This window comes from Cannabis sativa, chromosome 8 (assembly GCF_029168945.1).
Source record: "Cannabis sativa cultivar Pink pepper isolate KNU-18-1 chromosome 8, ASM2916894v1, whole genome shotgun sequence".
Lineage (NCBI taxonomy): Eukaryota > Viridiplantae > Streptophyta > Magnoliopsida > Rosales > Cannabaceae > Cannabis > Cannabis sativa.
In genome coordinates, this window is record NC_083608.1 from 34,246,240 (window position 1) to 34,318,328 (window position 72,089).

At 33.5% G+C, this 72,089-nt stretch overlaps 4 protein-coding genes across 7 annotated transcripts in view; 2 read left to right on the forward strand and 2 right to left on the reverse strand.

The window, feature by feature from the left end:
- The first annotated feature begins 3,223 nt into the window (after nucleotides 1–3,223).
- Nucleotides 3,224–15,202, forward strand: LOC115699042 (flowering time control protein FPA). Of its 2 annotated transcripts, XM_061102846.1 has the most exons (4): nucleotides 3,224–3,427; nucleotides 3,546–3,935; nucleotides 11,911–13,142; nucleotides 13,727–15,202. In XM_061102846.1, the coding sequence occupies exons 1-4, from the start codon at nucleotides 3,425–3,427 to the stop codon at nucleotides 14,841–14,843; spliced, it is 2,742 nt and encodes a 913-aa protein (XP_060958829.1). In that variant the 5' UTR covers nucleotides 3,224–3,424; the 3' UTR covers nucleotides 14,844–15,202. The 2 variants fall into 2 exon arrangements, with proteins under 2 accessions (XP_060958829.1, XP_030482110.1); XM_030626250.2 differs by lacking the exon at nucleotides 3,224–3,427 and having other exon boundaries at nucleotides 3,804–3,935; nucleotides 11,888–13,142.
- On the reverse strand, nucleotides 13,862–23,350 carry LOC115699041 (uncharacterized). Of its 2 annotated transcripts, none has more exons than XM_030626248.2 (22): nucleotides 23,018–23,350; nucleotides 22,288–22,881; nucleotides 21,852–22,129; nucleotides 21,631–21,726; nucleotides 21,120–21,254; nucleotides 20,882–21,000; nucleotides 20,563–20,718; nucleotides 20,142–20,247; nucleotides 19,586–19,691; nucleotides 19,380–19,490; nucleotides 19,080–19,243; nucleotides 18,879–18,996; nucleotides 18,187–18,411; nucleotides 17,591–17,781; nucleotides 17,313–17,480; nucleotides 17,093–17,198; nucleotides 16,815–16,952; nucleotides 16,559–16,717; nucleotides 16,242–16,448; nucleotides 15,940–16,134; nucleotides 15,758–15,829; nucleotides 13,862–15,601 (listed from the first exon to the last, which is right to left on the reverse strand). In XM_030626248.2, exons 1-22 carry the CDS (start codon nucleotides 23,063–23,065, stop codon nucleotides 15,443–15,445), a joined length of 3,651 nt encoding a protein of 1,216 aa, XP_030482108.2. In that variant the 5' UTR covers nucleotides 23,066–23,350; the 3' UTR covers nucleotides 13,862–15,442. The 2 variants fall into 2 exon arrangements, with proteins under 2 accessions (XP_030482108.2, XP_030482109.2); XM_030626249.2 differs by having other exon boundaries at nucleotides 21,120–21,251; nucleotides 23,018–23,253.
- Nucleotides 23,351–49,503: 26,153 nt separating this feature from the next.
- Nucleotides 49,504–53,427, forward strand: LOC115699062 (DEAD-box ATP-dependent RNA helicase 53, mitochondrial). Its single transcript, XM_030626268.2, has 8 exons — nucleotides 49,504–50,101; nucleotides 50,232–50,359; nucleotides 50,490–50,901; nucleotides 51,016–51,114; nucleotides 51,239–51,463; nucleotides 52,034–52,195; nucleotides 52,559–52,972; nucleotides 53,148–53,427. Exons 1-7 carry the CDS (start codon nucleotides 49,697–49,699, stop codon nucleotides 52,958–52,960), a joined length of 1,833 nt encoding a protein of 610 aa, XP_030482128.1. The 5' UTR covers nucleotides 49,504–49,696; the 3' UTR covers nucleotides 52,961–52,972; nucleotides 53,148–53,427.
- Nucleotides 53,428–62,219: 8,792 nt separating this feature from the next.
- LOC115699244 (vacuolar protein sorting-associated protein 53 A) overlaps nucleotides 62,220–72,089 on the reverse strand; it is a 12,384-nt gene continuing 2,514 nt past the window's right edge. For both annotated transcript variants that reach the window (XM_030626547.2, XM_030626548.2), the window contains 20 exons: nucleotides 71,722–71,792; nucleotides 70,973–71,097; nucleotides 69,926–70,086; nucleotides 69,676–69,817; nucleotides 69,260–69,323; nucleotides 68,477–68,659; nucleotides 68,318–68,359; nucleotides 67,670–67,774; nucleotides 67,531–67,590; nucleotides 67,005–67,082; nucleotides 66,626–66,733; nucleotides 66,451–66,516; nucleotides 65,916–65,993; nucleotides 65,671–65,804; nucleotides 65,494–65,587; nucleotides 64,607–64,684; nucleotides 63,896–63,958; nucleotides 63,460–63,528; nucleotides 63,269–63,364; nucleotides 62,220–62,797 (listed from right to left, as the gene is read on the reverse strand). In XM_030626547.2, coding sequence (XP_030482407.2) covers nucleotides 62,492–62,797; nucleotides 63,269–63,364; nucleotides 63,460–63,528; nucleotides 63,896–63,958; nucleotides 64,607–64,684; nucleotides 65,494–65,587; nucleotides 65,671–65,804; nucleotides 65,916–65,993; nucleotides 66,451–66,516; nucleotides 66,626–66,733; nucleotides 67,005–67,082; nucleotides 67,531–67,590; nucleotides 67,670–67,774; nucleotides 68,318–68,359; nucleotides 68,477–68,659; nucleotides 69,260–69,323; nucleotides 69,676–69,817; nucleotides 69,926–70,086; nucleotides 70,973–71,097; nucleotides 71,722–71,792 — 2,123 coding nt within the window. In that variant the 3' untranslated portion in view covers nucleotides 62,220–62,491. The remainder of the gene's footprint in view (nucleotides 62,798–63,268; nucleotides 63,365–63,459; nucleotides 63,529–63,895; nucleotides 63,959–64,606; nucleotides 64,685–65,493; nucleotides 65,588–65,670; nucleotides 65,805–65,915; nucleotides 65,994–66,450; nucleotides 66,517–66,625; nucleotides 66,734–67,004; nucleotides 67,083–67,530; nucleotides 67,591–67,669; nucleotides 67,775–68,317; nucleotides 68,360–68,476; nucleotides 68,660–69,259; nucleotides 69,324–69,675; nucleotides 69,818–69,925; nucleotides 70,087–70,972; nucleotides 71,098–71,721; nucleotides 71,793–72,089) is intronic.

A 72,089-nucleotide genomic window follows, 5' to 3' on the forward strand; every position in this document is an offset into this window, starting at 1 on the left:
TTTTCAAATCAAAATTCTAAAGATTATGCCAAACTTTATACTCTTTAACTCGAGCAAAACTCAACTTAAAGAGTAGGGACAAACTGTAGAGGCTAAAATTGAGCTCAGGCTCACTGTCACATGCGATGTTTCCAGTGAATGCTAGAACAAGATTGGGTTGGACTATTTGACTAGTTATGACGATACAATCAACATACCAAGCCTTACAAGCCCAAAACGACACAGTCAAGTTAGACATTAACATTATCCATGATCCAACATTGAGCTCACGATGATCTGACCCGTATACGAGACTGAGTCTTAACACTCATCTAACGATCTCTAAAGTGATCAGTCAAATTGACCACGCAAATAACGATCTCCCTGATCAAATGGGAGAGGAGCGCTTCACAAGGGGATGAGTAACGCCTTTCTATGGACGCCTATAAGAGCCACTCTTAGTTACTGAGAAAGGCCCATCAATTTCAGTCATCTCAATAGTTCTTAGTTATCCTCTCTCATTCTCTCTAAAACTACATACTTATTTCCATAGTCAAGATAGGTGGTAACTTAGTTCGATCATTTATTCTCATCTTTTTTATTACATTGTTAACAATCTTGCTGACTTGATCATCGCAGTCCCTTCGACCGGCACCATCTCGATGTCCCAAGGTTTCTCGGTTACTCTTTTCTTTGTTCTACAGGTTGTCGGTGCCCACATACGATCATCTTCGATTGATTGTGGATTTTAGCATCTGCAATATGTATACATATATAATGTATATAATTTATTTATATGTATATAGTTTATTTTTATTCTGTGTATATATGTATACATATATATAGTTTATTTATATATATTCAGTTATATATTATTTTTTTTTATTTTATTGAAAATGTTTTATTTTTGTTATTTTTAGATTGGGCAAAAGGACTTTTAGCAGCTTGGAGAATATGTACACAATTTTTTTTTTTTGATATATGTATGTTTTTATTAATGTGTATTTTATTTATTTTATTTTAGATTGTATTTGATTTAAGTATTTCTTTTTTTGAGTATGTCGAAGATGCAATATTATAGTAGTAAAATTTTATTATCAATAAAATTTAAAAAAATAAGAATAATGAAAAAATAAAAAAAAAATGTACAATTTAATATAATTTTTTTATGAAGATAAATTTTTAATTTTATGAGTTAAATAATAAATTAATTTGAATTTAAAATTTAAAATAATATTTTTTTTAAAAAAATAATAGTTAATTTATATTTATTTTAGTTTAAAAAATAATGTTAGTAAGTTGTTACTTTTTAAATAAATTAAAAATGAATAACTTGAATATTAAAAATTAAATAAATAAATAAGAGGAATTTATCTATTTTTTTTTTAAATTTAATAATATTTTAATTAAATGAATAAAATTTTTACTTTAGTTTTTAGAAAAATATTTTTTGATATTCATAATACTTTACAAATATAGTTAATAAAAAATGGTTGAAAAGAATATATTATAGCTTTGGTATACTTACAAATATACCATAACTTTGTTATATTTAAAAATATACCATAACTTTTGTGTATTTGCAAATAAAGTATAGAACACAAGAGCGGTGGATATACCTTTAGCTATTGTCATACATAAAACATGAAATAATGTGATCATCTTTCATAAGATATTCATAATATTTTACAAATATAGTTAATAAAAAATGGTTGAAAAAAAATCTACCATAGCTTTGGTATACTTATAATAGCTTCGTTATATTTACAAATATATTATAGCTTTTGTATACTTGCAAATAAAGTTTAGAACAAAATTGTTTTGCACTTTATTTGCAATATACAAGAGCGGTGGATATACCTTCAGCTATTGTCATACATAAAATATAAAATAATGTGAGAAGCAAACTATGTTCTCGACATCAAAATCTATAGAGATAGAAAGATGAGAACATTAACACTTTCTCAAGTAACTTATATCGATAAGATGCTAGAAAGATTCTCAATGGAGAATTCCAAGAAAAGACAATTACTGTCTAGACATAAAATTACTCTATGCAAGGATCAATGTCCAAAAACTCCACAAGAGATGGAGGACATGAGAAAGTATCCTTATGCATCAGCAGTGAGGAGCTTAATGTATGCAATGTTGTGTACAAGGCCTAACATATGCTATGTTGTAGGATAGTTAGTCATTATCAATCAAATCTAAGTTTGGAACACTGGATAGTTGTGAAGGACATTCTCAAGTATTTTCGGAGAATGAGAGATCTCATGTTTTTGTATTTTGGAGGAGAGTTAAATCCTACTAGCTATATTGATTTTTATTTTCAATGAGGCAAAGATAGTCGTAAATCGACGTCGAGGTCAGTATTCACTCTTGGTGGTGGAGCTATAGTCCAGAGAAACATTAAGCAAACTAATATTATAGATTCAATCATTGTAGTCGAATATATAACAGCTTGTGAGATAGCTAAAGAATCGGTTTGGTTGAAGAAGTTCTACACTATAATTTCAAAAGTAGAAAAACAATTGCTGCTCTTATTTGACAACAGTGAAGGAACCAATAAGCACAAGAGATGAGATAGTTGGAACATAACCTAACATATAGATCCATTTACAAAGACACTTCTAGGGATGTAAACGGGGCGAGATGGGTCCGGGGATTGCTCCCCCACCCCATACCCGCTTTTTAAATTTACTCCCATACCCGCCCCAATACCCGTTTAAATTAAAGCGGGAGCGGGGCGGAAATTACCCGACGGGGGAAGGATTCCCATCGGGTACCCATTACATATATATTTTTGAAAAAAAAAAATGTTTCAAAGAGAATTTTTTTAAAAAATAATCATAAGAACTTAGTAAAACAATAAACTTAAGTGAAATAGTGTGTATAGTAAAAAAAAAAGTATAATCAATAAAAAGCGTAAAGCATGAAGTTATTTTAATTGTAGTAGTTATGATTTTAAAACTTAAATATATACATATATCATATCGGGGCGGGTATCTATTCTCCCGCCCCGCCCCGTTTTCGACTCGGGTATGAATCTTTAAACTCATACCCGCCCCCGCCCCTGAAAGTCAACCCGCGTACCCGCCCATTAGGGGCAGGTACCCGAACTCTCGGGTATAATTACCATCCCTACACTTCGAGCAAAACCTATATTATTATTATTATTATTATTTAAATAAAAGATATTAATTGATGATAATTTATGAAGAAGCATTCTCATCCCTTTTAAATGCAAGGGTGTGACAGACATTATTAAAAACCCTAAAAAGCAAAAGCAAGCTTGACTCTGTATTTCTCTCCATCCGATCTGACCATCTGATACTGTTTACTCTCGGAAAAGCTCTAAACCCCATTTTCAACTTGTAATTTTCGAATAACAACTCTTGATCTTCATTATAGTTGGTCTGAAGAGCTTCTCCGAGTGGCTGATACAATGGTAATTTCGAATTTCACTGTGTAACGTTATCTATATATGTACATATATGTACTTCTCAGTTATACTTTTTTCTTTTCATTCGCTGAATATTTGTTGGATTGGTTGGTGTTTTTCGTAGATGGGACGAGGAGGAGGAGGAGGAGGTGGGCGAGACCGGTTCCGGAGGGAGTATCAGCCCCGAATGGAGGAGAGGAACATAGGTCATTCTTCTGGGTCTGGTGGGCGTTATGGGGGTGGTGGTAGTGGCAGAGGCGGAGGTTTCTTCAACAAGAGCAATGCCCCGCCATCGAGACACCTCTGGGTTGGGAACCTTGCTCATGGTTTAATGGAGGATGAGTTGACCCACCATTTCTTACGGTTTGGTGACCTCGAAAGTGTGGCTTTTCAACCAGGTCGTAGCTATGCCTTCCTTAACTTTGTTAGGGATGAAGACGCAATCGACGCCATTGAAGCTCTTCAAGGCTTTCCTCTTGCGGGCAACCCACTTAGGATTGAGTTTGCTAAGGCGGTTAGTTTGGTCTTGCTTAATTTACTTTCCTTTCGCTTCCATATCTCTCTTTATACCTGTACTATTATATTATCTACTTTATGTGTGTGTTTGTATATCTTTCTTTATAACTTTTATCCATTTTTTGAGGTGAATCATCAGAGGGCTCTACAGTTGCTTGATTCATTGGTTATCCCACTTATGTTGTTTATCTAAGTAAGCAATGAACTCCATCTAAAAAAGTAAAAGAAAAATCTTTAGTCTATAAATCAAAACAAGTGCAACTCCATAAAATTAAACTTTTGGGTTTAGAGTATCATAATGAAGCCAGCACTATCAGAATCTGAACCCATTAATGAAAATTAAATCTTAGGACTGTGTAAAGCATTACCAAATCTATAGCAGGAGCATGAACAACTCAGCAAGTGTACAATTAATTGGTCCCATACTTCAATAGTGACCTGTTCAGTGTCTCAGATGGCATAATAAGTAATAGAATCTAATCTCTTAATCCCAACTGATGACAAATGGTCTGTTAACATTGTGCATGCAAGGTTTGGTTACTTTATGACTTTCCAAAAATATTGATGTAGGAGAATGTTTCTTTCATAATAGTATGATGAACAGAAAAGAGGCATATACTCATTTTTCAAATCATTGCTTCATTTCCAACAAATGTCACAAGCCTTGTTGTTTACATGGTAAATTATCCATCCATACATTTTCTTAACCACTTGGGTTCAGTTCTGGTTCCTGGTGGTCCATATGTAGCAGTTTAAGATCTGTTTGGTACACTGTATTGTGATGTATAGTATTATATTGAGTTGTGTTTTGTATCATATTTTTATATAATACTATACAATACAATTTACCAAACAGACCCTAAATGTGTAAGTAGTGATAATAAGAAGTTAGCAACAATAAAAATGCATACTTTCTAATCCTTTTTCACTATCTCTTACATAATCTCACTAAGAAGAGGTGAGATGAACTTCCCTGAAAACTGAAACATTGATAATATCGAAGTTGAAGTTAAAATTCTGAAATTTAAAGGTTGTCGTATCCTATTTACACCAAGTGATTAAAACTGATTTGGGAAGCCTTGAATTTTGTAACAAGAGACAGCTGAGAAGACCTAAGCAACTTATATGTTATTGTTCCCATAAAAAAAAAAAAGGTGGGTAATGTCCTCGCATTTGGTTTGTAGTGATCTGGGGATAGATTGTAGAATTAGCCTAATTTTTTGGTGGTGTCTTAGACTCTTAGATTCTTGAACATTATCATCAAGCAATGTTCTGTGTTTCTTGCAGCAATGTATTTGGAATTCCTTTGTTATACAGAAAATGAAGTATACTACCATATTTATTTGGCTGAGTTATGTGAAGGGAAGTTTTGAAATGTTTTGATGTGTAGGATCATTAAGAAGTCATTTTTGGCACATTTATCTCGTAGATCAGTTTTAGCATTTAGCTGACATATTTTTGTGTAGTTCTTTTGTCATTTGAATTTGCTCTTCAAGTTATCCATTAAAGTGAAAGTAATCGTAAGATTTTGATAAATAATCGACCATTTATTTCTCATCAACTGCAACAAACTTACATAGGCGACGTGTGTGTATTTGCATGGCCCTATGTGAGATTATACACTTTTAGTAATGTATATTTTGCTTAAATACCCTTGTTTGGTCAAACTATTTTTGATTGTGACCGAAGTACCCTCTACTTAAATTACCTAATATATTAAAAAAAAAATTAGAGATTGAGAATACGTTGGTCATATATATAATAAGGAGCCTGATAATATTTTACTGTTTTGTAAAATATAGGGAGTATTGGAGTGATTGATAGTAGGGGAGTAATTAAGCAAAAAGAATGGGAACTAAAGTGATATGAACTGTTATTTTAAGTCTGTTAAATAGCCACCATAATATAACAGTTGGTACAACTCTTTAGCCTGTCACTTGAAATTTATCATGAAAATTTATGATGAATCGAAAGCAATCTTTTTGATGGAAATAAAACACAGACAAAGTATCTTGTAAGAAAACAAGCAACAGGGGTAAAAGGAAACAAAAGTAAGCATATGACTTTTCAAGATCATCAGTTACCACTAAATTGGACCATGGGTTGGGGTTTATGATGAAAAACCGTTCAGTGGACACGATAGAGTGCATCTGTGAAGGTGCTGGGTTCATGAATTAAGTAAAATTGAAGCAACAATCTTTTTGGTAATGATATAAATTGATCTACCACATTGCAAAGCAAATAAGTGAGCACACATTGTTTTTGAGCATTTACAAGCAAGAAGTTAACATGATATTTACCCATGCAATCTTTAGCCTTAACATTTGATACTTGAGATACTGTTCATAAAAATCAAGGTTACTAAAGTTTCCAACTTAAAATCAGCCACTTTAGATAGGGTTGTTTTATGTGATAAGTCGTGCAAATGTTAACAGACCCAGTCTCCATCTTAAGTTACACTTCTGTCACCAGAGTCACTTCAATTATCATCATAGCACTCAAGCTGGGAGTGAAGAGGGGAAAAAGAACCTTTTTGGAAATAAGCATGTTATCATGTTATGCAGTGCTGAGTTGCAGTTTTAATCAAAAATCTAAATTTGCACTACTGCACTTCCAGCATAAGGTGCAATAACATTAGCTTACATCTCCCTTTGTTTTTCCCTATATACAAAAAACATGGCCTGCACCATATAACAGATTCAAATGCACTGCAGCCACCCATCAATTTCAATGTTATATATGAACCTTAATTATATATGTATTTATAGGGAGTTCAAATTCTTCATGCACAGAGGTAACTGCATGTGTAACTCTATGGAGGCTGCATCATATCTGGCCTGCAGCATATAAATTATGCCTAATTGCCATTGCTTTTCTGCTCTGTATATGCTTAAATGCTCTTATTCTTGTTCATTACAAAGAGAAATTGAGGATGCATTCCAAATTTTTAATTCAATGATGCCCGGGTTGTTGTTTAGCGGTTTTGTTAATTTAATTAAAATTGCAATTCTTTGGGGGCTTGGGACTGTAGACCTGTGTTATTTGATGAAATGTGATGGGTTTATTCTAGTTGGACAAGATACTTTATTTGTGGTACTGAGCACGTTCTATCCTTCCCAGAATAAAAATCATGTTGGGTAGAAATTCTCGATGAAAGTTTATTATAATAATCACTAGGGATCAAGCCCTTGCACTAACTCCAGGTGGAAAACGTTTAATTGTGGTGATTTTGTGGATAATTTCAAGTTATCATGCATCTTTACTAATAGCTATGTCTTAGCTTGGATATAATATTGGAATACTTGTAGTTGTGTATATGCCAGATGACACATGAAGCACCTTTAATGAAATGAATTACAAGCAGAAAAAAATGTTGTCTGTTATCTTTTTTTTTTTTTTTTGCAATTGCATTTGCCAATGATAGATATAGTTAAAGTTGGAGAGACTATGGTACATGATTTTGCTGCCGTTTGATCATAACTACATTTAAGAGGCTTACTGAGCCCTAATTTTGTATCTCTTTCAATTTGTTAATTGTCCCTTTGTAGATTTTGAGCTGTGGTGAACAACTGAACATGTATGGTAATCTTGATTCTTCAATTAAAATAAATCTTGTTTTGATTGATTTTAGCAATATGTATATATATATATTTATATATATATCTTGTTTGTTTTTATACTTAATTAAGAATTGATAGTGCTAGTTTTTGTGTGTGTGTGTTTTCCTTTCTTTCAATGTCTGTTGAGTTGGTAATGATACAAGTAATGATAGCAAATTCAATATCATCGGTTGATTTGGTAAAAATACAAGTCATGATCTGTTGATTTCCTTTACATGCATAAACCAATTTGTATTTAAATGTATACATAGAAGCATTTTAAAAGGTCAGAGATGATACACAACCTTTTAATGCAATGTATACATATATCGGCTGGCCTTGAGGCTTCATTTTTGTTTTGCTCCTTGTTGATGCGTTTTATTAGAAACATGCTCTTTGAAGATTGTTTCTTAATATAAACATGGTCCTTGTAGGTACTTATGTTTTATTGAAGACAATGACCATGTTTGTGCAAGGATCGAGCTTTTTTGCATCTCATTTATTTTAAGTCTCTTTTTCTTGATCTGTTGACAAGTACTAACAAGTTCAAATCTTTAATTTTCCGTCGAATCTTCTTCTTCTTGATGCAATTAGTGAATTTTTTCAACCTTCATTCTTAGGTAAGTCTTTTCTTTAATCACTTTTATCTTCCATACATGTTACTTCTGCTGCATGTATTCCCTTTCAGCATAGAATATTGGCAATCTTTCATCCTTAAATTTATTTATCTGAGACATATGACAATGTTTATGTGGAAAGGATGAGAGATCACGTCAACTGTTTCAAGTTTTTTTTTTTGGTTTATGGTGACATTATTTCCACTGATGTGGTGAAGGTGTGATTATGCACTTGCTAAATACGTGTGCTTATCTTATTTTGATTTTCTTTTCAGTGCTTTGCTTTACTTAGGGATCATGGTAAAATTCGATATATATCTTGTTACACTTGCTATCTCTCTTGTTTGTTATGTTCTTTGATATGCATCCAATGTTCCAGATGGTTAGTCTGCAAAAAGTTTTCTTGGTTTCTTGTTCTTTAAACCAAGAAGTTTGGGACTGGGCTGGCTTTGATTCTCCTTGAACAGGCATAATTACTTTTTTTTTTCGAGGAAATAATTGTGCTGGTTTGCTGTCTTTTGCCACCCATTGTCCTGGAGTTTCAACTCTCATTTACTACGCATATTAATTGGCATACAGGAGCTTTTTGGGGCTTGATGCTCTGTAATTTAATGAGTTGGACTTGGAATTCTTACATTATTTCTATCTCAGTTTAGGATCTAACTTCCTTAGCAAACTTAGGCCTTTGGCGTACCTACAATTATAGCTTTCTTGCCATGACCCAAACATTGTAATGGTATTATGTCAGTTATCTCATAACAAATCAGCCTCTAACTTCATTGGCAATAATGGGCTTCCCTACCAAGTTCTAGATTATTCCAAGAAGTGTTTGTTAGATAGATTTATACTTGCCAGTTGCCTGATAAGAAAAGCCTTGATTGACTTGTGAAATACATGCATAGGGTTTGCTATCGAAATTGATTAGACATTTTATCAAAAGAAAAAACAGTAAAAGTCTAATTTTATAATTCTAATATTAACTTGCTTGCACACAGTTGGCATTGACCCAAATTCTGTCAAATAAATGATTGTGATAAAAACTTCACATAATTTTGCAGTTGGATTTTACTCAAACCAGACAATGGATTAGGGTAATAGTTTTCTTTCCTTTTTCATTTTTGAAAAAGAGGCGAAGGTTACATGAAGATAGCAGTGTGGATCTTCTGGTTTGTTGGCGCAATGGTTGCCCATGGGCATAATTGAACATGAGCCTCACTTTTAATTTAAAGTCAATCTTTGATGTGTTGGAATGATACAGAAGTTGACTTGAAAAGCATGTGATGGGATTTTCTTTTTATCAAGTTGTTTCAAGAACTGAAATTGATTTGAATTCTTATTGAAAATGAAAAAAGAAAATACTCAAGTGATACTCCAAACTTTTGACGGGTTTGGATCTCTCCCAAAAAGAGCTAAGCTCTCCAAACTTACAAAATTCAATCTTCCTTGTACTTCCCCAAAGCTAATCCTATTTATAGAACCCGTATTGACAAATACTAACTAGGACACATAGGAGTTATAAATGATTAGAACAAATACTACCGTTCCACCAGGACACGTAGTTATTCACTTTAGTATAAGTATATATAATTGTGGGCCTATCATTCTCCCCCTGCCAAATTTTCACCTTGGTCCTCAAGGTGGAAATTGGAAGAGTCTTCCCAAGTTGTTGCTTTGATGATGACAATTTTTCCCACTTTTTTAATACTTTTTTCTTCTATTTCTTCCTAGCTTTGTTCTGACTTCTGGGAGTTCTTCCTCCTCTACTCTCAACTCAAGTTCTTTTTTGAGTTGGGCCGGTTCCTATTTGTTAGAGTTTAGGATTGTATAACAAGGACATGGGTTCCATCTCAAAATCGATTGGTAATGAAATAAGTAGTCCATTCATCTTATATATGATTTTTTATTACCACACATTAGCAATGTGACTAATTCTAATACACTCTCCTCATATTTGAGCCTTGAAAGTGTGGGTATAATGAGACTTTGAGAGACTACAAGGCCGAACATAACATTTGAAAGAATCCCACAAGGCCAAATCGAAAAATTTGTGTGTGTACACGTCGGGAAATTTGTGAATTTTTTGAAAAAGGTCAAAAATACCAATACTAGAAACTGATACACATTGGCTGAAAGGTCCCGAATGGAAGTTAAAGGCAGAGACAACAGAAACTTTTAATTGCTATGATACCATGTTAGAATTTAGGATTGTATGGTAAGGCGCATGGGGTTACATCTCAAACCAATTAACAATGAGAGGAGTATTCTATTCATCTTATATATGGTATTTTATTTCCATATATTAGCAATGTGTGACTAATTCTAATACTGCTCTACTCTCAACTTTTGTGAGTTGGGCTGGAATGTGAGGTGATGCTAGGGTCTGGTGTAGCTGGACATAGCTGTGATACATGGAAGGTAAGATAAATGGCTGCTGTTGGAGGTAGTTTCAGCTTGTAAGCAATCTTGCCCAGTCTTTGTTCTACCTGAAATGGTCTGTAATATCTTGCTGACAGTTTAGTTGAGCGAGAGACTTCTGCCTACAGGGTTGGTACCTTAAGAATGCGAAATCCTCTGGCTCATATTAATATTGTCTTTTCTGGTCCGCATAGTACTTCATTTCTGTTGTTCTCTCATCAGATGCATTCTCAAGTCATCCAAGATGGTATCTCTGTCTTCTAAGAACAAGCCTCAAATACTTGTGCTTTACCGTAATCATACTTGATTATCCTAAGGTGGTCTTGTCCGCATAGAGTTTTGAAGGGTGTGCATTTGGCTGCCGAATGACAATTGGTGCGATACCAATTATTCAATCCAACTAATATCCAATGCTGTGGTTTCCCTTATGAGAAACAACATAAATAGGTATCGACACATCTTTTCACAACCTTACTTTGCCCATCGTTTGTGGGTGATAAGTTGTATTAATCTTTAGGGTTGTCCGTGTAACTTGAAGGGTTACTTCCAGAACTTGCTCATACAAGTTCTATCCTGATCTGAGATAATTGTTTGTGGAATGCCATAAACTCTTATTACTTCTCATAAGAATATAGCTGCCAAAGTTGCTGCTGTGTAGGGATGTTCTATGGCAATAAAATGGGTATTTTTACTCAATTTATCTACCTGCACTAAGATGAAATCCCTCCCATCTAACTTGTGCAATCCTTCAATAAAATTTATCGGGTTGTAGGAGTCCTGCTGAAGTTGTGGCCAAATATTTGTTCTTTTGACATGAAGAACATCGCTAGACAAATTGCACTATATCCGTCTCATCCCTTCTCAAAATAGTTTAGATAAGTCCTTTATTCCCTCAATGTCCACCTATTGGAGAGCATTGAAACTTCAAAATATGTTACGGAATTAATTGGGACTTACTTGGTATTGCCAGCATCCCCTTGTACACAGTTTTGATAAACACATCACTTACTATATGTGCCTTGGGCTGGTCCCAATGTTGCATTGTTGCCACTGAGGAACAGCTAGGGTAGCATATTCTACAGTTTCTTGTATGCTAGATAAAGCATCTGCTAATAATCTAAGACATCTTTTGCATCTTGAAATAGTAACTATGACATGCAAAGTAGTTTAATATCTTTCTTTATCCTTATGAAATACCTTAAGCATTTTTGTTACAAATTTATGAAGTTAGAATCTAGTTCCATTTTATTTCAATTTTAATTTAAAAATTCGAAACATGTTAGAGTGGTTTGATCTATAAATATTTTTTTTACTGTTAGGTTGATAAGAACTTTTATCACAGGATAAGTCACCGGCACCATTACATGATGAAGATCGCTCTCAGTACCGAGATGAGCAATACTCTGGAGCAAGAGAATCTCCTTATTTACAGAAGGAGTTTAGAGCTCGTCATGCTCGTTCTGACCAAATTTATGCTGACGATTCTAGTATGGATGATAAGAATGCAGAACCTAGTCCTGTTTTATGGGTAGGGTTTCCAGCTTCACTAATGGTAGATGAAACAATTTTAAGGAGAGCATTCTCACCATTTGGTGAGATTGAGAAAATTACTGCATTTCCAGGTCGTAGTTATGCTTTTGTACGATTCAGGAGTGTAATATCAGCTTGTGAAGCTAAAGATACTCTTCATGGTAAACTATTCGGAAATCCTCGTGTACATATTTGTTTTGCGAAGAGTGAAAGTGGCTCAAACAACGGAAGGAGTTCTTTAAATATGTCTCCATCCCCACAATTTAAGTCAAATGGTCGCCATGGATCTTCTGAACATTTTTGGCAGGATAGGAAGTTTGGGAACTCAACTGGTGATCCATACACTAGATCTCCTCAACATTACTCTAATTTGGATTCTGGTGATTTCGATCCCTATAGTTCAAGTAGAAAGGGTAATTTATGGATGGGTGGAAATAGTATAGCCGAGCAGAGGAGATTTGGGGAAGTAGGGCCTGAATTTACACAGTCTCAAGATATGTACGAATATCAGAATAGTCCAAGAGGTAAACGTGGCCATTTACATGATTTCCATCAGAGGTTTCAGCAGACAAGTACATTAAATGAAGAACCATGGGACTTGCCAGAAGATGTTCATTATTCTCATGGAGCCAAGAAATTAAAGACTGGATATTATCCATCAGAAAAAGAGCTTCCTGAATATCCTTTCTTGGACCAAGAACATGAGAGACATGTTTTCCCTGGTCAATTCTCTGATTCATCCCAAGCTGATCGCTCAAATAGAAAATTTGCTGCCGGACCTTTCAGTGATAAGCAGAGCTATGATCGCACTTTGAATGCTCCACCTCAGAGAGAAAGGAGTAATCACTGGAAAGAATCTTATGACAGCCCCCAGCTAGGATCTGGTTCTTTGCTATTGAATTCTGTTGAAGAGAAACGATTGACCCCTGAATCAGGTCTTCCTTCTCTTAATGAGTGGAAATGGGAGGGAACTATTGCTAAGGGAGGAACACCTGTCTGTCGAGCTCGATGCTTTCCTGTTGGAAAGGTCCTTGACATTATGTTGTAAGTAGTAAAATCTCTCCTTCTGTTGATTCCTCATCAAAAATTATACTAGGAGTAGATGAGTGTGGTATGTGGCTGAAGCTCTCATAAATGTATTTTATATGAAACAAGATGCTTAGAATGTGTTTAACCTTAACGAAAGTATGCACTAAGTTTCATCATCATTATATTGTATGACTTACATGCATTTAATATTTCACATCTTTCTTTTCAAAAAAAATATTTCACATCTTTCTCTTGTATATGTGCCTCATGGGAAGGGTAGAATTTCATGTTCCTCCATCTCTCTATAAATATATATATATATATATGTATGAATATATGATTTTTCTTGTATTGGATATATAGTCTTGACATCATTATACAAATATATATCTGATATGGTGCCCAAAATTAGGTGAAATAAAAAATTAAGCTGGTATGCTTGAATTTAGGCTAAATTTGTTTGTCGGTATTTTCCATATCTCTCAGGATCACTCACTCTTATTCTGGGAAATTTTACGTGTTGTTTCAGCCTGCATATTAGCAGGATTTGATATTTTATGAAGGCAAAAGGTAGTTCCTAATCATATCCCATGTTGCAGGCCTGAATTTTTAGATTGCACTGCCAGGACTGGGTTAGACATGCTTTCAAAGCATTATTATCAAGCAGCAAATGCCTGGGTTGTCTTTTTTGTCCCTGAGAGTGATTCTGATATTGGATTTTACAATGAGTTTATGCATTATTTGGAGGAGAAAGAACGTGCTGCAGTTGCCAAGTTAGATGAGAAGACAACCTTGTTCCTTGTGCCCCCATCAAATTTCTCAGAGAAAGTACTGAAGGTACCTGGAAAACTTAGTATCTCTGGTGTTATCTTGAGGTTAGAACATCCTGATTCTAATGCAGGTCCTTTTCACCGACAACACGAAAGAGAAGATGGAAATTTGTTGTCATTTCCTGGGAATGCATCATATCCGAAACCATCAACACCTTCTCATTCTAATAATTCACAGAAATATTTTCCCGGAAATGTGAAACCTGCTGTTTCTAGTTCATCCCGTGTTGGTAGTAGATCGGACAATTTTCCTGAAAACAGGCACGAATTTCCACATCATGGAGATCCTAGGCAGAACTGGCCTTCTTCCCATATGCAGAACTCATTTTCTGGCACTAAAACTGTATCATCTCAAGCGCTTGTTGGTGCTGCTGATGAAATAATTCAGCGACAACCACCAGTCAGGACAAGAGCGACGCAAGAAACAAATTCCAGTTACTCAACAAGCGGAGCTTCAGGTTTTCCGGTATCTGAAAATAACAGACCATCTCTACAGGATATTGCTGGTCTGCAACCAGAGCAACTTGTACAGTTAGCATCATCTCTTCTTGGGCAGAAGCAGTTAGGGAGTCTACCAAACACATTAACTGAAAACGATTCAAGGCAGGATAGCTCAAGATCCCAGAATCATGGTTTACATAATAATCAGATGAATTCTATGTTGTCAACATCTCAGCATGGTCAATTTCAACAGATGCAGCAAGTACCAAATGTATCATCAGCTGTGCCTCACTTGGTTCAGAGGGATAATAGGCCTCAGGAAAATCAACACCAGCAGAGTAGTAGTAGTACACAGGAAGCAGACTCGGATCCGCAAAAACGCTTACAAGCAACTTTACAACTTGCAGCCACTCTTCTTCAGCAAATCCAAGGGAAAGGAAGTTAGAAAGTTTGATGGACATGCTGCTACCATAGTATATACTCACAACTGCAGTGAAACTATAAATATTTGGCAATATATTTAAATTAGCCACTCCAATCTAGTCATACCTTCTATAGTTCGTAACTTTTATTTTTATTATAGTAGTTGCTTATACTGGATTTTTGTGACTGCTGGCTGCTTAATTGCAAACACCTAAATTATGACTTGCCCTTTTTTTTTTTGTCTCAATCTTTCATTATGATAAATAAATTCACAATGCCTAGACATTGCTATGGCTCTAATGGCTGATTAGAGCAATACCTTCAATTCAATTGTAATGCTTTCAAATTAGTGTATAATTTTTAATTTATTATTTTATTTCATCTAATTGCCGAGCGACCACCGTTGACCCTTTCACCTCCTCCCTCAAATAAGTAAATTCTGTATTATTTTGTTTCATTATTATCGGAAAAATAGATTAAATACACAAAAAATATTACATACTAACAAAATATAACTAAATTTGCCTAAAAGAAAAAAAAAAACTATATTACATTTACAAAAATGTGTTACGTAATTTTACACCGTGAATTGAAGCAAGCAATGCAGATAATAAACAAATTTTACACGTAGAAGTATGTTGATGTTTCGGTTGCATTTGTGGTGTCCCTACAAAGGATGGAGCGAGCTTCCACTACTGACCGAGGTAGCTCAAGATCTTTGTCTTGCAGCGCATTCCCTTGCAATCTTTGCATTTGGGAAGCGAATGTGTCATCCAATATCTACATACAATTCAACCCAAGGTTAATGTCATACATTACTATTATTCTTATCATATATAGCGTGCGTGCATGCTAATGTGTTTAGACTAAAATGCTCTTTCTTCCTTGTACTACTACTCCATACTTGTTTTGTTAATTATATTTTAAGATACTTACCCCAAGAGCATAGTAGGATCCGTTGTACCACACTCGGTTTTCTTTCCTTCCTTCAAGAAATTTCAAAACAATCTGGTTGACACAGAAAATTGGAAGGCATTAATTAGCATTGAGAAGATTGTTCCAATACCAACATGTGTGAATTTTACAACAAAAGACACAAATATACAAATTCTGTTTACCTGCCCCATCCTATCCCAATATCCACGACAAGTTGCTATGAATATTTGACTTGTAAACACTTCATGCAAATTGGATATAGACTCAACAAGCTGTGAATTCAGCAACAGCATTCTTTCACGAACCTCAGCCTCCCCATCTTCTTCCTTTGTTTCCTCTAAAATCCTTTTAAGTCGTGTGTTTCGATTCTCTTGCATCTGAAACAATCATGTTTGTTTACTTCTTTGAAAGATAACCAACCACCTATGATATTTAGTTGTTACGATGTTAAAACAAGCAACATAAACGGGAAAGCAAAGCTTACATTGTTTATAAGCTTCCCTACTGTTGCCTGCAAGTAATTTTTATATTTTGTTCTAAGTAGAACTGTAACTGCATTCATTTGCTCTCCGAAATTAGACTTTTTATCTCCCATGCTTGGCAGAACAGATGCCCATGCCTTTAGGATGTCCTCAACTTTGCAATGAAGAACATCAAGAATTCTCTTCACAGTGTTCAAAAATGTTCCCAGCTGATAAAAATAGTATACTGGTTAGTTAGTGAATTGCATATCTTTATATGAATACTATTCTTCAGTGTTCAACTTTATATGAATACTGGTTACTACACACACACACTCACTTGATTTGGAACTGAATATATGGCCACTGATTGCCTCCTTGTCAGCTTCTGGACCTGCATATTAAGCCTCTTTGGAATACTATCTTTCAGTGGAGTCAAAATATCATTGTATTGCTTCTCCAATGCTTTTATGATTGCTCGTTCTACATTCGCCACCGTCTAGCCAATACAGAAAAAAAAAATTAAAATATTATTTTTTTGAACAAAACTGAATAATATTGTTATTATATTATTCGTAGGCAAAAACAAAACTTACATTTTCTAAAACCAAGGAGTACTGAGGCCACCGGTTGATTACAACTTCATATTGAATGACAAGTTCTCTCATCTTCTCATACATTTTCTCAGCAAATGGGGAGGTGGAATGGTTGGTTGACACTCCAGACCATGGAACCTACAGTAATTACCATTTACATCATTTTTATACTACCTCTCTTTTACTATGCTCTTTGGCTGAGACAGTATGAATTCTTATGTCAATAAAAATGCTATACTGTAAAGGGCATAACTAGGTATTAATTTGTAGATGGATACCTTTTCTGCTTTGCAAAGATCAAGGAGGTGAAGTTCCATATCCTGTACCCACACCATTATATAATTGTGGAAAAGATTTCTTGAGTCTATACCTCCCTGCACTGGACTGAAGCAAACAACAAAATAATCTCAAAACGCATTTACTTGTATACTACTACGCAGAAGCACTCTATTCCACAATTCTGGTTACGTCTTTTCAAATACTGAAAATTTCACAAACCTGATATTCCACAATTCAAGATTCCTTTCAAAATCAGCAGTAGCCACCAGAAGCTCATTTACATGTGGCTGTGGACTGGATGGAGGCCATGAAGCTAGAAAAGCTCGAAGTCGGTTAGACAACTCGGTGCTGTAAACAGCAGCTGTTATGTTGGTCAGGTCAATTGAGCTGAAAAGTGCAACATGACAGAAGTCTAATGAGATTATTCACTTAAAAAAGATACCAGCTAGATAACATATTTTGTAAGTTTGTTACTTGGATACAAAAATTTTCAGTACCTGGGAAGTACATGCTGGTTATGGATCTTGATGTCAGCCTGAATTTCATTACCAATATTCGTACAGAGAGTCTTCATCTTTAGATATGCTGTTGAGATGGTAATGGAATCCATAACAAAACCTTCAAAGTTGGTTGACATAAATTCATCGGTCTCTACCATGTGAGTACGACACCTCTTTTTTGCTGCTGTCTGTAAGAAAAATCATTTAGTTTAGTCTTTCTATATATGCTGCCTGAATGAAGCATAACAATGTTACTCGACATGTCTTTATATCTAGAAATTTATGGTTCAGATATCTTTATGCTCGTATCCTTATTTGTCATCGTTCAACTCATTTTTCTAACATTCTTATTTTTTGTATTTTATAATTGGTTGAGAATGTGAATGCAATGGAAAAATCAGGAAAGAAAGCAAAGTAAACAAGTCATTTTTTTTCTGAATGCATGTAACTTCCTTGGTTTGTAATTCTATCCTACAGCTAATTTTGCATCAACACTAAAAGTGATCGATATGCTCTACGTTGCGATAACCACAAATTTTATCTAAAATAAGCATGTGTTTGACTTGTAGTCTGTTCAATTATTATATAATTACCTGAAAATAGTTTCGAAGCATGTTCTGTGCTTCGTGACTAAGTATGTCATGAAGGAGGCTGTACACTTGTACGGCAGGAGCTATAGCTGGTGCTGCAGATTCTTGGATCGGTCCATGCAAGTCCCTTATTCCTGTGGGAGAATCTTCATCTAATGATTTATAGTTCTCAAAAACATTTGCTATTAAACTCTCAATTTGAGTTTCACAGTCTAAGAGTATGCTTCTCTGCAAGAAAATAAGATGGAAGAAAGTAGATAAATATATGCTATTAAACAAACACACTTATCTGCTTTAGATACATAAAAACTTGAGCTATTCTCAGGCATTTGCGTAGAACTATGTATATTGAGAAGCAAAACAATAGAAATAGTTTCAAAGTAGTTGGTAACTTACAGCATTTTCAATAGAAAGATACGTACAATTGATATTTCGAAAAGGAGTTTAGATATTGGCTTTCAAGAAAAACCGAAGAAAATGATTGGTAGGATATTCAATTTAAGGAAAAATTCTCATGGTGCTACATCTGTGATAAGTAGATGAGACAAATACTACATATTGCTTGTCTGTTGTCTTTCTAACTTACAGAAGATGAATTTCTATTGAACAAAATATAAAGAAACAAAGTTTGCATGAGGTAATATACGTTTGATGGATTTTTAGTAGTCAGGTAAAGTTGGCCTTTGAAGTATTACCTCTTGCCTTGTCAAACATTTATCGCTCCTGGCCTTTATTATAGGTTCAAGTAGTTCATGCACTAGCTCTAAGCAGTCTTTTGTTGGGGTTGCCACATTCATGACATGTGAAAGATACCTATAAAGAGAAAGTGAGTGAATCTGTACCGAAAGGAAACAAAGGAAAAAAATTGCTCAAGTACAATTTTATTAGCCAAATACCTGAGTTTTGTATATGAGACAGAAACTCCATAATAGTCTGAAAATTCAGTCAACAACCACTTCCAAGGTCCGTGCAGCCATAAATTCCTTGAGTGAAGATTCTGTGCGCGCATAGCTGCTTCCAGCAACAAATCATAAGCAAAAGTTTCTGCAACTGGTCCACTCTGTTATAAAATGAAACAAACATATGAAGTTTCAAGCCGATATTTGATGCAACATTTCTCAATAGTGATGAAATTTTGAAGAACAACGAAGTAGTTGGGTCCCCTGGATTTTCTTAGTCATTAAAATGATGCATACCTTTACATGTGTAGTCTCATCATTTGTGATAGTACTGCCAATGGAAAGCTGAATCTTCCCAATGCATTCTTGATCATCATGGTGTATGGGCCACCAACGAATTCTATCATTCTGCATAAGAAAGACACAAAATACAAATTTACATGATAACCTCGTGTCAATTGTAAACTTTTCCAAGTAGGTGATGGTAGAAGAAGATAACATACAGGATTATCAGTCAAGGATGAAATTGGAATTGTAGCTCGACCCAAGACTGATTTTTTTGTGTCTTGGACTTCCACCAGCAGAGCATCTCCTTGACTCTCTGGGAAACTGAAATTCATCAATGTAAGAGATTTTCTTCCTTTCAACACAAATGTATCAAGAAACTGTATATAGAGCTTTTGTAGAGTACTAATCTAGAACATGTATCGTTCAAAAAATTCTACTATTACAGGGCATTCATGTTTTCTTTTTCAATACTAAACAAGAAAAAGAAAATGACATTTATGGATCGTATTGTTACTTAAGCTAAAAGACAATCAAATTTCTTCATTCATGTTTGCTTTTTCAATAATAAACAAGAAAAAGAAGATGACATTTATGGATCGTATCGTTACTCAAGCTAAAAGACAATCAAATTTCTTCATTCGTAGAAATAGAACCTCTCAGCAAGTTCACTACCAACAGAAATTTTATTTCATAACATTTTTTTAAGATGAAAAACAAAGAAAATTCCTCAATAGCATATTACTGCCCCAGATGAGTAAAATGAAAACTTACAACACATGATAATCACCAGTTCCAGGGTGCAAACAAATGGCCGAGTCTGAATCCATTTTATTATTTTCTGTGGCGCTGGTCAGTTGAAACAAGCATAATTGTGGCTCTGCACAACCATAAAAAGTTAAATGTTATGACTTTTCCTAGCAAAAGTTATTTCCTTCTCCTTTTTTATTTTGGAGCATGAAGCTTTTCGTTGGGAAGTTGATGTTTTTTTCCCCTTTCTTGTTTCAAGTACACCACAACTATATTATTTCTTTCTTTCTCCTTTTTATTTTGGGGAGAGCATGAACATTTTTGTTGGGAAGTTCATGTTTCTTTTCCCCTTTCTTGTTTCAAGTAAACCACAATTAAGATATCGACTTCAAAACTTTGAGCAACAATAATTAAAACAAACATTTGCAAGCTCTAAAGAACAAACCTTGTGATGAAACAGACAATGAGGCTTTTTTCAAACTACTCACGCCAGTTTTTACAACATTTTGAACATACTCCATCCCTGCATGCATGGAGATTGCACCCCACTGCGAATATGTCATTTTAAGTTTCCGCCTTGTTATTACACGAATTTTTTTCACTGTCATACACCAAAAATCAGCATTAATTTGTATAAGAAATACTTCAGGAATCAATTCATTCTCAATTTAAACATGGTTACCATATCCATATGTAAGAGATAGAGGTGTTAAAATTTTGTTCAAGATTCTTAGTAGTATTTATTTATAAATTTGAGATCTCACCTTCTACTCTAATTTTTCCCACAACTTTCTTTGCCTTTGGACACTTTTGTTCTGCATTATTGGTATGCCTGTCTTCTATAGGCTGTGCCCCACGAGGTTGCAACAAATAATTGTGCAGTCTATACATTGTCAAAAAGACAAAAAGTCCCTTTAGAGTTTGATAAAGAACTATGAAACTAAAACATATCTATGATTAAATCAAATACGAATGTCAAGCATCAGGCATAGTGCAACTAACCCAAATGCATTTCGGAGAACCATGCATTCACTAAGAAGAAACTCAGGAGCTTCAGTGCAGCCACTTGCCCATGCCTGGAGGCATAATCGTATACAAGCATCATACGCAATCAAAGTTTGCCAGGCATATTGACTGCTGCAATGACATAAGGCATATCCATGTTGTCATGAGAAAGAACATTTGAGTTGCTTAAATCTCTCAGTGTAAAGTATTTGTGGCGAAATTTCAGACTAATCAAACTCTCATGTAGCTCTAAGAAAACAATTGGAAGGGGCCAGAAATGATATGGGGTCCCAGCTGACTTTCCAAATTTATTAAGATAAACAGAGAGAAAGAAAGAGAATGCAAGGAGCGAATAGACAGATGGTGATATACCATGATGCCGGGTAAGGAAAAAAAAATTAAATACATAAATTAATATCGAAACATACACTACAACAAGTACATGGAAAAGTAGATAAAACCAACAAAGCAAACATAGTAGAAAATTATAATTGGATATAAATCGAACCTTGTACTATAATAAGACGAATGGTCCATTTGGTTTGCCAGCAAAACAGGATTATGCATCTTCCTCTCCTCTCCTGGAAAAGATTTGTCTACTGATCTGCAGAATTCAGTCCCGCCAAAAAAAAATGAATTTAACTAGATACTAAAATAAGATATCCTAAAATATCCTAGAATTTACATAATACAAGCATGAGAAAATGATAGAAGTTCCTTTGGCAATACCTTTCCCCAAGTTCAGCAGTTCTCAGAGAATCTGACTTGAGATGTTCATATCCTTCCTTATTCGCATCAAAACCAACTGATTCTCTTGAAGGACATGTCCCATTGTCAGATTGGTCATTTTCTGAAACGAAGACTTCAGGAGCTCCCATTTCTTGTTGATTGTCCACCTCAGTACTATTTCTTCCATCATCACTTGGACCATAAAATATAGGAGGTGCACTTGGAGTTCCCAAGTCAACTGAATCTCTAAGCATACTACATTCCCTACTTAATGTACCCTAAAAATCAACACCAGTATTATCATAAGAATACTAAACAATGCCACCTATTCTTTTTGGTTTTACTATTAACACGTTAATTATAACAAGTAATCAGAAAGAGAAATTTAACTAGGCCTAACAACTTCAAATACTCAACCAACGCAAACAACTCTTACTTGACAATTTCTCAAGTGAATTCGTTTCTGAAGATGATTTGCAGAACCTGGGGTTTCATTTTTATGAACACTAGTTTTCCTGAAACCCAATTCTCCATCTGTAAATCTTCTCAAATTATCAGGAACTTCAATCCGGAGACTTTGATTCAACAACCCTTTATTCAACGACGACCCGTTATGGCCTTCTAATCCAATGTTAACATTTTTCCTCATCGAATACGAACTAGGTTTGTAACCAAATATCTCTTCATCATCAAACAAATGCACCCTTTGCTTCGAATCATTGAAACCCATAAGTGCTTCTTCGTAAGAATAAGTGCTATCGGAAACAGAAGAAATGCTTTCACCGTCATTGTCGTCGTTTTCTTCTTCGTCGTCGTTTTGGAATGCCGGGACGACCAATGTACTGCGGGGTACAGGCAGCAAGCCAGAGTGGAGTTTGAGTGGGGGCAGAGCATGGGAAGAAGGGGTTAAGCTACCATTGTTATTAAAGATAGAAGGAGATTTGGGAAATGGGTCTGGGGCAGTTCTCTCTGCTAGAGGAGATCTCACTTTTGGTCGATTATCTTCAGCTTCAGCTTCAGCTTCTGTTCCCTGTAAAAAAGAAAACCAGAGCAATATCAATACAGCAAGACAGGGCAAAACAATTTTGTCAATTTATATATATATATATATATATATAAATATATACACACACATTGAGAGAGAGAGAGAGAGAGAGAGAGAGAACCTGTTTGATCCACTTGATGGCGGTCTCGTCGAGACCTTCGGTGAACATTTCCGAAGATTGAAAAGAGGAGGAGAGGGTTACAGTGTTTGCGAAACGAAAACAAGTAAAAAAGTAATTGAAAATGGGAAAGGAAAAATCAAAACTTTGAGAGTAATCAAATCGGGAAAGCGATCGAAAGTGATCTCTGGGCTTTGGAGAGAGAGAGAGAGAGAGAGAGAGAGAGAGAGAGAGAGAGAGAGAGAGAGAGAGAGAGAGAGAGTGAGAGAGAATAGTTGAAGAAGAGAAAGAAGAAGAAGAAAGGAGCGTAGTTAGTAGAGGTGGGTGTGGTGTTTGTGTTTATTTGAATGGCAACGGCTAGTTTGACTTATATAGCTTCAAAAAACAAAAAGCCATTTCTAATTTTTATTTATTTTTCCTCTCTCTGCCTTATTCATGAATTACCATAAAAAGAAACGTGGAGGTGCCTTCAATCAAACAATATCCCAGTTTTTTAATATTTTTTAATTTTATTTTTATATTTTAGAGTATTTTTTATTTTTATAGAAATACACCTAAAAACTTATATATTAATTAATACAGTAATTTAAATTGTAACTAAAATAAGTATAACAACTTACATAGAAATCATTAAAGTAATTTAAACCGTAAATTTAAAATATATATATAATATAAAATAATTTCTCTTAATTAAATATTACTGTGTGATTTAAAAAAAAAAAAAAAATCAGAACTTAACATGAAATTGGAGTTCTCTAACATTTTTGTGAGTCAAGTTTTTTTTTTTTTTTTGAGAAAATTTTGTGAGCCAAGTTTTACCAACCTTCCGTTCATTTAATTGAAGTGATTTTTATTTTATTTTTATTTGGAAATATCATAATATTCCAAATAAATATTGTAAAGAAATCTTTAAATTTAAATACATAATCAATTAAAAAAAATCCAATGTGCCATTAAAAAATACTATTTTTATTACTAATTTTGAGTTTTTCTTTATTTATTTTACATTTATGTCAATTCCAAGGATTTCTCCTTCCAAAAAAAATTTAAGAACAGACAAATATATTTTGTTAAACTATAGAATATCATATGTTCAAAAAAAGAACAACTATAGAATATTACTAATTTATGCTAGAACAAGAGTTCAAAATATTACTAATTTATTAGACACTATCAGAGATATTGAAGCTGTATGTAGGGTTTTCTTGTGGAAAGGCCAATACTTGTTTCAAGGGGCAGGTGCTATAGCTTGGGACAATGTTTGCTAAACAAAAGGGGGTATTGGCTTTAAGAAAGTTAAAGAATGGAATCAAGTTGCAATGATCAAATATGTATGGGCAGTGGCTAAAAAATAAGAAAACTTGTGGGTCAAATGGATGCACAGTGTTTACATCAAAGATGAGAACTAGTGGAGCTATTCTATTCCTTTTCAAGGGAGCTGGTATTGGAGGCAACTAGTAGCTCTGAAAAACTAGATATGGCCTCTCATTGATACACAACAATTCCTAGCAAAGAGATATCAAATTGCAGCAGGTTACAAATTGCTTTGCTCTGCACAAGATAAAAAAAGGTGGAGTGAACATCTATGAGGAAGGTTTAATACTCCCAAACACACAACTTCATCTTATGGATTGCTATGCAGGAGAGACTGAGAACTAAAGCAAGACTACACAAATTTGGCGTTGTTGAAGATCCTTTCTGTGTTTTGTGCAGACATGAGGAAACAAATGACCATTTATTTTTTGCCTGCAGCAGATCCATGGCATGTCTTTCTGAAATTGCAACATAGATGCAGTGGAGAGTAGCTGATACATCATTGCCTCGATTAACCAGGTGGATTCAAAGGATTAAAGCAAGCAAATTTAAAAAGAAAGTGATGGCTGCTTGTCTTGCTAGCTTAGTATACAATCTCTGGAAAACCAGAAATGAAGTTCTATGGCAAGGAAAAGAGCCAAATATGGCACATGTTGTGAATAGAATAAAGGAAAGTGTAAAGCAAAGAGTTGTAGTATTGTGGCCTAAAAAAGTTAGCCAAAAAGAAGAGGAACGATTTTATTCTTTGTAAATCGTGTATAGAAAAATGAAGGTCGTGACTTGAATGTTATGGTGCTTATATGTAACACACTAACTAGCATAGGCATATTACGTGATTTTTAAACATACTGTGCAGCTCGTTGCTAATCAACGAGGTTTATGGAAATCGTGATTAATTAAAATTTTTGCTTTTTAATTAAACTTATAAAATATTTATACAAAAATACTCGGGATCCCGATTACAAAACACTTTACAAAAGTTTACTGACTATACAAAATACTTGTCGCCTAGCGACTAATTACAAAATAGCACTGCTGTCCCGAGGATCGTACGCTCCAGGCCTAACCGCCCCGACATGTACAATCTTTATCGGCTCGCTCTCACGGTCCTTCAGCCTTAGCCTTGCCCTTACCTACACATAGACATAGCACTGTGAGTCGACAGACTCAGTAAGAAAAGCATAATCAAATATCATACATAAATCCCGAGTTATGATCAGACGCCCATACCTCTGACCATAACCCTAACTGTCGTGTCCCACACGATACTGAGTCCTGAACGTTCATAAGACGGTACTATTGACAAGTAACAGCCTATACTCGGTACACTGGTCATACTCCAGCTGCTAGTCATACTCTAGCCCGTACCGATGTGTTACAGTATCAGCCTATACTCGGCACACTGGTCATACTCCAGCTGCTAGTCATACTCTAGCCTGTGCCGATGTGATACGTCAAATAGTACAGAACCACCAACCCTAGTATCAGCCTATACTCGGTACACTGGTCATACTCCAGCTGCTAGTCATACTCTAGCCTGTACCGATGTGATACAGTGTCAGCCTATACTCAGTACACTTGTCATACTCCAGCTGCTAGTCATACTCTAGCCTGTACCGATGTGACACAGTCGGATGGTTCAAAGCCAACATACATATCTAATGTAATCTAACAGGCTTCCTACATGCACGCTAAACATGTAATACATATGCATACTGTTATACTAATCTTACCTGGATTCCGAATTCAAGTGTGTCGGTCAACCTGACTGGAACGAACTGCGCGGCGGTTTACAGGCTCCGAAACCATAACAATCACAACACTATAAGTGATACGCTAAATCACTTCCCGGGGACTTAAACTAGGAACTAAAAGTTTCCCTAACGATAAAAAGCATGGCAATACCCCAAATAACATAAAAACGAGAAAATCTAGGGTTCTTGAAAATTTCCCAACCGGCAGACCGGTTGCACAACCGGAATTCCGGTTCTGGAAATTCCTGAACCCCATCCGGAATTCCGGATGCACAACCGGAATTCTGGTTCCTCGCAGGAAACATTCAAAAATTCACACTTTGCTCAAATCAATTCCAAATCATACTAAAACTTCTAGACCTGTTCTAAACACCCCTAGGAACAAATCCAAAGCATTAAAACCGAGCTTCAACCACAGAAACTCGTTTCACCATTGGAGGTCCAAGATTGAGTTCAAAAACTCAAAACTTGACTAAACCTCCCAACAACCACCAAATCAAGCATAAACCAACATGTTTCAACATAATTTAACACCAGGAAACACATTTAAACAGCAGCAACAACTACAGCAACAAACTTCATCATTTTTCTTTGAAAACTAAAGCTTTTGCACCAAAACTTCTCAAACTAGAACAAGAGCAACTAACATGCATTTCAGCCTATCTAATCCAATCAATTCCAGTATTTTAATCATAGAAACAACAACAACAACAATTAACAGCAGCAACAACATCAAAAACCATGCATGCAATACTCATCTTTTCATAATTTTCAACAAATTCAAGAGGGAAAGATAAGGAACCTTACCAACACTTAAAGATCACAAAAACCTTGAAGAATTTAGCTTGAAACACACAAAGAATCCCCCCCAAACCTAGCTGCTCCAAACCGAAATAGAGAGAAAGAAAGAGAGAAAGAGAGGTTTTGTTTTTCTTTCTAAATTTTTTTCTAACTTTTGAAATAAAAGAAATTAGGCATAATTCACTTATATTCAGCCAACATAAAACACATAAATCACATATTTTCCAATTATTAAGTCCACTAAAGGACAAAACATAAATGAGACAAAATGACCATTTTGCCCCTTCACACTAAAATAACATAAAGGGCACTAAAGGGGGTATTTTGGGAAATTCTAAATTCCCGACCAATCCCGACATTCCCAATGTCTAAAACACCGTCCCAAAGTACTAACATACTAAGTTGTGATTGTACTGAGCCAAACACTGAGTTCCATGTTATAGGGCACCGAGAATGCAAAATTATGAAAATCACTAAATGACATAAAATGCATTTCAGAATTCAACAATAACAGTATAAATAATTATTTAAATATCTATAAATAATTTTCCATAATTAAACATGATTAACTGCTAATTTTCAAATTAAACTAAGCGGCCTTTACATTATAGTTCGTATAAATCATAGTTAATTTGAAATAAAAATTATTGATTCATAAAAGAAAAATTAATCGATTACAATCGGATGGTAAGGGTTCAAACCATTCGAATTCCAGTGATCTAACGGTCAGGATAAACTTGCAAGATGAAAGGAAAAGGGCAGTTGAAACGCTTAAGTACCTCTCTAACAACTGCATTAATGAAGGGATCTGTCAAACAAGCGGGAATTGAATCGTTGCCTATCAAAAATGATGTAAAATGATTATAAACAATAAATGGCCCACGCGCACATGGGATTTCTACCACTTCACTCCCTAAGACCAGATGCAAGGTAAAAGTCCTATTTTATAAAGTTTTAAAATAAGACTTGAGGGGTAAATGTTGCCCTGCTTTTATCCCAATATACATGGCAACTCTACGATTGGACACGTGGCAGTTAAAGCTTAAGGCCCGGAGGTGCTTAAGGACATCCTAAACATGCTTATGATTTAAGTGGATATATTCAAAGGGACTCCTCATGGAGCTATAGTAGGATATCCGGAAGGATCAACCTTTTGTTCATCTCCGGGAGCTAGGCAAAGCCCAGCTCAACTGGGCCTAGGGTCCTGGAGATGAACTATTCCAGGCATTAAATGCGCATGGAAGAAATATCTACGGACGGATATGAAAAGACATGTCAGACGCATTAAACCCATTCTTTGGCGGTTACGCGTTAATCAAGAACGTTAGTGACGACTACATAATGAACTGTCACATCAATCAGGCAAGGATAAGGGCTTGCCTCACCTAAATCCTACGTAACCTACTAGGTAGAGGCGCATACCCTACTTTGCTAATTTAGGAACTTGTGCAAAGCCAAGGTGGACGCTTGAGACAATAGAGGCCTTTTCCCTCTCTTAAAACAACTATAAATACCCCCAACCACATTTGGAATGGGGATCGGAAAAAATAGAGTAGAATATTCTCTGTAAAGAAAGACCTCCATATTTAATACTAGTAACTCGTGAACTAAGGCTAATTAATACCCCAACCACGTAAAAATACTCGCATTTACTCTAATCTAATCATTTTCAGTGCATTAATTACTTAGTTGCTGAAAATCTTGGTCAACAATGCAATACTAAAAAAATTATATAACTTAATTTAATTATTATATATATATTTTTTAAAAAAATAATATATAGTAAATGTATTTTTATAATTTTTATTAACAAATTTATTATATTTGGCCTTATATTTTTAATTATTATGTAGTAAATTTATCATATTTAATTATTATATTTTTAAATCAAGGGTCATTTTACATCACAACTCTATTTTTCATATATAAACTTAGAGTTGGGCCTAGAGACGTGTGAAACAAAGAAAGAAACAAAAAGCAAAAAATTTCAAAAATATATTTATTGTATATATGTAGTTAAGAAATTTGGGGCCCTAATTTTTGATGGGCCTAAGGCATCAGCCTGGCTTGTCGTAGCTCAGGACCGGGCTTGTTTGGAGTGTAAGGTAACTAGAAATTTAAAAGGGAAACTTACAAAAATACTAGGTTTTGAACAAATCTTTACAATTTTAATGTCACACGAAAAAAGTTATATTTATAATGTCCTGCCTTTTTTTTTCTTTTATACTGTTAACACCAAAAAAAAAAATGAGGCATCCATCTTCTACACCCACAGACAAAACTACCACAACAACACCATAATAGCAAAAAAATAACTATTAATTCGAGCAAGATGAAGCAGAAATATTAAAACTATTAATACTGGAGCTGTCATGATTTTTTTAATATTATTTTTGGATTGTTCCACTGTTGTTTCGTATGTTTAACAAATATTGGTTTTAAATTACACAGGTTAAATCAACTACTAGAATGAAAGAATGGACAGTAATAATCTTACTTCCCATTGAAAGGGTGAAATCTAAAAGACCAAAAAAAAAGAAAAAGATGGAAGTTGGCTGGGAGAAAAAATAACATAACAAATATAGTAAAATATGGGAAGCTGAGACACAACAAGAGAACGTACAAGAGAAGACATCAAAAAAAAAAAAGAAGCAGAACAATTAAAAATCAATAGTGGAACAATACGGAGGAAAACTGAATATATATTGGAGCATAGGATACTGAAAAAAAGATAACTTACACACAAATTTTATTATTTTCCTATTTATATTAAATATAGAGTAGTACAATAATATTTGGAAAAATGTGAGAAAGAAATGAAAGAAACAATAGTAAAACAACATTAAAACAATAATAAAATAAAGTAGTAACAGAAAATGGTAGGTTGGAGAAAGAGGGTGGACTTAGAAGTACGATAGAGATGGAGCCAACATTTTGAGACTAAAGAGACTGAAGAACATGAATTTAGTTGGAGTTTCTGAGATATTTCTACAAGAAGCTCATCACAAAGTAGGCTCTCCATTTCTCTCTCACACACTCAAAACTACACCCTTATCTTTCTCAAATCTTCTTCTTCTTCTTCCTACTTTACATACTCTTTTTTTTTAGTTACCTACTACAAAAAGAGAGGGTTAGCTTTGTTGGAAATTATTTTACCAGGATCTTAGATCTACTCACAAGTATGTTTATTAACACCCTAAATATGAACTTTCTAAAACGATGAAATACACACGTATAAAGTTTAGGAAACCTTACATTGGGTGCAGCGGAATAATATGACTCCTTCTGTTCAGATATCTAGCCCTTGATTCCTTTCTGTAGCAGAGCATCATCAATATCTGAACCTGGATCTCTTTCTCTGAATCTTTGATGCTGAAACTCCTTCTTGCTGAAAGTCTTTCTTCACGATCTTCCTCACTATGATTGAGGTATCACTTGCTGTGTGTGGGCACTACTCATACACTAAGGATTTCGAAATTTAAGGAAGAAAGAGAGAGTGGGTTCGGCCAAAGATAGGGAGAGAGAAGGCTCAGTTTTTTCTGAATCAGAAGTGTCAGAAGAAAAGTGTAGAAATTTAGTGTAAATTTCCTGAAGCCTTCACTATCTATTTATAGCATTCCACTAGGGTTAGGTTTGTTGGCATTAAAATAATGAAAATATCAGTTTAAATTTCCTACAAAAGTGGCTGGCCATGCTTAGTGGATTTGGGCCTCACTTTTTGCAATTTTGCAGTTTTACCTTTTCTGCATCTGATTTTCTCAAAAATGCCAATTTTCTAATTCAACCATTTAAATGTCAATTCTAACTATTTAATAACTATAAATAATTATTAAATAATATTGTCATTTATCATATTTATTAATTGAACCATACAAAGTATCATAATTAACAAATATGCCCCTATAAACTCTTTCTTTACAATTTCGCCCTTACTTAGTGAAAAATTCACAAATAAACATAGTCTAATTTGAGAATTATAATTGATTAATCAAAACCAATTACATGAGTCTTACAAGCAATATTATCTCAACTAGTGTGGGGACCATGGGTCTATATAACCGAGCTTCCAATAAGTAGATCAAGAATTTAGCACTAAAATTCACTAACTTATTAATTCTTCGTTGAATCCACGCATAGAACTTAGAATTGCACTCTCAGTATATAGAATGCTCTATATGTTCCACCATATAGACACATCATTAGTTATCCATTGTTATAATCCTAATGTGATCACTGATCCTCTATATGAATGATCTACACTGTAAAGGGATTAGATTACCGTAACACCCTACAATGTATTTATTCCTTAAAACACTTAACCCCGTATAAATGATATTTCAGCTTATGTGAAATGAGTACTCCACCATTTATGTTCGTTTGGTGAAGCTCGAAGGAGATCATCCTTTGCTTACTATTTGCCAGATAGAAGCTATAGATTCCATGTTTATGATAGCGCTCCCACTCAATTGCACTACCGTGTTCCCAAAATGTACGTATCACCCTGACCTAAAAGTAGGCTTAACTAACAAATCAAAGAACACGAATAGCCTTTCAAGATTGAGCCTAATCATAACAGGATTAAGAACATTTGATCTAGGATCAACTAGGCGATATTGACTTGAATAGATATTACGGTAAGTTTAATAAATCTAAGTCAAAGTTCAATATCGGTCCCTTCCGATGCATACTCCATGCATCCAACCTGAGCTTTACTTTAACCAATGCTCTGGAAAGAACATAGCACTTCTCCAAATGCAAGTAAACTCTGTTGTAGATTATCATATCAGTAAAACCCTATGTCTGATAAATCCAGGAAACTTTATTCACATAGTCATGTTTACTTTCCAATGTGTTGACAGCACAATAAACAGGATCAAATATGTGAAAAGGGTTTCAAATGAATTTATACATTATGTACATATAATCATGAAATAAATCATGTGAACCATGCAACATTAAATGTTATTTCTGATCTATATTAATAAGTAAATCTGATTATATTGAAATGAGTTTTATTTAGGGTATAAAACCCAACAAACTCCCACTTGCACTAATATAAAACAAAAAGTGCGTTTCAAATAATCTCAACACCTTGATATACAAATCAAGTGTAGTAGTAGTAAACTCCTCGTAATAGGATCTGAAAGGTTGAATTAACCACAACCTTTTCTCCACCATTACTCTTCCTTTAATCACAAAATCATTGATAATGTGAAATTCCTCTCTATATGTCTACTCTCTTGGGATACTGGATTCTATACCTTTGGCAACTACTTTTGGTTAATCAGGAAATTAACACTAGTAGTTTAAGGCAATTTGGAATGGTGCCAAAAAAAAATGTATAGAACTTTCCTTAGACTGAATAAGTACCTTTCCTGCAGCTTTAACATTCAGTCCCTTTCTGGTAGACCTAGAGACTTCAGATAGGTTTTTACACTTCTCCAAAATCACTATTCCACCCCCAGAGTAACCACCATCTTATCAGAAAGATTTTCTAGCACAAAGGCAAATTTCGAAATCTGATGTGGTGTAGTCTAAGAGTTTTAAACACACCCTTATAGACTAACATATAGTTCCTCTTCTTTATCTTTAGATTTACTTGATTGTCTTCCAATGTTCTTCTCCTGGATTAATCTGATACCTACTCATTACTCCCACTCAACAGCAGGTGTCTGGTCTAAGGCATACAAAAGCATATCTAAGACCTCTCACTGTTGATATAAGAAATTCTTTCATGGCTTTATCTTTTCTGGAATAGTTGAGACTTTTCCTTAGATAAATAAAATCTATGTCTAAGAAGTTGTGAAGCTTCTATAGATTTCCATTAGAAAGAAAATGCTTCACAAGCTTCTATAGATTTCCATTAGAAAGAAAATGCTTCAGCATCTTACTAAAGTAAGTTGCTTGCATTAGAGTAAGTAATTACCAGGTATACCACAAGCCATAGGTTTAGATAAACTCAAACCTATAATACTAGGAACAGGAAGTTTTGTTAAGTCCATTGAATAGACTTATTAACTAAAATTTCCTTTTATGTCCTTGTAATAGAAAACTTTAGGTTATTCCATGTGAATGGATTAAATTATAGTTCTATTGGCTTTACTTCTTAGTTTCTTATCTTGACAATCCATTACTTGTTTAAACTCACAATGGATTTTAATCACTAGTGTCTCCCAAGTCATGAGAAGGTGAGTTCCTAGAAACTCTCCCACTACGACAAGGTACCGTGAATTATGTCGAAGAAAACTAAATGGTATTAATCTCTTCGGTTGTGACAAGACAACAGAGGCAGTGGGATCATCATATATCAAATAAGATGATAGAACATTTTTGGAATCAAGAATTAAATACTCCTTTATTTGCTACTTGTTTTCAGACTTAGTCATTATCTTAGAAAAGTAGTATTTGTTTGAACAAACACTTTCTTATCTATCGACAATGGGATGGTCCACCCCTAATCACTTAGAATAGCTAACAAACCATGGTTAACAGTTCTAGCTTTTCTTAAGATTTTGATTAGGTCATCCATGAATCTAGTAATGATTTACATTAAGTATACAACCATTACATCATTCTGAAATTGTATTACCATAGAAGGAATTAGGCAACGACTAGTAACTAATCATCAATGTGCAAATCGAAATTTCTGGGGAGGTAAGTTTGGATATAATTCAAAAATGAAATTAATGGTCTTTGAACTGCATATCTACTAACTATTTCTCCACCCCTATCAGTTCGCAAGATCTTTAACCACTTACCTTAATGGTTTTAACCATTGCTAGAAATTAATGAAATTTTTCAAACATTTCAAATTTCTTGCTAAAAGGTATAATCTAGAGTTATCGTTTTAAGAATACAACGAAAAACTCATATCCACACCTGAATGTACATCCATCTGCGAATGAGATGAACTACTTTCAGTGGATATAGGCATATTAACTCTTTGCAGAGATTGATCTTGTCACATCCACTATGAACAAGATACAAATGCCATAGATTAAAAAAATGTGGTAGTGTCTTTTGATGACTTAGGTATAGTTACATCAACGAGTTCATAGAATACTGCAAGTGGATCCTGGTCACAGAATACCTAACTCATATTCCATACAGTTTTAATCCATTAATAGAAGATGGATATTAAACACTTGAGAAAGTGTAACTGTATTGTATTCTGGAATTAGAAATATAAGAAAATTTCTATTTGGAATCTAAAATTAAAGTCAAAGACTTAAATTTATACCAAATATAATGAGTAATTCTATCTTGGACCACCACTACTAATACGAACTCTAAGTCAGATATGCCCATACAAGTAGGAGATTTCTAAGATTGAGGATTTATATCAATTGGGAATAGAATTTCGGGATTATAATCATATGCGTCATTTAATTTCTTAAGAGAAAATATAATGACATAAAATGATTTATAGACCATTCATCCAATGATATGTTTTGAAGCTAATTCGAAATGAATAAGCTAAGAGGAATTAGGATAATTTCGTTTATAAATAAGAATCCAACGATGCTTCGATTAGCGAAAGACAAAGTAATCTTATTTTATGTAATCTTCTTGTTTCATATTGTAAAAATACTAGTCTAAGGTGTCATCAATTGATGAACAGCTAGATGTTGCATATACAATATTTATCTTTCGAGATCTTACACTGTTATGTATGTCTAATGGTGAAAATCCACTAGGGATTTATCTCATTAGATAAACAAGCCAAGTTAGACCAACAATGAAGATTCGAAATTAAACTACAACTTAATAACAGAAAATAACATGGTTCAATATAAATTCATACACAATTCAGAAATTATAAGCATATAGCAAGTAGGAATGACAAGTGAAAATACTAAAACATACAATCCTAAATAATTTCCAAGGTTTTTCAACAAACTGATACAGTGTCCCGTTTAGGCGAGAGTCAAAGCATCATCCATTGAATAGAGTTGTCAGCTCATCTAAAATGATAAACATTCTAGCAACCTTTTATTTGATCAAGATTGGAATTCAGCGTTGTCCCATTTAGGCGAGAGTCAAGGCAATTCTATCTTATGAGCTTCCACTATTGTTTCATAACTTGCAAGTCAAGTATGGTCGCCACCATTAGGGTGATCCATACCATACAAAACACTTACAAACTACTTATCATGCGAGGTTAAACGGTGCGAAATTGCTAATGAACGTTCTTCCATTAGGGAGGATTACTCACTAAAACAAACGCGGTGTAAAACCCACAATGGAGATCGAATGTCTCTTGATAATAAAGCTCATTATTTAAAGAGAGTTGTATTTTCTTTGATTCTCTTTATTTAATCTATTTATTTTAAATATATATATTTATTAATTAAAATTTCCAATTTAGAATGAAAAATTCTAAATATAAATTTTAATTTAATATTTATAAATTTTACTTAGATGGATATGAAAATAACATGAATTATTTCCATCTTAGTAATAATTTCCAATAAATATTTAGAAAAATATTCAATTTAAGTTGTTACAAAATTAATTTAAATTAATTTACAACTCAAATTTTATTTTCTATAAATATATATATTGCATTTCGAAAAATTAAAGTATTCAAGGACACAATTTTCGAAAATGCATGTTAAAATAAAAAATTAATCCTGGAAAAATTATTCTAATTTAATGTTGGCCCAAAATTAATTAATAAAATTAATTTACAACAAAAAATATAATTTTTCTATTTAATTAAATATATAAGAAAAATTTCAAATATTTAAGTATGATGATGAAAATCAACTTAAATATTAATTTTCTATTTAATTAAATACACTAGAAAAATACTTCAAGCAAAAATATCATCTATCTAGATTTTCCTTTGACTAATTAATTCAATTTCTAATAATATACTTTAATTCAATTTATTTTAATTAATCATTAAATGAAAAAATTATTGATTTAAGTTGGTCCAAAATTAAAATAAATAATTTACAACTTTAATCTATTTTTCAAATAAAATTCGAAATTCCAGCATTTAAGAAATGCAATTTCGAAATTTGATTAATAAAATAAAGAAAAACAAATATTTTGAAAATTATTTAAATTTAGTTGAAAAAATAAATTTCAAATAAAATAATTTTCTATTTAATTAAGTGTCATGAAAAAGAAATATTTAAGTATCATGATGAAAATCAACTTAGATATTTAATTTTCAAATTAATTAAATGTATTAAATTCAAGAAATAAATAATTAAGTGTAGAGAAGGCTTAATTATTAATCTCTAGTTTAATACTAGGAAAAAATATACTTAAAATAAATTGTACCAAAATTAATTATTTAAATAATTAATTTCACAATGTATAATATTTTCCTATTTAATATTAGAAATAATAAGTAGTCTAGAAGTAACTATCTAGAAAATATCTTATTTGACTAAGTATCTTTTCCACAAAATTTGAAAAAATATCTAATTTAAGTTGTATTAGAAAAAATCTAGAACTTAAATATTTTCAAATTTAAATTTAATTAAATATCAAAATTAAGTTGTAACCACTTAATTTGAAAATATTCCATTTTAAGTTAATATTCAAAAAGATATTAACCTAAAAAAAAAATATCTAAAGAATCTTAATAACCAATGCCTAAAATTCCTCAACTTAATTTTGAAATTTTAAATCCAAAAGATATTCAGATTTAAGTTGGTTAGTTGTAGATAACTAAATATCAACTTAAATAGGAATATTTAATGAAAAATTTAAATTAAGCTCCAGAAAGAATCTAGATGGTTATAATTCTATATTTAATTAAATACAAGAAAATACATATAGTTTAGCTTAGAATAAAGAATTCTTTAAACTATAATTTTCTTAAATTAATTTCAAAATAAATGAAATTAATTATGTTGCTAATCAATTTTATTAGGTTAAACTAGTTTAATTAACCTAGTACAGTTATTCAAATCAGGCAAATGGGCCTTCACAATTAGGGTGGTTCATGTGAGGGGGTGCTGGGTTCAGTATGTCGTACCCAATTTTATGGCTCCCAACTCTCACACAAGGCCCAAAAGAGATGAATTTAACCTTAAAATGAACAACTGTTATTAATTGAATAAGCCCAAAACTAAATGGGCCTAAATAAAATCTATCAAGAACTATGATAATTTATTTAGCAACATTAACCTATATGCATCTATAATGAAATTAAACACATAGGCTCACACAGGCACACTTTGGATGGGTCCTATCATGTTGCTAGGTCATACACAGATGAAAGAAGATTGTAAATATACCTGTTACAAATTATTATCTTGACCAAGGGAGCCATCAGATCAATAAATCTGGCAAAAGGTAACCATGGCTATTTGCAATCAAGTAATAATAGGTTTTGAAAACTTACACACAAGCTAAAACACATACTCCTGCAACAAGGTTAGCTGGATAGTTGGATGTAGGATTTATTTAATTTTAAATTAAATTATTAATTTCGAAATAATTAATTAAATAAAAAAATAATTTTCAAAAATTTTTAAAAAAATTTTGAAAAATTCGAAATTTTAAAAAAATTTAAATTTAAAATTAAACCTACAATTTTGAAAAATTAGATTTCAACCAACCTAAATATCATTTCAAAAAATTTGCTAACTACTTTTAAAATTTAAATGTTATTTTATAAATAAAAATTAAATAAAAAATTAAAAAAGATAAATGAATATCTTTTTCAGATTTTAAATGTAATTTAAATAAATAAAATAACAAAATTTAAAAGTTAGCAAAATATCTTACATCCTTTAAAAATTACATGATTATAGTTATCTTATTTTAAATTTAAATAAGGTCAATTCATTAAAAAAAAATTAATTTAAAATATTTTAAATCTGACCTTAAATTTAAAAATAAGATAAGATATAATCAAATTTTAAAATAAGATAGATTATTAAGCAAAAAGATAGATACTAACTATTTTCAAATTTAAATTACACTAATATCTTGAATTAAATTTAAAAAATATTAAATTAATTCAAAATGATAATTAGAATTGAATTAGGAATAGTAATAGTATAAATACAGAACTACACAAAAAATTGGAAGTTAATTTCATGAAAAAGCATGAAAAAACGAAGAAAAACGAAAAAATTGTGAGCTGTACGGACAGTTTTCGCGATCGCAGGAAAATTTCAGCACAGCTCCCATTTTTTCGAATTTTCAAAAAATCATAACTAATTCAAATTAAATCGAAATTGAGTTCTGTAAAAAAGTAACTTGCTTAATTTTTTCCATACTATCCAATAAAAATAAGAGGAAATTATGTAGAATATGGACTTTTTTCTTAAAGTTTGATAAATATGGAGAAATTATGATTTTACTTAATCTATGGCTTTTTTCTAATTTAAGTTAGTTGTGTGGAATTATATTTCCATATGTTTAAGTTTTTATGAAATAAAGCCATATTTTATTTGTTAATTTATTTTTATAGATATTTGTATTATTTTTTAGGAAAATTTATTATTTATTTTAGTTATTAATATTAAATTTGTAATTTAATATATATCTTTATATATTAAAAGTGCCTATCTAACGACATTTCTTGGTTTAACAGAATATACTTAAAAATAAAAGAATATTCTGTTAAATTTAACGGGTTTAATCGTTAATAAATAAACCCAATAATTAAACCCAAAAAATTAAACAATCTTTTTTTAAATTAAAAAAATTATTTTAACCACATATCTCTCTAACAAACCCAACTAATTTTTCGTTTAGTTTCTGAGAAAGTAAGCTAGGAAATTAATGTGAATTTTTGTACTTTGACACCCTAAACGATTTTTCTTGTGAAAAGGTATTTGTGATAAATCTGTCTCTGAATTTAAAAATAGCAAAGAAAGTGTTATCAGATTGTATACTTATTTCACTGTAGTACTGTTAATGTGATCTTTGATTATCCATTTGATGAGTATTTATAAGTTTGTGTTCTTATTATATTAATATATGTACATATATGAATGCGTTGAATCATATAATTGTGATTATTACGTTATACAATCTATACTATTTTTTTTTTTTTGAAATAATATTGTTGACATTTTTTCTCTTTCTATTTTGTTTATTTCAATTTTTTCAGAGCTCCCGATCCGAACATCTTCATCAAAATGTCTAGGTAAGTTGGATTCTTTTTTTTTTTGGTGTGACAATTGATTATTGTATTGGCATGTCATTACAATAGTTGTATTTTTAAGAGTTCGTTTAGTACGTCGTATTAAATTGTATATTGAATTTTGTTTTATGTAATATTTTTACATAAAACTATATGTGGTATTCACTTTTATGGGTACCTAAATATATAATATTTTGGTATAAATTGAAATTTAACATAGTATTATATAAAAGTACGATATATAAATTAATCTAATTCAATATAATGGAATACAATATGATTAAATACGGTGTTTCAAACGAGACCTAAATATTCAAGTATGAATAAATTAGAACAAATAAATATTCAAGTATTTCAATTAATTCATAAACAAATAAATCAGAACAATTCAAAATCTCAAATCAAGAAAATTAAAAGTTTAGATTTATAATCTTTACAAATATGAAAAACTTAAATAGATCTATCTACCATTGTTGTTGTCGTTGCTTAGTTACTGAATTCTTAAACAAAAACCACTAGAACTTATATAAAACTAATATTTACGTGGCTCGCCACGTAACTCTCATCTAGTATATATATATATGTATATATATTTGTGTTTCATGTTAGTTTTTTTTAGATTGAGATAAATAAATATTTGACTTATTAGTTAAATTTTTTTATTCTACATTAACCTTTTGATACTAATCTTATAAAAAAAAAAAAATTAAAAATTTATTCTAAATACTTATAAACAAAGGATCTTCATTTGAATTAATTATTACTAATAAAATTAAAACTAAAAGTACCAAGTTACTTTCTGAAGTAAAAAATAATATCTAAAATTTAACAACCAGGTTATTTTTTCAAATTAACACGTTACTTTGTGCAACCATAGCGCAACACATACTACAGATACAATGTTACTTTTTTAAAAAAATTAAAGCTAAAAATTCAACTACTAGGTTACTTTTTCAAAATAACAAGGTTATTTATTAAAAAATAAAGTCACAATTCAACACACTCAACTATATTTAGTAATACATGTCTCAGTTACTTACAAACTAACATGTAATTTTATTTTTATTTTTTGAAAAAGAATGAATTGCCATGATCTTTGATTGCATCTAACACATAATACATGAGCTGGGACATGTAATTACTTTATGCAAAAATGGAATCAAAATTAACAAATTATACAAAAAGCATAGGTAAAAGTGCCAGGTTACAATTTGAAACAAAAATAAAGTCTAAAATTAAACAACTATGTTACTTTTTTTTTCAAATTAACACGTTAATTTGTGCAAAAAATAAATTATACCAAAATTAAAAGTAAAAGTACCAGGTTACTTCCTAAAGCAAAAATAAAATATAAAATTCAACAACTAAGTTACTTTTTAAATTAACACGTTACTAACCTAGGTATATTACTAATACAGATGTCATGATTTATTTTGTAAATGAACATCTTACTTTCTTCATAAAATTTTGTCATAACTCAATACATTAAAAAAATTCAATTTGCAAGGTAGCAGATTATTTGCGTAAAGTAGTAAAGTCCAGATTTGAACATTTTTTATCTTTGAAAAATTATCCTTCTACTAATATTTACAACTTATGAGTTTCAATGATTATTTTATCTTCCTTCCTTTTTCTTTTGTTTCTTGTAGTTTCTTCAATGAAGAAGTCAGCAATTTCATTAGTATAATTAGCAAGTCTTTTAAAATTATGGTTACTTGATTGGTGGCTCACTTTTTGCTACTTGGTATGAGATCTCAACATTGTCCCAATTAGTGTTTATTTTATTTTTGATTAAATGAATTCCCAAGATCAAATAATGAACAATTATTTGGAATACGTACACCAATCACTTTGTAATTTGAGTAGCAGTTACTTTCATTCCACTCTTCTCCATAATGAATTAATGCTTTAACAAAATTCATTCTCCAAGAAAATTACAGGTGCCAGGTCACTTCCTGAAGCACAACGAAAAAATAAAATTCATTTAACAAGTTACTTTATAAGAAATTTAAAATAACATGTTTCTTTCTAAAAAAAAAAAAATTATGGTCCCAACACAACACACTTAGCCATATCCAAAAATAAGGTACCAAGTTACTTTCAAAAGCAATACAAAATCCTAAAATTGAACTAGCAGGTGACTTTTTTCAAGACATGGTTTTTTTTTTGGTTAAAAATTGCAGTCACATCACAACAAACTCAAATATATTCAAAAGTAAGGTACCAGGTTACTTTCAGAAGCAATAGAAAACCCTACGATTGAACAATCAGGTGACTTTTTCAAGACATGGTATTATTTTGTTATAAATTGCAGTCACAACATAACAAACTCAGCCATATTCAAAAATAAGGTACCAGGTTACTTTCAGAAGTAATAGAAAACCTTACAATTGAACTAGCAGGTGACCTTTTTCCAAACTTGTTATTTTTTTTTTTTGCTATAAATTGCACCCACAACACAACAAACACAATCATATTCAAATTTAAAGTTCCAGGTTACATTTAGAGGCAATATAAAATTCTAAGATTGAACTAGCAAGTGACTTTTTTCAAGACATGGTATTTTTTTTGCTATAAATTGCAGCCACAACACAACAAACATAACCATATTCAAATTTAAAGTTCCAGGTTACATTAAGAGGCAATATAAAACCATAAGATTGAACTAGCAAGTGACTTTTTTCAAGACATGGTATTTTTTTTTGCTATAAATTGCAGCCACAACACAACAAACATAACCATATTCAAATTTAAAGTTCCAGGTTACATTCAGAGGCAATAAAACCCTAAGATTGAACTAGCAGGTGACTTTTTTCAAGACATGGTATTTTTTTGCTATAAATTGCAGCCACAACACAACAAACACAACCATATTCAAATTTAAAGTTTCAGGTTACATTCAGAGGCAATATAAAACTCTAAGATTGAACTAGCAGGTGACTTTTTTCAAGACATGGTATTTTTCTGCTATAAATTACAGCCACAACACAACAAACATAACCATATTCAAATTTAAAGTTCCAGGTTACATTCAGAGGCAATATAAAACCCTAAGATTGAACTAGCAGGTGACTTTTTTCAAGACATGGTATTTTTTTGCTATAAATTGCAGCCACAACACGACAAACACAACCATATTCAAATGTAAAGTTCCAAGTTACATTCAGAGGCAATATAAAACCCTAAGTTTGAACTACAAGGTGAACTTTTTCAAAATATGAAAGTTTTTTTTATTAAAAATTACAATCACAGCACAACAGATTACTATGAGAACTAAAATAAAAACCTAAAATTAAAATTCCTTATCACTTTTCCTAAATAATATGTTAACTACGTCAAGAATGTAATCAAATTCAATAGTTTGTTACCTTTGTCTATTTTGACTTCAGATTTTATTAATTTTCTTCATCGGCAGTAGGAGCATGAACAATAAGATGAAGAATGATAATCACACCAGAGGAGAAGGAAAGAAATCAGAGAGAAATCGGAGAATTCAAATGACCATAACAAAATTAACCACGAATCCAAATGCTGCTATGCTGAACATGAGAATTCCATTGACCTTCATACATTAAGAAACCTGAGATCAACCATATGAGCTGCACAGAGACAAGAGAACCAAGAATTTCAGAGATAAATCAGAGAAGAAGGGAAGAAATCGGAGGAGAATCGAAAGAGGAATGAAAGAATCGCATGATATAGGGAATTAGTGAATTTCGATATTTTGGGTGTGAATTTTATAAATGGAAATATCCTTTTATAAGTATTCTATTTTTTCCATTTTTTAAGTTTTTTATTTTTTTTTCCAAATTTTAAGTTTTTTCACTAAATGTCCATATTTTTCAAAATGCTTTTAAGAAATTCCATATTTATAAAAAATTCCCTAAAAATAATTCCAGAAACAGAATCGCAATTATTTTTCACGAAAATTCACAAACATCAATCAATCATCAAATAACACTCAATACAACATGATACCATCCAAAAACAAACAAACAATCGTTTTAAAGTCCAAATTTCTTGCAATTAAATCAATTACCATGGCTCTGAGGCCAGTTGTTGGAAATTATTTTACCAGGATCTTAGATCTACTCACAAGTATGTTTATTAACACCCTAAATATGAACTTTCTAAAACGATGAAATAAACACGTATAAAGTTTAGGAAACCTTACATTGGGTGCAGCGAAATAATATGACTCCTTCCGTTCAGATATCTAGCCCTTGATTCCTTTTTGTAGCAGAGCATCATCAATATCTGAACCTGGATCTCTTTCTCTGAATCTTTGATGCTGAAACTCCTTCTTGCTGAAAGTCTTTCTTCACGATCTTCCTCACTATGATTGAGGTATCACTTGCTGTGTGTGGGAACTACTCATACACTAAGGATTTCGAAATTTAAGGAAGAAAGAGAGAGTGGGTTCGGCCAAAGATAGGGAGAGAGAAGGCTCAGTTTTTTCTGAATCAGAAGTGTCAGAAGAAAAGTGTAGAAATTTAGTGTAAATTTCCTGAAGCCTTCACTATCTATTTATAGCATTCCACTAGGGTTAGGTTTGTTGGCATTAAAATAATGAAAATATCAGTTTAAATTTCCTACAAAAGTGGCTGGCCATGCTTAGTGGATTTGGGCCTCACTTTTTGCAATTTTGCAGTTTTACCTTTTCTGCATCTGATTTTCTCAAAAACGCCAATTTTCTAATTCAACCATTTAAATGTCAATTCTAACTATTTAATAACTATAAATAATTATTAAATAATATTGTCATTTATCATATTTATTAATTGAACCATACAAAGTATCATAATTAACAAATATGCCCCTATAAACTCTTTCTTTACAATTTCGCCCTTACTTAGTGAAAAATTCACAAATAAACATAGTCTAATTTGAGAATTATAATTGATTAATCAAAACCAATTACATGAGTCTTACAAGCAGTATTATCTCAACTAGTGCAGGGACCATGGGTCTATATAACCGAGCTTCCAATAAGTAGATCAAGAATTTAGCACTAAAATTCACTAACTTATTAATTCTTCGTTGAATCCACGCGTAGAACTTAGAATTGCACTCTCAGTATATAGAATGCTCTATATGTTCCACCATATAGACACATCATTAGTTATCCATTGTTATAATCCTAATGTGATCACTGATCCTCTATATGAATGATCTACACTGTAAAGGGATTAGATTACCGTAACACCCTACAATGTATTTATTCCTTAAAACACTTAACCCCGTATAAATGATATTTCAGCTTATGTGAAATGAGTACTCCACCATTTATGTTCGTTTGGTGAAGCTCGAAGGAGATCATCCTTTGCTTACTATTTGCCAGATAGAAGCTATAGATTCCATGTTTATGATAGCGCTCCCACTCAATTGCACTACCGTGTTCCCAAAATGTACGTATCACCCTGACCTAAAAGTAGGCTTAACTAACAAATCAAAGAACACGAATAGCCTTTCAAGATTGAGCCTAATCATAACAGGATTAAGAACATTTGATCTAGGATCAACTAGGCGATATTGACTTGAATAGATATTACGGTAAGTTTAATAAATCTAAGTCAAAGTTCAATATCGGTCCCTTCTGATGCATACTCCATGCATCCAACCTGAGCTTTACTTTAACCAATGCTCTGGAAAGAACATAGCACTTCTCCAAATGCAAGTAAACTCTGTTGTAGATTATCATATCAGTAAAACCCTATGTCTGATAAATCTAGGAAACTTTATTCACATAGTCATGTTTACTTTCCAATGTGTTGACAGCACAATAAACAGGATCAAGTATGTGAAAAGGGTTTCAAATGAATTTATACATTATGTACATATAATCATGAAATAAATCATGTGAACCATGCAACATTAAATGTTATTTCTGATCTATATTAATATGTAAATCTGATTATATTGAAATGAGTTTTATTTAGGGCATAAAACCCAACAAGCTTTTCTTTGGTTAATGTTTTAGACATAGAAAAGAAGAAGAAGATGAATAGGGAAGATAAAACTCAAAAAATAATGACAAATAAAATAAAGAGTATTTAATTATTTGCTTAAAATCAATATATATATATAAATGCATAAATACTATATAGAAATGAGAGTTCATGTGGGTGTGCACAATTTTCAATAAAAAAAATCAAAAATAAAAAAAAATTAAGTAAAAAAATCGGTCAAAAAAGTGATAGCAATCAATCATAAAGTTTAAACTTTTATATATATATAGTAATTTGCAGCAAAACCCCCCTAACTATCAATTTACTTACAAAAAACCATCCAACCTCATATTTTGGTGGGAAAACCCTCCAAAGTACTGTTCCATTTACAATTTTAAGGTGTTGCCTGTCCAGCTTCATTAAGTCCTAATTTTTCCCACGTGACAATGACAGGTCACTAAAAAATTATCCTATATGGTCATATTTTATGAAATAAAAATAAAAATTTTAAGAGTAATTTGCGGCAAAACCCCCAACTCTCAAGAGCCCAATAAGGATCCTTCCTACTAAGCGCATTGATCACCACACTCGAGTCATTCTCCATAATAATAAACTTGGCACCGATGTCCAGCGCCACCATCACAGCTGAGTAACAGGCCGCCGCTTCTCCACACAACGAATCAAAAAAATCCAACCGGTCTGTATGAATCCGGATCACCCGATCGAGGTGATCCCTAGCCAAAACTGCCGAACACATGCTATCCATCCCCACTCTGATATCACAGTTCAGCTTAATCCAGTCCTGAGGAGAGGGGGGGACCAGGCCTCTATGCAGTAAGGAGTAGGAGGAGAGAAAAGAGAAGATTACAAATCTGTAAAAGAAGTACAAATAGAGTCAATACATTTCTTCATATCAACTGGACAATTATTGTGAACCTTATCATTACGGGTCCGCCAGATGGTGTCAGCCACGATCGAAGCATAAAGAAAAACATCTTCCACATTAATACCCTTGTGTTTCAGATCCCAGATGAATTTCACCCGGTCCCAAGGATGAATGCTTGTATTGCAAACAGGGTAAAAACCCCAAGGAGAGGACCGCCACAAGTGAAAAGCCACATCACAAGAGAGAAACAAGTGCTCAAAAGATTCTTCCCCCAAACCACAAAGGAGGCAGCTGGAATCCTTAATAGGAAACCTACTATTGATCACTGACCTTACAGGGAGGGCTCTGGACAGGAATTTAGTATCCAAACCGCCTATGAGAAGACACAGAGGTCTATGGTCAGAGTTAGTCGTCTGGGAAGAGCAAAGAACAGCCCTAGGAAACAAGTTAAGCCAGGTGCCATTAACAAGACCTTTGTCAAGAGCATATTTGACATGGTTCTTACCAGAACGGTGGTTATCCCACGTCATCCTATCCCCCTAAATGGGCAAATTAAAAAAGCCTTGAGAATCAACCAGATTAGAGATGAATGGGATAAACTGGTCCCTTCCTGAGGACCCTTCACGCTCGGACTCACTTAGCACAAAGTTAGTATCACTCAAAATCAACCAAGGGCCACCAAACTTATCCCCAGTTTTCATGAAATCGGCCCAAAAGTTTTTCTTGGCATGAAAATAAGGAGGGCCATACACACAAGAGAGAAGCCAAGGATGAGAAGGGGGTCCGAGTAAACCAGACGAGACATATGGTTACGTGAACTAGCAATACACTCAAAACTAAAGCCATCCTTCCAGGTCAAGATAATGCCACCAGCAGCACCAATAGGTGGAACAATAATATTAAAGTAAAAGTGAAGTGAATTAAGAGTACGTACCAGCGGAGTAGCATCAACTTTTGGTTCGGTGAGAAAGATAAAATCAGGAGAGCATAACCTGATCAGGAACTTCAACTCCCGAATTGTAGAGGTTTGCCCTAACCCTCTACAGTTCTAAGCAATGCCTCTCATGGCTCTTGTGGAGGAGATGAGACATTCTCCTCCACAGGGGTACAAGGGTGAACCGAGACACTCGAGTCAAAATCTTCAATCAAAAAAGTGCCAACCATCGGATTCTTCATAATACCTTTAATGTGACTCGGTGAAAAGGAAATATCATCAGAGAGTTCTTCAAAGGCAATCTTAGAAGCATTATCCTGCTCTGTGGAGTCTCACGGGAAATCACGAACAACATCAGGGTGCATTCAGAGCACTTTTGGAGGTCTTGAGCATAGAGAATTAGTAGCTTCATTTAATTTTCGTTTCTTAAACGGAGTAGTTCTTTCGTTAATCTTAGAAGTAGGTCGGACACCAATGTCACCCCCTAATTGTCGAATCTCATACAAATCCAAGCGCCCAAATTTTTTCAGATCTTGCAACAAATTCTCTTGGCCTTGAAAAAAATTAGAAAGGGCCTTCTCTTCCTCAATCCTCGCATGAGACTCTTGCCCCTTAACATGACCAACAGTAAGGCGTTTAGCCCCATAAAAAAGAGATTGTCCTTGTTTAGTATGAGCTCTAACACTAGATCCATCAACAATTGCATCTCCATCTTCCAGCTCCTTAATCACATGATATGAATCCTCATGCCCACCAGCCTCTTTAGAAATAATATTAGGCCCAACATTAGACGTAATCAGTTCCATCTTCTTCAGAGCTAAAGGGTTAGGCCCAGAAGACCCTATAAATAAATTCGTGTCCTTATGGCCCACACCATTACACGGCACATAATCCACGTGAGCACTAAAAGCCAAAGGCCCACCAACATGTGGCCCATTACCAACCCGCACCATCGACGACCCACCTTCCACAAAACCACTTTTCACCTGATGCATTTTCTCATTACCATTAAGGCTATTACAAATAGCAATAGGCCCACTAGAGATGTTGACCGGCCCAATAACACCTTGAACTCTTTCAATATTTAAATCTAAAGGTATATATATTTGGGCATCTCTCTAAAATAGGCATTAATTCATAATGCTTTTCTTTTTCCTTATTGTCCGTAGCCACCATATTATCCAACGAAACAATTGTCAATTCACGATTTGCAGGTTTGTGCTTCGGAATCCAGGCAGCACGTTGAGAACCACGACCAGCTAGCTCTCGAGAGGTCACCATCTTTCCCCTCCTCGATTTGCGGGTTTGCCCAAGTTTCGAAATAGGGCGGTTCGAGGTACCACCAGCCCCACTTCTCGTCGCCAGAGGCGAGTTAATCATGGCCACATGAGGAGCATTGGTGAAGCAGTACAACTTGAGAGCAGAGTGAGCTCCAAAAAAAAAACATCTTGATAGGATGATTCAGTAGATAGCCACGGTCCGTAGAGAGGAAACAGAGTGCCATCATAGTTCGCAACCGTGATCGGCGAAGACAAAGAACATCCACGCCTTTGTGACCCAAACACCCGCAATTGTAGCAAAAAATTCCATTTTTTTCGAATTTAAACTGTAGCCAACGTTTGACTCCTGAGCTCAAATAAAAGAAGCACCTTGAAACAAGGGGCTTAGCAACTTCAAACTCAATCTGCACTCTGAGGTAAAAGTTCCATGTCGCCGGTTTATCCTCCTCCAACTCAATAGCCAGAACCTTACCCGCAAGTCCACCCAAGGGTAAGCCATTAGACACTGAGAAGTAATCGTGCGGGAGGTTATGGATTTCCATCCACACCTTGCAACGATCAAAGGAAACAGGACCGACTGTGCAAGGAGTCCACGCCTGAAGAAAGAGAGACTATCCACGAATGCACTAGGGTCCATTCTCGAGAGCCCAACTACAATCATTAGCACTTTCGAACCCAAATTTGAAACAGTTGGTGTGTAAGGGAACATCTGATAAAGCTACCACATACACCACTTTGTTCCAACTTTTTGCCACAAACTCAGAAACTGTGGCAACATCCACAGTCATAGGAGCAATCACCCTTCCATATAAGCACAGAGAAAGTGTTTTAAGAGAAGCATCACAAGGGGATAAGGTGATAGAGGCTTCAATGCAAGTAAAGCACTTGCCTTTAAGAGAGGAGTTGGTGGTAATAACTGAGTCCATAACAACTGACAACAAGAGACAGAATAAATCCAAACAACCCCACAAACACAGACACAACAACACAGGAGACAAGGAGAATCCCAACTAACAACACACACACAAACCGGTAAACAAAACCAGCCATAAACAAAACAACAAGACACCAAACAAACAGTTAAGACAAGGGGAACTGAAGACTCACACATAGAGAACAAGATGGAAGACTCGAATCAAGGTAGAGAAACAAAACGAAAATGAATGATGGAAAGAAAACAATGAAGGAAGGAAGAAAGGTTTATGACCATCCTTTCTGGAAAAGAGAAAGAATCTCATATGTGGGTATAGTTCACTCATAGTTTAAACATTTTACCCCCTTGTTATTAGGTGTTAGACATTGATGATTGTTACATTTTGACACAAGCAAGCATAATTATGCAATATCGTGATTCACAATGCTTGGTTGTAGTTGAGTTTGTTGTCATAAATTTTACATATATATTAATGACAAAAAAAACAACTCGTGAGTTGTAACATTAAGCAGAAGTGGTCGACCACAGAGGATCCGGACCTAAATATCTTCTTAAGGGCCTTAAACCCTTCTCACCCTATTCTCCGAGGACTTAGCATACTCGTCCGCCTCTGTATCCCAAAACCCTTACTTCCCTCTAAAACCCTAAGTCTCTCTCTCAAGAATTAGGGGCTCTTTCTCTTCGAACCCTAACCCTAAATTGGAGCGAAGATGTTGAGTATCGTCCTACGTAGACGGAGTCTGGCAGCAGCTGAGACCCTGCTACGCCATCGCAACCACTCAATCGCTGCCACCGCCTTGTCAGTGGCCGATACTGTTGTGTCCGGAAATGGTGGTTTCGGTGGTGAGGTCAAGTCCTTTTCCAATACCGGGGTGCTTCAAAGGGAGAGCTCATACGGTTTCCATGTTAGAAACTTCCACGCGAAATCTGGGAGATTGGATTATCGTGCCTCAGTGGCTTTGCAGGCTGAGTTCGCCGTCGATGTGGAATCGTACGAAGATTCGGCCAAAGCCAGTGGAAATGATGATGGGCTTGAAATTTCGAAGCTTGGAATTGCACAGGAGATTGTTTCTGCTTTGGCTAAGAGGGGTATTTTGAAGTTGTTCCCTATACAGGTAACCATTTGTCGTTTTATTTTCAAATTTGGATTGATCGTTGAAAACATGATGATAAACAAAGCTTTTCCCCACTTTGGGTGTTTCTGAAATCCTAAACTCATTTTGTTTGGGTTTTATTTTTGGATAGAGAGCTGTACTTGAACCAGCAATGGAAGGGCGTGATATGATTGGCCGAGCTAGAACGGGAACTGGGAAAACTCTTGCTTTTGGCATCCCTATTATGGACAAGATAGTTCAGTTCAATGCTAAGCATGGGTATGTGTCATACATTTCAATTTGTTATCCACTTATATGATCGTACCTAACCTCATTATTTTTTTTTTGAAGAGACTTCAAATTTGTGCTAAGCAGTTTTATTCCTTTTGTTAATAATTTAATTCTACAGGCGTGGAAGGAATCCTTTGGCTTTGGTTTTGGCTCCAACAAGAGAACTTGCACGGCAAGTTGAGAGGGAGTTCCAAGAGTCTGCCCCCAGTTTGGATACAATTTGTGTCTACGGGGGTACACCTATTTCAGCCCAAATGAGGCAGCTTCAGTATGGTGTAGATATAGCTGTCGGAACACCTGGTCGTGTTATTGATCTTCTCAAAAGGGGTGCCCTAAATCTAACTGAAGTTCAGTTTCTTGTTATTGATGAAGCTGATCAGATGCTTCAAGTGGGATTTCAGGAGGATGTAGAGAGAATCTTAGAGAGTTTGCCCAAGAAAAGACAGAGCATGATGTTCTCTGCAACTATGCCATCATGGATTAGAAAGCTTACTCAAAATTATTTGAAAACCCCTGTGAATATTGATCTTGTAAGTGTATTACGCTCTCGTCAAATGTAAATCAAACTAATTTATAGAAATATGAAGATAGCAAATTTGTGAGTGCTTCCGAGTTGTAAGCTTATCAAGTTTCTTGTGCTGTAGGTTGGAGACTCCGATCAGAAATTGGCAGATGGTATTTCTTTGTTTTCAATTGCATCAGATATGCATGGAAAACCTTCAATTATTGGACCACTAATTACGGTAAACTTCATTTCATATTCATATTGAGTGTTCATATTTTGTCAATCTTCTTTGCCCCTGCAAATTCCTGAGAAATACTAGAATTACTGTGCCTTATTACTTTCTGTTATTCTCAATTTATTAGGAACATGCAAAAGGAGGTAAGTGTATTGTATTCACTCAAACAAAACGTGACGCTGATCGCTTGGCATATGCCATGGCGAAAAGCCATAGATGTGAGGCTTTGCATGGTGATATCTCTCAAAGTCAGAGGGAGAGGACACTCGCAGGCTTCCGAGATGGGAATTTCAATATTCTAGTTGCCACCGATGTTGCTTCTCGTGGACTAGATATACCAAACGTTGATCTGGTAAGTTTATTTCTTCTATGTAAGTATGTGCAAATTTTTTTGAAATGAATTGTTATCTAATTATTTGTAAAATTCTTTTTTAAAAGGAAAAGTCCAGCTGATATCAATAGCTTTATGATACCTTAGTGGACGAGCTATTTTGTTAAATGTTGTATATACATGCATTGAAATAAAGCATTGCTATTGGGTACCAGTGGTGCTCAGCACCTTCCATAGGTGTCACCTTACGATTAGTTAGCGATATTTCCTAAAATTTATTTTCTTAAGTTATATGGGACCTGCTATTTAATTACACCAATAGCGGTATGACACTAAGGAGAGTGCTAGGCACCAGTGGTGCCCTTAAGCAATTCTCATTGAAATATGTGGTGAGGGGGTTGGAAAATTGGGATGAGACCAAGTACAAACCTTGCATCTCTTGCTATTGAGACTCTTAGTCTCAATTAAGCATCAAGTGTGCTATTGATTGAAAACAAAGGTGTGGTGGTTATGTGTAATATCCTTAAAGTGCTCTCCCTCTCTCTCTCTCTCTCTCTCTTGATAATTTTGTTTTTCATGTCTCTGTTCCAGGTAATACATTACGAGCTTCCAAACAATTCAGAAATATTTGTTCATCGATCAGGCCGAACAGGTCGTGCAGGAAAGAAGGGGGCTGCTATTCTAATTTACACGCATGACCAGAACAGGGCTGTCAGGTTTATTGAACGTGACGTAGGATGCAAATTTACAGAGGTGACAGTCTTTCCTTTGCTATGGTTCTGTTGTATTTATTTGTTTGGAGCTGGTTCAGTTTACTATCTCTTCATTATTATTTCTCTTGTTTAGCTTATTGAATGAAATATTCAAAGCTAGGTTCTGGTATTGGGCAATTTCATTGGCTTTTTAATTTGCATGATTGTATATTTAAGGGAAAACCTATGATGCACCAGCATAATATGGCTGTATTTATAGATAAGTTTTAGCATATTACTATATGATTTATGGGATGTACGTAATTTATTCAGGTGCCATCTGATACTAATTTATTCATGTTTATGCTTCTATTTTCCAAATCCTTAATATGTGAAACTGATTGATCTTTACCTGTGTTATCAGCTTCCTAAGATTGCTGGTGATAGTACAAGCGTAGACATGTTTGGGGACACGGGATTTGGAGGCATGAGGGATCGTCGACCCGGTGGTCCAGGGCGTTCTGGGTTTGGTGGCCGTCCTGGATTTGGTGGTCGTTCCAGTGGATATGGTGGTGATTCTTCTCGTGGATCTAGCTCTGGTCGATTTGGTGACTTTGGTGACTTCGGTCAATCTGGAGGTGGCTTCGGTGGATCTAGCGCAAAACGTTCAGGGGGATTTGGTGGTTCTGATTCCAGTCGTTCAGGTGGATTTGGAAACTTTGGCTCTAGCCGCTCTAGTGGATTTGGTGGTGATTCCAATACTAGTCGTTCTGGGGGCTTCGGTAACGACAGGAGTGGTGGTAGCACCGGTCGAAGATCCTTTTGAATATTTTAAAATGTAAGTTTCTTTTTTAGTAAAAAACTTTGGTCACTCGTCATCCTGTATTTATTGGTTGATTAGTAGTCTTCTGCTTGTGATCTCTTCCAGGCATTGATAAAATTAATTCATAAAGTTGTCTGTGATATTTGATGTGAGACTCATGATGGCCTTCATCTGGCTTTTGCGCTGGCAGGTAGGAAGAAAGCAAGTGAAATTATCGGAACAAGGGGCTTATCTTGAAAGGGTGATCTGCCTTAGGTATTACAATGTAAAATGGCCGGCAGATGGGTTCTGCACCTTTGCCTGGAAGTGATAATAGTTTTGTTCTTTCTGAAAAGTATAAGTTTTCAGATCTTCTGCTGTTGATATGCTAATGGTACGAAATTTATATTTTTTACTATATGAACGAAAATAATATATCAAATTCTAAATCTGAAAGTGTTCCCATGTTTGTAATTTATTCTTTTAAGCAATTTTGTTTTTTTTTTTTTTTATTTATTTTACTTACATAGTAGTTTTTACTAGAGTAGAGAGGATTTCGCACCCGCGTGGAAGTGCTAATGGTTTTGGTTTAATTTTCATTAAAGTTTAATTTTGGCTGCATCTTGTTTGATCAAACATTTTTGCAATCTTTTTTATCATACACATTTATGTGACATCTCGTTTAAATGTATAAGGAGTTTCAAAGAATGCATTGCTAATAGGGGTATTTATAAAGAGAAATTTCATCATATATACGCAAACACCATTATTAATTTTTAGATTTTCAATTAATTTAAACTAAATAATGTCTATTTTGACTTGCTTTTTCTTTTATACCATCCTCATATTAATAATTGTATCTTAAAAAAATAATTATTTCTCTAACTCACTCATTTCTTTGTGCTCTATTGTAAAAAAAATAAAAAATAAGACAATAATGACAGCGTAAGACTCCACTAAAGCCATGAATAATGCACACATTGATTGAATGAAACCTGCTGCACCTGTAATAATGGGCAAGCGTTTTTTAAATAATTTCTTTAAACATTTTGAAGAGTATGTAGTTCATTTTTAGTAGATGTGTGGTTATTACTTGCTTGCTGTTATGTATTTTTTTTTATTTTTTTGTGCAAAATGGAGGATTTGGTTTCTTTCAGTGAGATTTGAATTTTTTTTTTACATTATATTGATGGTTTATTGATAATATGTCGATGTTTTATTAATGGTAAGTGTACTAAAGTTGGGGAAGATTCTTATTGATAATTTTTTGATGGTTTCTCGATAATTTTTATGGTTGTGAGAATGTTTTTTTTTTCATTTTTTTTTCTTATCAATGGTATCTCAATGGTTTTTCTACAGTTTCTCGATAATTTTGGATGTGTGCATTTTTTATTTTTTTAGTTTTTTTTCATTTTCAATTTCTTATGTGTATCGATGGTTTTTTGATTGTTTCTCGATGATTTCCATGGCTGTGTGAAATCATTGAGGAACTATCGATATGAAAGTGAAAAATGACAAAAAAAAAAAAAAACGAAAACAACACAAAAAATTCACACAACCATGAGAAACCATCGAAAAACTGTTGATAAGAGTCATCCCCAACCTTGTTACAATTACCATCGATAAAATATCAATATATTATCGATAAACAATCGATATAACGTAAAAAAATCCAGATCTCACCGAAAAAACTAGATCTCGCCATTTCGTAGAAAAAACAGCAACATACTCTTCAAAATGTTTTAAAAATTATTTGAAAAATACTTAACTATTATTGCGAGTGTAGCAGGTTTCATACGAGAGAGAGAGAGAGAGAGAGAGAGAGAGAGAGAGAGAGAGAGAGAGAGAGAGAGAGAGAGAGAGAGTAAACAGAATGCGTTTCAGCTACAATTTTTTATAGAAATTTTAAATTATATATGAATATTAATTGGACAATAATAATTTTAAATATATTTTTAATGTATAATTTTTTTAATCAATGATAAATTTATAAAGAATTCTAGAAAAAAAAATTATTATACAATTTTTATATATATATATAAAATGCAAGTAAAGAAATATTTGAAAAATAATTATAATCACTATATCTCACTTATAGTCGCAACTACTTTTAAATTTAATATCATCATATCTTGCTTGTAGTCATTATGAGTCCAATTATAAATTAACTAAGTGAATAATTAGTTATTTATTATATATAGTTATATAAATTATTTTGAAAAATTTCATTAACCATGCTTATTTGTATAAAATAACGATATTATTTTCCCAAACTACTATTTTCATTTAATTTCTCATCTCTCTCTGTGCTTCTCTTTTCCCCTGGTTTTTCTCTCCACCAAACCCAAACTCCAACCCCCAATAGCTACAAACCCAGATAATCCAAACCCAAACCACCCCACCTCTCTTCCTCCTCGACTTCTCTCGCCCAACCACCGACGCCACACAAAATCCAATCAAACTCGAAACCCAAAGCCCCCTCCTCGGCTCCATTCACTTAATAAAAGTTCAAAACCACCACCACCACCACCATTTTCAGTGTTGAACGGTGCCACCATCACTAAGAAACAGGCCAAGACAGAGCTTAGACCACCACAAACAACGACAATCGAAACATAGTTGAATTGTAAATTTTTCTTTAAAAAATTAGTTGAATTTTTGTGGATTGTTTGTGGTGATCTGTTATTTTTACAGTGATATCGATACTTTATCGATAGGATATCGATTATGAATCAAGGGGCAGTTGATAGTTTAGCTTATCTGGTTTTCCAATCTTTTAAATTTTGTTGATAGGTTATCGATAGGATATTTATTGTTTGTCGATGGTTTGGTTAGGATTGTGGCTTTTCACTTTTTTCAATATTTTAAATGTTTGTCAGTAGGATATCTATATTTAGTCGACAATTTGTCGATAATTTTTATTAGGTTTTGTAAGAACTTTGAATTTGTCAATAGTATATCAACACTTTATCCATGGCTTATCGACAATTTTGGTTATGTTTTGATCTTTTTTAAGAATTTTAATTTTGTCGATAGGTTATTGACAATTTATCTATGGGTTATTGATAATTTTGCTTGTGTTTTAATTTTAAAGGATTTGAAGTTTGTCAATACAATATCTAAAGTTTCTCGATGGTTTTTAGTTTGCCTAAATTAATTTGGCAATATGGTTGTTTATCGATAGTTTAACGATACTATATCGATATTTTATCGTTAGTAATGTGTTTGTTTAAATTATTTTGTAGATTAAGTAGTTATTGATTTTTTATCGATAGGTTTGCTAAATTTTTTTCTTTTGCAGATGCCTTCGAAGTTTATAGTTCAAATCTCTAAGCATTTTACAGGCCGTGTGACCTATATAGGCAGTGATATATATAGTAAGATTATTAAACAGATATTTGATAGGCACAATTTGACTGATAGGGCAAAGGAAAGCTCTTTCGGTCAATTTTGGCGTGTTGGTCCTCCATCATTTCCTTCAGTATTATTTCACCAACTGATGCTTCATAAAATGAATGTTGATGTTGAGAAAGCAGAATAAATCCATTTTTACATTGGATAGGATGAGATGAGATTTGGCATGGTCGAGTTTGCACTAATTACAAGCCTCAACTTCACACAGGGGCTAACACATGAGGAGAAAAATGTCCACTCGAGGTCAGACCGGTTGATAAACCTCTATTTCAACCTAGCATGCGAGATTTCAAAAGATGTGTACAAGCTAGGGGTGTGTTTGTTTGTGAAGACAAATTTATTGGGTTGTGAGGGAAACACATTTATTACCACAGAGCGATATGTTGAAGATCTTGATTTATTTTTCAAGATTGATACACTATTTTTACTGTAAGCGTACCGTGTTGTTATAGCAAAGTTTTAATACTAAAAAGGTTATCGAACCCACATGGATTGATTATTAAATTTTACTAATTATTATACTTTTAATTTTATACTTTAATTAGATAACACAAAGTAAATTATAATTCAAAATCAAATAATAAGATAAATAGAAAAAATAAATGGACAAACAATGATTCTTAATCTGAAAGTAAAAACTAGATCATTGATTTCCCTATTTCAAACTATGAATCTCAATTTACCGATTATCCCAATTTATTCTATAATTTGTAGTTTCAAGAATCCTAATGTAATCTATTAACCTCTCTTGAGCGATGATAGATTTAACTTAAATTAACTAACACGATATCTCTATTCAATGTTAATCAAATAAGCACTCATAAAGCAATATGATTCTATCTGAGATGGGCGGGGAATGACTTCTTGTACTTTGTTTTAAATCTTCGAAAATGCCAATATTGGATAATGGTTGAGGTCGACATCGAGTTGTGGAAAATAATAGTGTACGACTATGATTCTACCATTTACAATAAAAGTGAGTTGAATGCCATCATGAAGTCCTAGGGGAAATGTTGCCTTCTTTGTTGCATGCATATGATGAGTTCCTACTTAACAATCAAATGCTGGCAGTAGATATGAATGACTGCAGCCAGACCCAAAGAATCCATTACACCCGAGCTAGCCACGATATTGTCCTAAAGGCAAAATTAAGGTAAATATCTTAATTAAAATCTCTATTCTTTTGTACTTATTACTCATATTTTTTTTTTTAATGTAGTAGTGATTGTGGTATTTACACCATTGAGTATGTGCAATATTTGATGATGCAACATCCCCTAGTTGATGTCCGCAATAGGAACAAGAGGACGTTTCAGGAAAGTGGTGTGTGGATCTTTTTTACCAGATTCTTAGTTGATACATTGATAGATATGTGTATTTATTATTCTCCCATATATATTTTGAAAGAGCTAGGGTATTTGATTGGTAATATTTTGACAATACTTGATGTAATTGTAATTAAATTAGTTTTGGCAACATAGAGCGAAATATCAATTTTAACAAGTTGTATAAGTTAATATTCCTGATAAAATTAAATATGAAGACCATTGTTGAAATCTCAAAAAATTTAAATGAAAAATCGAAAAAATATTAATATTGCATTGATCTATTATCGATAATACAAATAGTGCTATAAAACTAAAAAATGAGTTTTTAGTATATATTAACAAGATAGCGACAGATCGTCGATGTTTTTTTAATAATTTCACTGAGTAATTATCAAACCATCGAGAAAATATCGATAAAATCTAAAGCTACAAGAAACACAAATGTTTCTCACGTAATATCGACAAGCTATCGATATAATATTGATAAAATATCGATAAAAAGGTAATTGAAAAATATTGAGTTACTATTATAGATGGTATATCGATATATTATGTATTGTTTATTAACACTCTGACTTGGGATTAAATTTTTAAAGATATCGACAGGATATCCACACATTGTTGATGTTTTGTCGATAATTTTACTTTTTGAAGCTACTTGCCAAACCATCAACAAAATATCGATATAATGTCGAAAAAAATCTAAAGATACAAGAAACACAAATGCGGGCCTTTGCATCAACAACATATCGATAAAACATCAAGAAGGCAAAAATAACAAATTTTTTAACATATACAAAAACCACCTGCTAACTACCCACTTTTAATGTAGAAATCACAAAAAATGAGTAGTTTTGAAGAATAAATATAGTTCAAAATACATATTATTGCAGCTAATAATAGACAAAGCCTCAAATACGAACTTTACATATTGCTTTGTTGTGGCCCAGACCGCCACAGTTAACGTAGTTTTGAGGTAGCATCACTCTTTTATCACTAGACAAGAAACATTTCTCCTAAAATTTTCCAGAACTGTTCTTCCTTGGACGACCTATTAGTTTCTTCTCCACACAGGTACCCCAACCTCATGTTCTTGATGTGTTTTGGGAGAACCCAATCATGCTCGTCACCAGCGAGATTGATTGTATCATCGTAAGTCTTCCTCCATGTATTTTTCAAATAATAAGAAGAGCATAACATGTACACACTCGTATTCATTTTCAATACCGCAACACATGCATGAGTGCAAGGGATTTTCAACAACATAAACACGCTACATGTGCATATCCTTTCAACTAAGTTCACATTACCGCCTCTTTTACCATTTTACTTAATACAGACCACTAATTTATCCCAGGGATTGGCATCCCAAACTAATGGTATGATTTGGGACTTCTGGTGGGTTTTGAAAAAGAAAACAACATAGAGTCACGATATAAAATCAGATTTCGAGTTCCATAAGAAGACTATAATCTAGTCTATCCAAAATTGATACAAAAATCAAGTTCCTCCGAATAGAGGGCAAGTAAGCAACATCTTGCAATTCTAAAAAATGTCATGTATTTAACCGTTTCGAACTATTCAACCTTCTTCGATTTTTCACTGCCTTTCTTCTCTGAGTGGACTTTTGGTCACCAGAGTTGTTGAAAGTGGACTCTCTCTTCTGAGAATTGCTTGGGTTCGTTACCATGGAATGCTTCTTTCTTTTCCTTTTTTCAAATCCTCCTCTTCCTTAGCAAGAATGTCAGTCATCTCTTTAATGGTCCATTGCTCCTTTTGAGCATTATAGATTGATCTGATCGAATCAAACTGAGAGGGAATGGTTTCCATCACAAACTACACCATGTAATCCTCACCAAGATCCAATCCCATGCCCTTGAGCTTTCAGTAACAACCCATCAATTTGTCAATGTGAGATCTAATGTCCACCTAAATCAGCATAATTAGTCCGATGGAACAAAGTCAGGCATTCATTTTTCTCATTCTTTGAGAATTTCTTGTACTTCTCCTTGATTGCATTGAAAAAAAATTTTGCAATCTTAGTTTGGGGAATACTATCATGAACGGACTCATCCATATGATACCTCATAAGCATCAGACAATAACGATTGGAATGCTCCCAATCCTCATAGGACTTTCTATCCTTTTCAGTGGTATCATCAGTAGGTTTTGGAGGCGCATCAGTTCTCAAGGCCAAATCCACTCTCATAAGAGTCAAATTCATCATGAGAGATTCTACCCACTGCTTGTGGTTAGTTCTGTTCACTGTCAACATGGCAGATGTTCTTAGATTACTTAAAGCTAATGAGAAACAAGAGCAATAACTATTAAATGCATGTTATAACATAATCATGTCATTTCTGCTCTTTTCTCATAAATAAATGATCGCAAAATAATAAATGATCATTATGAATGCTAGAGTTCTCAGACAAATTAACAAGATGAAACTCATACACAGGTAAGAACAATCTATTAAATATTATAATCAAATACATTAATTCCCTATCGAAAGGATAGATAAATTGTGATTCATAATATTTAATAATTTTCTTCACCATATGAAACATCTTTAATAAGCAACCATCATCGATAGGATAATTAAATACTTATAAAGATCTTAATGTTATTTGGAGGAAAATACAATACTTAAATAAATTAATATTTAAGTGTTTCTCATAACCAAATAATTTTCCATGCTTAATCTTACGATAGGCAAGAAAATAAACACTAATTGTTGAAATAAATCACAAAATTTATGTCACAATACTAAAATGATCAACCAAATATGAATAAAACTCATGCAATTAGTATTGTGCACACCAAAAAATAATAGAGAATTAAAAAACATGAAAATGGTGGGAAAATGGCCCAAAAACACCCCTGGACGCGCCCCCACACGCTCTTTTCTTCATTTTTTTTTATAACTGATCGTATGACATGTCATTTTGGAAAAACGACATGTTTGGTAGAAGCACGACAAGCCAGAGGATCCAAAAAATGACCCGTCATTCGCGCTAAAGGGGGGCTGAGTCATTGTGCGTACGACATGTCGTTTTAAGGAAACGACATGTTGTTTTCCCCGAACAACATCCAAAAGGGTCAAAAAAAATGACCTGTCATTTTCTCGGTTGGGGGTTGAACCAAAAGGGCGAACGACATGTCGTTTTGCCCGATAGAGGCAAATGACATGTCATTTTTCAGTCGTCCCTATCACCCAAAATTGCTCACACGGGTCCGTGGGTCTGAAACCCGGATCGGCGCGACCCGGTTCGTGACCCGGCCATAACTCCCACATCCGACCACCAAATTCTATGCTGTTTGAGGCGTTTTGTCCCATTTTTAATCCTCTATCATTTTCCAATACCCATTTACTCAAAAAAAAAAACACAGAATAATACATCAAAAAAATGATGAATCCAAAATGGGTTTCTCCATTGTTAAAGCTCATATATACAAGATTGTACAAGATTGTTTCCAAGACATATATGAACACATTTAGAGGGATAATACTCATATTCACACAACCTTAAACACATTAATCCGAAAAATCACCACAAATTTCAAATTTGAAAAAATGGGTTTGTGAAAAATTTTGAGCCCTAAAATCAATAACTTTGGCTCTGATACCAATTGTTGAAAAACAATTACAGATTATGAACATTCAAAAGCATCAACCAACAATAATCCATAATCATTAAACCCAAAATCTAGTATTTATTTAGAGCATCAAAAAACAAAATACACATACCTCCCATACTATCCATGAGAGTCATTAGAGAGCACTTGTGGAGCTAACCCTTTGGCCTTTTACCACACAAACCCTAATGACCCCTTTACCACACATAACACATATATATACACATATTATTACCCTTATAACCCTAAGGAGTTATTAATTAATAGGGCTTTTGGGGCCTTTTATGGTATACTATAATTTAATGGGCCAACTATAGTATTAAGGGTGCTCTCATATGCCTCTAACACATAATTAAGCTGTTAACCATCCCATTATGGTTATTAGCAATATTAAGCACATAGTTAATGATTGTGTATAATGAAATTAAATTTATGATTGTATTAGTCCATTATAATAATTCTAACATAATCATCAAAGCTCAAAGAAGCTTCTATTTCTCGATGGGAAGTCAATAATTATATTAGAAATTTAAGAAGGATTTGTAGTTTGTTTTTGAGTTGTAATTTTTCTAAAATTAATACATAGATTAATTCTCAAAACTTTACTGATATCATTGAGATTGACTCAATACCAGGAAATATTTTATATATTGACGGTAAGATCTATCTTATTAATATATGCACCTATTTTGTTCTAAAAAAAGAAGAGAAGAGGAAAACATCCATTTGTTTAACGAGTCATCTTCATCATCTTAACTAATTAATAAATAAAAATAACTGAAGCAGAAGAGCTTTGAAGAAAAAAGCAGATGAATGAATATAATAGATACAAATAGATTGCCTCTTTAAATAAATATCGAAACATGGTGCATCCCAGCGCCACACACGGTTGGCCTAATTCAACCTTTGGAGAAAATCCTCTTTCAATAACCAATTCCAACTATAACATAAAACAGATGTTTTATTCAGTCCAAATCTGGATCACGCGGTAGATCACACTCACATAACGAACAAAAAGATTATGGGATTTCTTATTAAACTATCAAGGAAATAATATACAATTTTTTTTCTCTTTCCTGTTTGTGTCGAAAATCTCAGGAAAATCAGATAAGAACAAAAATTTCTGAAAAGATTAAAAGAGAAGTGGTTTACAGTCCTACATGAGAGCCTCATTCTGTTATGGGTTGAAGAGCTTTCTAAAAGGCCCATCCTTCCTGTCTTTTGCAGCTTCAGTGAGAGCAAGGAACCTCTTGAAACCTGTTGTGGCAGCACCTCTTCCAAGCGCGGCTGCACGTGTAAGCACATCCTCTCGGGAAGCAATAAGTCCAATCGAAGCAGAACTGGGCATTAATGAAGCAATAGCATGACTTGGGGCTGGTTGGGCAACAGCAACCATTTGTGGTGTGATAGAAGGCTGTGTAATCCCAGGCCCATGTTTGTTGAAGTCATCCAAGATAGTTTGCTGATCGGCTTTCTTAAGACCCTGTACAAACCAATCCTCAAATTATCACAGAATTACACAATTCGCCGAACATCATTTACTGTTTGCATGAAGACTGCTACTTCATTTTTGAAAAGGGTCTGATGGTGCTGTCTACTTTTATAATTGATGACCTGACTCGTAAAAACTAATTTACCAAATTCGAAAATTTTCTTTTGCTAGAGTAAATAGTAGCTTATGTATTATTTATTTAATTTGTTTAGTTGCTGATTGCTTCAGCACTCTAGCACTGTTCAGAGGACAAACTACAGGATCCCATCAGAAATGTTAAATTTGAAACCTGACTTAACTCCTATCTGAATTTGGCATTATAGTCAATCATTCGGACCATTTTTATAATTTGGCACTTTGCTCAACGTAAATCACAGAATTAGGAGTTCATTACTTGTGCAATATTAAATTACTTGACTAAAGAACAAGGAAAACAAAATGATAAATATAGTTGACTGTTACCTTGAGCTCTAGAATCCGCTGAAATTCCATAGGTGTTCCCTCTGGTAACAATGCCCGATACGTATCAGCAACAGAATCAATGGGGGACAGTATGACCTGTATTTAAAAGAAATGAAATATGAACTGCCAAAAAGAAAAAAGAAAAATAGTTGACGAATGTCAGAAATTTACTAAGAAAATCAAAACCCAACCTTCAACAGTGCTTCAGCTTTACTCATCTCACGGCTTACAAACTTTGAATAGCTAGCCGCACCTGATGTCTGATGCAGGTGGAAAAAATGGATAATGGAATCAATAATAATTGAAAAAGAACATGTTAACACACAGCAATAAAGCTGCTGCGTTGAAGGAAAAAAGAAAGTCAAATAAATCCTTGAAGATAGGCAGTACTAGTACCCAAAACCACTTCAATGTAGTGGTGCATTTATGTTATTATTGCAAACCTAACTCATGAGGTTTTAACTCTAATAAAACATAATTGACTTAAATTAATTGCCATATACAATCATATATACATAAATCCATAGTCCACACCCATTTATACATATGCATAAATATATACATCATGGTACACGTTCTTCAGCAATATGAGTTAAAGTTGATAATAATACAAGAATTACTAATTACCTGTCGACCAAGGGTAGGTATTTCTAAAAGAATTGTCTTCACAGCTTGAGTATCCAATAACATCTGAAAAATGCATCCAACAATTTCTTCATTATTAAATTGTATCGATTGGAAGCAGAAACTTATTGTCAGGATAAACACATTTCTATAAGAATGATTATCAAAGTTTCAGACTACTCTAGATCTGTAATTGGACAATACCAACCTGGCTATCAACATATTTCGCTCAACTTTGACGACTAAAGCAATTAAATAAATGATAATACTAACAGATCTGCTTCAGATTCTAATTTTCCAAAAGTAGAACAAACATCACGAGACCAGAAAAACCAAGGCAAATAGCACTTATTATAAAAGAGACGAAACTTTAAAGAATAAACAACCTTAATCCTAAGATGGATGACATGATTCTTATCACATAAGCTTGTCGTGTTTAAAAAGGAGGGAAATGTCCTTTATGTATGAGTCATGCACATCTCAAAATGAAAACTCAAAAGATAGATGCTTCATTAATGAATTCTAGTTAATCTTTAAACTCAAGGATTGCCATGGTGACATCCCTCCAAGCCATCTAGAAACACACCTCTAGAAGTAAACTTTGCACATATCTTTATTATTTGTTGTACCAAAATAGATGTGCTATTATTTATACATAAAAAGATTTATTTTAATAAATAAAAGAGACCACAAAAATATTAAAATGATCCCTACTTGTTGGGCTCCAGTTTCTGATATCTGCTTGCATTTGAAAATGTTTGCATAGAAGCGTGGACCAAGTGATGATGCAAGCTGCATATGAAATTATAGATATAATTAGTGCAAACAACTAACATTTTATTTCGTGTGAGTAATTTGTAGTGTTTATATATAAGAACAAACTAACATTTTATTTTAAAGGAGCTTTGTATATAAAATTTGCATGAAATAATATTTAGCAAAGGTGTAAGGTAAGAATATGTCTTGCAACTGAAACATTCAAGCAATGAGAGAAAAGATAACGAACAATTAAATATAAATTAAAGCAATTTTTAAGAGGACTAACTATAGTTTACATGTCCTTAAAAAAAAAACTATAGTTTACATGTAAAAGTACAAGGTAATCTTTTGAAAGTATGCTGGTCAGGATTTTAGATTTTGTTTTGTGTGGGAAAGATAAGAGGCCTTTGAATGGTATCTTAGTAATGTGACTTGGTAGAACACTGCGCTAAGGAAACAATTTTTATTCTATTCTTTTGTTTGGTTGTATTTTAAGATATTGGAATGTCATTCCAATTGAATGACCTTTCCTTCATTTTGGTGGAATGACTATTCCATTTTGAAATAGAAAGAAAGACCATTCCAATGCTTGATGAGAAAAAATTTAATAAATTTTTTTTATCAATTTTTTTATGCATTTTAAATTTGATTACATTTCATTCCTATTCTTATATTTTCATTCCTTCTAACCAAATGCCACCTAAATGCCTGGGATAGTGATTCAGATGACTAAGTGGTTGGAGAGGGTAACCATGATGCATCAAGAGAGAGAAGAACAAGAAAAGAAACAGAAAAAAATAGCGAACTAGATCTCTGATATAACACAAGAAATATGTAGTGACCTTATCAAGGAAGAACTGGAAGTATAGAGGTGAAAGGAGGCCACCAAGAACTGGAATGCTACTAGTAAGAATCATATTGATGCCATTAACGTATCTGCAAAAGATTAAAGTGATAATATTTAGAAATAAGGTATTACATTAGAATTAAAATTTTGTTTTATAGTGAACGTGGCTTACTCTGATTGGTCTCCAACATTTTCAAGTGTAGCCCATGGAACACGAGTCATCGCAGCCATTTCAGCATCAAATTTAGTTTCCAGGCCATGCACTAGAGTTACTAATGATTTGGTTATAACTGCAGAAAACTCATCCTGCACAGATGCTCGAGCACCTTAGCAATATTGAAAAGATTTGCAAGCTAAGTGCATGATGTAAACATGAAACAACCTTTTTTTTCGCAATTGTTTTGAAATAGTTAATACCTGAACTTCTGACATATCCACCGTGTCAGCAAAATTAGGTTCAATTATTTTGGAAATGCTTTCAGCCAGCTCACCAGCCTGCAAAATATAAATTCTAGGTTAAGCCAAAAACAATGTCATTATGCCAATCAATTAGTAATGTCCTGGATTACGGCATATTGTGCCAACTAGCTCTAAGGACATGACTGAAAAACCAAACTAATATTATATTGAAAGTACTAGAAGAAATTCCCACTGCCAGCTATCCCTGCCATACCCACACTTTTGCTCAACTACAGAAGTGCAGCAAATTATTGAAATATTCTAATGATAAGTTCAAGTTCTGAGACCAACAAATGAAGAATGAAGTAATTTCATTGTCAGATTCTGCCTTCTCGGCATGTGAAATGAAATTTGATACAGAAAATTAACTTTCCTTATCTACTCAAAATGTTTAACACAGCAGATATGTTGGCCGAAGCATAAGCCGTCTGTGTAAGCACAGCACAACAATATAACAAATTAGCTCAGAAAAACATAACCCCAGAATACTTACCGTCTTATGACAGTATTCAGCTGAGTTGACAATATAACAAATCACTCTTTCATCTCGATCCGATGTCTGCTTGAAATAGTAACAAAAAAAAGTATTAAAAAAATATACTTTCTCTGAAGTAAATAAAAATTATTTCATAAATCAGAATAGAATCAAAACAATTATCTGTTATTACCTTTATCTGACCATCCATACCCGTAGCAGCTGCAACAATTCCTGTGCCACCCTTGGGTAGTCTTGCAAAAAGCTTCGTAGCATACGCTTTAAGAATTCTTTGGAAAACCTGATGATGGAAACAGATATGAAGTTCGGCCACTAGATTTTTTTTTTTTTTTCAATACTTTTGCTGGCCTGCTCAGTTGTTATATATTTATGTTTTGTGGAAGCTTAAGAGCTGTTTAGACCCGTTTATATTATTTTGAGGAAGCATTTGAAATAAATGTGTGCATGATATACCAGTCACAAGCACATATACCTTGACTATTGTTAGTCCATGAGCAGACTACATTAAGCAAAACAAGATAACTCGGAAATATTTTATTTTCAGAGCACACCTTGAACAAATTAAACAATGTCTGGTTCTTTGTTAAAGCGCTGCATCTCTTCAAACTCCTCTTGATTATAAGGAACAACTACAAAACACAGAAACTAAGCAGTGAGCATGCTTCAACAGAACTCATTTAACGGAATCTGGTCAAATACAAAACAAAAACTCGTATATAAAACAAAATTCCAACAAAAGACAAATAAATTTAAGATTAAGGATAGTAAAATGGTTCTAATTCTTTTTTAACAAGCTAAGCTAGGTATATGGTTCTAGTACATCAATGTCATAAAAAATAAAAAATAAAGTGAGAGAATGAAGAGAAGAAGGATCCACTGCTCTACCAGCCTCAACACACACATTACAAAAATAAGACAAATGAATTAAAAAATGGAAGCTAAAATTCTAGTCAATGGGGAAGTTTGTACAGATTCAGAATAAGAGTTTCCATGAAGAAAATCATTTGCAGACTGGCCATGAATATAAAAAAGATGATGACATGAAACCGGGGCGGAATTAAAACTCTAGTTGCTTACCTGCATGCTGCTTGATAGAACATTATTTTGACTTCCCTCTTCAATATCCCATGTTTCTTCCTGTCATTGCAATAAAAAAAGGTGATTTAGGAATGGGTGGAACACCAAATGTAATACATCTAAAAGGCCTTGCAATTACCTGAACAAGCTTCTCTAAATTCTCCATTAGTGTCTTCTCTTCTAGTTCTATGTATACTGTCAAGTGAGGTTCAAAACAAGATGAAACAATTCCACGGAAGTTGAACTGCCAAATGAAACAGTACAGGTATCTTTAATATATAAAATCAAAATTATAACATTAGAAAACCACAAAAAAAACCTTTAGATTATGATGGCCAAATATGAGGAATGAAAGAAACGTTAGACCTTCTCAACTATACTATGTTTGGAATAACTCATTTCAAAGAACATACATTAGCAATGTCTCAACATTTTCGGCATGAATTACACGTAACCATAATGCAGTCCTTTAAGTCCCTTGTTTTTAATAGAATAACAAACAGGAGCAAAATTTCATAATTTTCTTATTATGACCCTGTGAAAATAAAGAGATTGTCTTATGTGAGTTACGTAAGAATTTCCCACAGAAGAAAACCCCCGTATTAGATTCTGATGTTGGAGAAATATGAATCTGAGAGCTATCATTACTTTCCATTTCTTGAGGGAAAAACAAAGAGTCATGCAATGGGACATGCCAGAGAATCCTTCAGTTTATTATGCAAGCATACTTGTTCAGGGTAGCACATATATGAAGAGATATACAGAAAAATAAAAATGGTATATGTACCCCAGCTCCAGGTGCCGACAACTCTTTGTTTCCTTTCTTTTCCTGCCAACGTTTATATGAAAATGATGTTACAATTATATATTAATATGGAATAATTAATAATTAGTTAGGTTGAGACAACAATAAATTCAGAAGCATTAAAAAAATTAACAAGCATACCTCAGAACCATTTTCCTGGTGCGCAGCAAGCTTTTTTTCATACTTCTTACGAATATCTGAAACATTTTGACCAGTTTCCCCTCTACCGATTTCTTCAATATCATTCCCTGTCTCTTTGCCTTGAGCTCCCCCCCCAAACTTTTCTGCCAATTCATCTTCAAATTCTAGAGTTCGCTGCAAAGCCTACAACACCACATGTAGCAAGAAGATTGAAGGAAGAGATTCTGAAGTAGAATGAAGCACTTAAAAGTTAAAGAAGAAATGCTCGAACAGATCATTAGAACCAGTGTACCATATTGACCAATCAGTTTTAGTAAAACCATTTATAATGTCCCCAACACTATTTGTACCCAGTCAGTTGCCACAACTACTTGCATACACTAGATATACCATGAAAAATTACAAAATACCTATCAACATATTTAGAAAAACATTAACCTCATAGAATCCTCATTCCTCAAGAGTAATGTGACTACAGATGAACAACTGGACAATGGCATTGAGTAAGTGTCACAAGATTTATGAGGTTTGTACAATGTTGACACTAAACTCAATAGAAGTATATATATTTTGATATAAATGCTCCTGGATGAAGAATTCAATAGATATTTTTAATTTAGGAGGAAAAGACCAAATAATATATAGGCATGCGAGCACACAAGGAGCTATTCTATAGTAATGCATGCTGAATTTAACTTGCTACACTAAATAATATTTATGTGAAGAATATTGAGGGCACATACAGGAAAAATGAAAGGCATTAATAAAATATATATAGCCTACCAACAATAATGTTCCAACATCTGGCTTCTCCTTCATATTATTAAGGATCTCCTCCAGTTGTTTCCTGAAAACAAAACATCCAATAACCTCAGGTTCTCGAAAATCCAAATATTGTGGCTTTACCATTAAAGTGGGGTGAGGAGAGATAATAAGAAAATTTCCCATTGAAAATAAAGACAATACAAAAAAAATAGGAGTAAAATTCAAACAGTACGCTGTATATTAATGTTGTGTTACAATGACAAATGCAGCATTCATTTTGACTAGTTACACAGATTTAGACCACAAGATTCCATTCCATACACAGGATATTTTAAGTTTCAAAGCAACCTTCAATAGAATCAAATTATAGCTTCCATATAAAAGAGAAAGAACAAAACAACAAAATTCACATAATGAGGATAAAGAGATCATACCTTGTCTTCTTACAGAACTGAATACAAAGTCGATATGGAACATGCCACGGTAGAGGAAATATTTTCCAAATCTCTTCATTTGTTCTTATTCGCCGTTTGATCCATGCATACCTTCGTTCTGTTTTATCCAGCTTCGCAAGTTCTAAAGGTATACAAAATAGTTCAAAATCAAGAAAATTTAAATGAAGATTTGAATAAAGAAGCTAAAATAATAATTTGCAAAAACAACAAAATGCAAACTGAGACAAACCAGCTCCTTCAAAGATTTGTTCATAAGATGTAAGCTCTCTGCTACAAAAGTTATTCACCAACTCTTCTCTAACAGATGGCTCTAAAGCATCCACAACTAAACAAGCATCAGACAAGTGCTGAAGTAAATTAGTTTCTTCTGTTTCTTTCCCAGTACCTAAGCTGAGATTAAAAAAGGAAGAATAAATACTTAGGAAGCAGATACAGGTAGTCTTACATTTGAAAATAATTACAATTTGTTTTTAAGAAATCGCAAACAAAAGACAGAATTCTAGCTTTTGTTATCTAGAAATCAAAATAAAGACAGAATTCAAATTTGCTGTTATCGAGAAATCAACCACTAAACTCACACGTACAAGTTCAGCAAAAGATCTGATACAAAACTATATCACAGACATAGATAATCCTTGTCCCTTGACTAAGTTTTTCCCCTAAGTACAGGAAACGAAAGTTGTAATGGGAAAAAAAGTTGGGGCCATTATGTAAACATCCAGCACAATGAAACTAACAAGTTTAAAATCATTTGAGATATGATAAGATTGCAGTCAAAATAATCAACTAGTATTCATCAAAGAGCAAGGCAAATGAAAATTCAAGAAACAAGATACAGTATAAGTTTAACCAGAACTACAAACAAGAAATTGATCCTAATCATTGAAGAAAGAGAATAGCTTCTGGCAGTCAATCTCTAAACTCACACGTACAAGTTCAGCAAAAGATCTGATACAAAACTAAATCACAGACATAGATAATCCTTGTCCCTTGACCAAGTTTTTCCCCTAAGTACAGGAAACAAAAGTTGTAGTGGGAAAAAAAGTTGGGGCCATTATGTTAACATCCAACAGCTTCAAGTTTTTAATCATTTGGGATATGATAAGAGTGCAGTCAAAATAATCAACTAGTATTCATGAAAGAGCAAGGCAAATGAAAATTCAAGAAACAAGCTTCAAGTTTAACCAGAACCACAAACAAGAAATAGATCCTAATCATTGAAGAAAGAGAATAGCTTCTGGCAGTTTTTTCCATAAATTGGCTTTTATGACCATACCTCGAGAAATCAGAGAACACATGTGATTTAAGTATTTGCTTGATGTTCTTAAATTTCTCTCTGAGCTCTGTGATTTTTGGAATATCCCTATAAGCTTCAAAATGACTACACAATTGGTTCACAGCCTGAAATGAATCATGAACTATATATATAAGTAGCAATTGAAGAAACATTAATTTTTATTTTTTGAAAAGAAACTGAACTTGAATTAAAAAAAAAAAATACAAGTCAGTTAAGCAAACAAATTAAAACAGTTTACAACAAGAACTCTTATGCAACAAACAGAGAGTTTACATTAAAAATTCCAATCTCTATGTCTATCTATATCAGCAAAGAGTAAACCCTTAAAAAAATAAATTGTGCTAAAATTGTGTTGTAAAATGTAGCTTAATTATCTAAGCACACAATACCAGATTATGGTTGACAGGACAAGAGAGATACTTAAGGAATTGGAGTGGTGGGTGGGTGTGTGTGTGTGTGTGTGTGTGTGTGTGTGTGTGTGGGGGGGGGGGGGGGGGGGGGGGGGGGGGGGGGGGGGGGGGGGGTGAGAAATCAGTGCTTGACAAATGAATAGAGAAAGATAAAATTTAAGCTATAATTACCAAGATAAAGACCAAAAAAATACATGAAATATATCAATGGTATAGCAACAGTTAACCTACTGAGAAATGACTCAATATATGATGTATAACAAATTAGAAATTTCAATTGAATAATCAAAATCATTATTATACATAAATAAATAAAACCTCTAATTGTGCAGCTGCCTCCTTGTATTGTCTCTTTGAAGCCATTACTTGGAGCTGCTCAACAGCAGAGACTGCAATACATTGAAAGTGGAATTAATTGAGAGTTGTAAAGAGATGCACCTTTATTTCTCTAATTTACAACCAATCAACTCAATTCTCAATAGCAAGAGCAGGAGAATTATTGATAAATTAATTTTCTTTTCAGTTTCAGTTTCAAACTATATGTTTAAAAGTTCTAGATGTCAATGAAAAGTTTGTTACAAGAACTGTTTATTAGGTGTCTCATTTCCCAACTTCATTACTAATCTGTCACAATAATGATAGAGAAAATCAACTATAAGAACAATTAAATGGTGGACAGATATAAG

Coding starts and splice junctions, on each gene's coding strand:
- LOC115699042 (XM_061102846.1), top strand. Junction 3,936..11,910: donor GGATTGAGTTTGCTAAGGCG/GTTAGTTTGGTC, acceptor CTTTTATCACAG/GATAAGTCACCGGCACCATT. Junction 13,143..13,726: donor AAGGTCCTTGACATTATGTT/GTAAGTAGTAAA, acceptor CCCATGTTGCAG/GCCTGAATTTTTAGATTGCA.
- LOC115699041 (XM_030626248.2), bottom strand. CDS start 23,065: ATGTTCACCGAAGGTCTCGACGAGACCGCCATCAAGTGGATCAAACAG. Junction 18,997..19,079: donor GTCTCATATACAAAACTCAG/GTATTTGGCTAA, acceptor TTCTCTTTATAG/GTATCTTTCACATGTCATGA. Junction 15,602..15,757: donor GATCCTACTATGCTCTTGGG/GTAAGTATCTTA, acceptor AATTGTATGTAG/ATATTGGATGACACATTCGC.
- LOC115699062 (XM_030626268.2), top strand. CDS start 49,697: ATGTTGAGTATCGTCCTACGTAGACGGAGTCTGGCAGCAGCTGAGACC. Junction 50,902..51,015: donor CCCCTGTGAATATTGATCTT/GTAAGTGTATTA, acceptor CTTGTGCTGTAG/GTTGGAGACTCCGATCAGAA. Junction 52,196..52,558: donor TAGGATGCAAATTTACAGAG/GTGACAGTCTTT, acceptor CTGTGTTATCAG/CTTCCTAAGATTGCTGGTGA.